General features: G+C 43.1%; 1 protein-coding gene and 1 pseudogene across 1 annotated transcript; one reads left to right on the top strand and one right to left on the bottom strand.

Moving 5' to 3' along the window:
- Window positions 1–44287: 44287 nt before the first annotated feature.
- On the top strand, window positions 44288–45976 carry LOC129493434 (keratin, type II cytoskeletal 8-like; annotated as a pseudogene).
- A 16352-nt stretch (window positions 45977–62328) lies between these two features.
- CLEC3A (C-type lectin domain family 3 member A) lies at window positions 62329–71803 on the bottom strand. The gene is made up of 3 exons (XM_055299640.1): window positions 71608–71803; window positions 66244–66327; window positions 62329–63972 (listed from the first exon to the last, which is right to left on the bottom strand). Exons 1-3 carry the CDS (start codon window positions 71720–71722, stop codon window positions 63578–63580), a joined length of 594 nt encoding a protein of 197 aa, XP_055155615.1. The 5' UTR covers window positions 71723–71803; the 3' UTR covers window positions 62329–63577.
- Between the last annotated feature and the right edge of the window lie 286 nt (window positions 71804–72089).

The following is a 72089-nucleotide window of genomic DNA, read 5'->3' as shown; positions in this document are numbered from 1 at the left end:
TCAAGCAATCCTGCCACGTCAGCCTCCCAAAGTGCTGGAACTGCGGGCATGAGTGACCATGATCATCCACATGGCCTTTATTTTTATGAAAAAGTGAAGACATGGAGGAATTAAGTAACTTGCCCAGGGTGACCCAGTAAATGTCAGAGCTGGTATTTGAACATCTGCTGTCAACCACTGTGCAATGTAGCCTCTTCGTGCTCCTGCATTTTCACCTTTATGAGTTCATTTCCCCATCCCTCTGTCTCTGTGCATCCATCCATGTGTCCATCACCACCCTATTCACCCCTCCATTCTTCAGTCCACTCATTTGTCTCTCCACATATCCAGACTGTCATTAACGTCTTGAATGGTGACTTTAGCTTTATTTTAACATTGCTTCATACAAGGAAGGAAACACATATGAGAAATTTACAATGTAAATTGCAGAAGCCAGAATATTTTAAACCATTAAGCTAAAATTAATTTAAGCACTGAAAGTTTAATATTTGGTTCAATAGGGGAAAAATAATGGATTCTAAAACATTCCCCTATTTCATTATTATGTCTGCCTGTTAATGCCTTATCTAGGTTTACACATGTCCATTTCTTATTTTTCAGCTGACATTACAGGGGATCTGGAGAACTTGGGACTTCTTCGGTCGAGCAGTTGACAGAGTAAAACAGCCTTGGCCTTGGAGGTCAGTTCATCTACCAGCATTAATTAAATGTCAGTTATATGCAGGTGCTGAGGAAAGACTGTTCTACTCCAGTTTATTCCATGAACCAGCCACACACCCTGGCCAGCAGGCAGCCACGCTCTCTCTTGCTGAGACACTACTATTTCTCCTGTTATTCTATCAACATGAAAACCTCTTCTTCTGTAGTTTCTGCACTCTGTGTAGTAAGTTCCAACCACGTACCAGCCTTGTCATAACCTCTGTTCATAATCAACCTTTCGTCAAATGTGGGTTTTATTCCCTGAAATAGTAACAGTAAAGAGAAATACTATAGCTGTGGGCCAAGTCCAGTTGGTGACTTGAATCCTCACACTGGTTTTCTTCTTGTTGCTTAGCCCAGTCCATTAACTTCACTCTGCCAACAGTTCCTGAACTGTGGTAGGCAGAATAAAGGCCTCCAACGATGTACAAATCCTAGCTCTTGGAACCTGTGAATGCATCATGTTACATGGCAAAGGGTAATTAAGTTTGCAGTTGAAATTAAAGTTGCTAATTAGGGAGGAAGATTGAGGCCGGGCACAGTGGCTCTCGCTTGTCATCCCAAACGCTGGGAGGCCAAGGCTGGAGGATCACTGAGGCTGCCAAGAGTTTGAGACCAGCCTGGGCATCATAGTGAGAACCCCTTCTCTACAAACAATACAAAAACCAGCCAGGCATGGTGGCCCACGCCTACAATCCTAGCTGTTTCTAAGGCCAGAGGATTGTTTAAGTCCAGAAATTCAAGGCTGCAGTGAGCTGTGATCACTGCACTCTAGCCTTGGTGACAGAGCGAGACTTGGTCTTGAAAAATAAATTAATTAATTGAATAAAATAAAAAGGCAGATTGGAAAGGGTGGGTGGATCTGAGGGGACGACTGTGGCAGAGTCTCCCGGAGCATTCATCTCTGGCCTGATGGACAGCACCAGTGGCAGGCAGAAGTCAAGCACACCCCAGAAGTGAGGGTCCCTGACCTGGCTCTCACAGGACAATCACTATCCACTGACCTCATAGCAACAGCAATGCTGGAGAACCCTGTAGCTAGGACCGGTGCCATGAGCAGGGCTCCTTATGAGCCGAGTCCAGGCGTCTCTTCCCCTATCCCTTCAGTTTTCCATTTTTTGGGTTTCGTTTGTTTGTTTTTGAGACATGGTCTTGCTCTGTCGCCCAGGCTGGAGTGCAGCGGTATGGTCTCACCTCACTGCAACCTCCGCCTCCCAGGCTCAAGTGATTCTCATGCCTCAGTCTCTGTAGTAGGCTGAGTAGCTGGAATTAGAGGTCCGCACCACCATACCTGGATAATTTTTTGTATGGTTCGTAGAGACAGGATTTCACCATGTTGGCCAGGCTGGTCTCGAACTCCTGGTCTCAAGTGATCCACCCACCTCAGCCTCCCAAAGGGTTGAGATTACAGGTGTGAGCCACCACGCTGGCCATTTTGGGGAATTTTTATTATTATTAAGCTGATGGGACTTACAGTATTTTTACACTGACTCTGTGCATAGGCCCTTTCATAAAGCTAGACTATGCCTTTGGTTTAGCCTTTTTTTTTTTTTAAAAAAAACGGGAAGATTATTCTCGATTATCCAATGGAGTACAGTGTAATCACAGGGGTCTTTAAAAATGGAAGAGGAAGGCAGAGGGGGAGGTCAGAATGCTGCAATGTGAGAGGGGCCTGACCCATTACTGCTGGCCTTGAAGACAGAGGGAGGGGGCCTTGAGCCAAGGAGTCTGAAAGGGAAGCTTCTGGAAGGTGAAAAAGGCAGAGAACCAGATTCTGCCCTGGAGTCCCCAGAAAGGCACCTCCAGTCTGACTCCTTGATTTTAATCCAGCTTCAGGTTTCTGAGCCACAAACTGTGAGATAACGTGTGTTGTTTAAGCCACCCAGTTTGCAGTCATTTGTCACAGCAGCAATAGAAAATGAACACACGTAGCTATAAAGAAATGGGGTTTTATTATTTAACAAATCCTCATGTAGCACGCACTACACGCCAGGCATGATAGTACGCCCTTTACCAATATTAAATCCCTTAATCCTTACAACCACCTATGAGAAGGCACCATTTATTAGCAAACCAAGTTTCATAGATGAGGAAACTGAGGCACAAGAAACTTAAGTAACTTGCCCAAGGCCACTTGGAAAGCAAAAGCTAACAGTGGCTGGGTTTAGAATACAAATAAGGGTACTAGCCCTGAACTCATCCTGTTAACTTGGTGCCCTGAGCGCTGCCTCTCCCAGACAGTGGAGCCCCAGCTCTGGTCCTCTGCTGGGTGCCAAGAGATTTTCACTACTCCATGGGAAAGTGAGAAAAATTAGAAAAAAGAAATGGCTCATGTCTGTAATCCCAGCAGTTTGGGAGGCCTAGGCAGGTGGATCACTTGAGGTCAGGAGTTCGAGACCAAGCTGGTCAACAGGGCAAAAACCCCATCTCTACTAAAAAATACAAAAATTAGCCGGATGCAGTGGCGCACACCTGTAGTCCCAGCTACTCGGGAGGCTGACGCAGGAGAATCACTGGAACCTGGGAGGCAGAGGTTGCAGTGAGCCAAGATTGTGCCCCTGCACTGCAGTTTGGGTGGAAGAACGAGACTCCATCCCAAAAAGAAAAAGAAAAAAGAAATGAAATTTTCTTAAGCTAAATGTATTCCACTTAAAGTACTGTCCTTTTATTTTCTGAAATCATATCTGTCCTACTTTTATTGCTTTCTGATGATTTTTTCTCTCATCCCAGCATGTGTTATTAAGAAAATGTTTAGAGCTGGGCACGGTGGCTCACGCCCGCAATCCCAGTGCTTTGGGAGGCCGAGGTGGGCGGATCACCTGAGGTCAGGAGTTCGAGACCAGCCTGGCCAACATGGCAAAACCCTACCTCTACTACAAATACAAAAATTAGCTGGGCTTGGTGGCAGGTGCCTATAATCCCAGCTACTCGTAGGCTGAGGAAGGAGAATTGCTTGAACTTGGGGGTGGAGGTTGCAGTGAGTTGAGATCGCACCACTTCACTCTAGCCTGTGTGGAAGAGTGACACTCCGTCTCAAAAAAAAAAAAAGAAAGAAAGAAAATGTTTAGACAACCAGAAAAGTTGAGAGAAGAGTACAATGAAGGTGCAAATACTCCTGCCCCCATATTTGGTTTATTATGTATAGAGTTGGGGGTCTTGTTATGTTGCTCAGGCTTGTCTCACACTCCTGGCCTCAAGCAATCCTCCTACCTCGGCCTCCCAAAGTGCTGGATTAAGAGGTGTAAGTCAGCTTACTCAGCCCATATTTGCTGTAAAGAGCCCATTCTGTTGTGTGGGCTCAGCTAGATGACAGTGCATCGCCAGCATCATGACAACTGACCTATGAATACGTCAGCAGGCCTCTCCTAAGAATGCGGTTATTATTCTCCATATCCCCAATACCATTTTCATACCTAACAAAACGACTGATATCTCCATTACATGAATTAATTGTACCTAAACTATTATTTCGGGTTTTTTAAATTGAGATACAATTAACATACCATAAAATTCACCACCCCCTCGAAGTGTACAATTCAGTGTTATTTAGTATATCTATAGAGTTCTGTAATCATCACCACTATCTAATTTTAGAATATTTTCATCACCCCAAAAAGAAACCTATTAGCACTCTGTCTTCATTCTCCATAGGCCCTAGTTCCTGGCAACCATTAATTGACTTTCTATCTGTATGAATTTACCTGCTCTGCGCATTTCCTATAAATTCAATCAAATAACAAGTAGTCTTTTGTGTCTAGCTTCTTTCACTTAGCACAATGTTTTTGAGGTTCATTCATACTGTAGCAGGGATCAATACTTTGTCCTTTTTATGACAGAATAATATTCCATTATATGGATGTGCCACATTTTATTTATTCATTCATCAATTGATGAACTTTCAGGTTGTTTTCACTTTCTTGGTTATTATGAGTAATGCAGCTATGCACATTTTTGTGTAGGCATGTGTTTTCTTTTTTACTCTTCTTTTGCACAGACAAGGTCTCACTATGTTGCCCAGGCTGGTCTCAAACTCATGAGTTCAAGAAATCCTCCTGCCTCAGCCTCTCAAATTGCTAAGATGACAGGCAGGAGCCACCACTCTCGGCTGACATATGTTTTCATTTCTCATAGCTAGGAGTGAAGTTGCTGGGTCATATGGTAACTCTACATCTCACTTTTTGTAAAATGTCTTTTATAGCTTTTTTCCCCTCTGAGCACCAAGTCATTCAAGGTCCATGCATTTCACTTGGTTGCTTCTCTCTTTGGTCTCATTTATTCTAGAGCAGTGCCCCCCCAAATCTTCTTCCCTGTGACAATGACATTTAAAGGTTCCAGGTCATGCTGTCTTACAGAATGTGCCCCAAAGATTCTTCTGATTATTTCTTCATGGTGCTATTTAAATTGTTCCTCTGTCTCTATGTCTTCTGTAACCTGGAAGTAAGACTAGGAGCTTTATTAGATTCTTGGCAAAAGTTGTTCTTAAGTCATGTATAGTATTTTCTACTGTTTTGGTGTTAAAATGTTTTATCTTTTATGGAAGGTGATAGTGATGGCAGGGTATTGATTTGTTTTCTCATTTTTATTTTATTACCATTATTATTATTTTGGATAATAATACCCAGGCTGGAGGGCAGTGGTATGACTGTGGCTTACTGCAGCCTCAACCTCCAGGGCTCAAGTGATCCTCCTACCTCAGCCATCTGAGTAGCCGGAACTACAGGAGTACACCACCACATCTGGCTAATTTTTAAATTTTTCATAGAGACACGGTCTTGCTATGTTGTCCAGGCTGGTCTCGAACTCCTGAGCTCAAGTGATCCTCCTGCCTGGGTGTCCCAAAGTGCTGGGATTACAGGTATGAGCCACCATGCCAGCCATTGTTTTTTGTTTCTTTTTTTTCAAATGGTCTTTCTTGACACATTGATAAAGTTGATAATCTCACTATAAAACTCCTCATTAAAAACAATGCACAAATAACAATAAAAACAACAAACCAAAGCTTTTCTGTCTTGTATGAAATCTGAAAGATTGGGATTCACTAAACTAGGCAGCTTGTAAACCTAGCACCTATGATAGGCTGTGAAATGGGTTCCCTGAAGCATAACAAGGAGAGCCTGATTTTGTTTTATCATGAATGTCCGCAGGACTAAGCAATAAAGTACATTTTCCCCTGGGCCACACTTAGGCCCTCTCCCTTGGTGAGTGCATTCATTGCTGTGACTTCTGGAAATTAGGCCTCTAAGTTTGGTAACTTCATTGGAAACTTCATTGCAGCCCCAAGCTTCAACGTAGCCATAGCATATAATGGCTAACTTGCTGGCATTGGTAAAATGGCATTTCAGTCCAACTTCATTCTTGTCTGCAGGGAAAAAAATCACCCTCCGGTGGGGGGAGTCGTGTTGCACCCAAGCACTCAAAAATTGCAGCAACAAGTCCATTCTGTTTAAAGTCTTTTTTTTTTTTTTTAATTGAGACTAAGTCTTGCTCTGTCACCCAGGCTGGAGTGCAGTGGTGCAAACTTGGCTTACTGCAACCTCCACCTCCCAGGTTCAAGCGATTCTCCTGCCTCAGCCTCCCCTTCCTAGGTAGATGGGATTACAGACACCTGCCACCATGCCTGGATAATTTTTTTTTTTTTTTTTTTTTGGATTTTTAGTAGAGACAGGCCTTCACCATGTTGGCCAGGCTGGTCTCGAACTCCTGACGTCAAGTGATCCACCCGCCTCAGCCTCCCAAAGTGCTGGGATTACAGGCGTGAAAGACTGTAAAGTCTTTCATTGTCTGTTTAGAGTGTCTTGTTTTGGTTGCCAAAGTTTTGAAGATGGCCCTCTGATCCATTGCTGTTATAATCTTGCAAGTAAGTTCTTCCAAAGAGTCCAGGGCCTGGAGCCCAAGATTCACCCCAAATTCTGACAGACATGCACATGCAAAGGTACCAGAAAGGGGGTGAGGGGAAAAAAAGAAAGGAAGTGATGACTACAAAGCACTCAGCACAGCACCAGGCTCCGAGTAAGCACTCAGTACATGTTAGCTATCATCATTGTTGTTGGTGATTAGAGCTGGACTAGAAGAACCTTAAGATTCAAATATGAGTCACCACTCTGATGTTAGACCTGACTTTAAAGTATATGCATAACTGTATGGAACATTTTCCAAGCATTATCACATATATCATCATCAGGAGTACATAGAAGTGGGTATTAAAATCCTTACTCTATAGAAGCAATAACTGAGGCTTAGTTTAGCAAATAGCAAAGACTTAGGAAATGGTAAAGCAGGGACTCAATCCAAATTCTCTCAATTCTAAAGTCTGCAAGTCTGCAGTGCTTTTTTGTTTGTTTGTTTTTGGGTTTTTTTTTTTGTTTTTCGAGACAGGATCTCACGCTGTTGCCTAGGCTGGAGTACAGTGGCACAAACATGGCTCACTGCAGCCTCAAACTCCTGGGCTCAAGCTATCCTCCTGCCTCAGTCTCCTGAGTATCTGGGACTACAGGACTATACCACCACACCTGGCTAATTTTTAAATTTTTTGTAGCGACAAAGAGTCTTATCTTGTTGGCCAGGCTGGTCTTGAACTCCTGGCCTCAAGTAATCCTCCTGCCTCAGCCTCCCAAAATGTTAGGATTACAGGGATAAGCCACCTCGCCGGCCTGTGTAGTATTTTTAATCACCTTGCTGTAATGCTTCCCATGTTTGGCAGAAGAAATCTGAACTTATCAACCAAATGAATTGGGTTTTCTTTGCATGTGTAGAATCTTCAAACAGCTTTGTGGTTCACTCCTTTAGAAAGTAAAGAATAACATTGTCTCCCTTATACTCCTAGCCTTGCTTCTCACCCTCACCAGCAGCTTCTCCATAAAGCCTCGTCTCAGTTGGCAACTTGATCGGAGTAAGCTACTTAAAATGCAAATCTGAACAGCCATTCCCTTACACAAAAATGTTTTCCTGAGAATGTAAAACAAAGCTGTGGTGGCTTCTGGATTGCAAAACATTCCAGAGTAGCCGCAGCAAGTAACGAAAGGAAGCCTTCTACCATATTCACTTTAAAGTTTGTATTTGTACATGAACTATGTATTCTAAAAGAAATAATTATTAAATAAATACATAAATCAAATTTTTTTGGATCTCCTATCGCAGCCTTTACTACCACATGGTACTGAGGTCAGGATCTTTAGCCTAATGTATTATGAACTGGTCCCTATTGTGTTTACAGCTTCATTTACCCTTTTTGGACTTGAAACTCTTAGTAATACACAAGTATACATACACAGTTGCCTACTTCTTGCCTCTGCCTGTAATGCCGTTTCTTTTTTTCCTTTAATGGATAATTCCTCCTCATCCTTCTGCACTCACTACTTTTGTATGTATGCGTGTTACAGACCTATTTGGCAGTCTAGTAACATTTATGGTTTCTTTCTCAAAAGAATGTTCTTAATTGCATAATGTAAAATACACAGTTACAAAGACAAGTATGTTGAAATATAGTTATTAAACTATTAAAAACAAAATTATATAAAAATATACGTAATTCATTAATTATGCATTCAATATCAAGGTCTGGTGTGAGGTCTAACATCACTCTAATTTTTTTTATTTTAATTTCTGGGATATACATGCAGAATGTGCAGGTTTATTACATAGGTATACATGTACCACGGTGGTTTGCTGCACCTATCAACCTGTCACCTAGGTTTTAAGCCCGGCATGGTATTTGTCCTAAAGCTCTCTCTCCCCTTGCCTCCCATCCCCCGACAGGCCACGGTGTGTGATGTTCCCCTCCCTGTGTCCATGTGTTCTCATTGTTCAACTCCCACTTGTAAGTGAGAACAATGAGTCTGACAATCACTATAATTTTTTTTTTTTTTTACAGATAGGGTCTTTCTCTGTCACCTAGGCTGGAGTACAGTGGTACAATCATAGCTCACTGCAGCCTCAAACTCTTAGGTTCAAGCGATCCTCCTGCTTCAGCCTCACGAGTAGCTGGGACTACAGGCATGTGCCACCATGTCTGGCTAATTTTTTATTTTCTGTAGAAATGAGAGTCTCATTATGTTGCCCAGGCTGGTATCAAACTCTTGGCCTCAAATGATCCTCCTCCCTTGGCCTCCCAAAGTGCTGAGAATACAGGCATGAGCCACTGGACCCAGCCTCATAATTTTGATTAATATAAGCAAGATTTCAACATGTCTACAATAACAGTAATTAAAAAGAATTTTTTTGTAAAGACGGGGTCTTACCATTTTGACCACACATGCATGCAAAACACTGGTAATTTCTGCTGATGACCAAGTCACAGGTATTACTAACAACACTGGCATGGGTTCTTATGTTGATAATTGAAAGAATGTTAAATTTCATTATAGGTATGTGAAAATGAAGACGTAATCCTACCTCCCCTGCCTCAAGTTCACAGACTCCTTGAGTTCTGTCCACGGAGCCCAGGTTATAAATCATTCTTCCTGACTTAGCTGTTTCAGGCATCACACCTTCTAGAAAGTCTTCCTTGAACCACCACATAGAGCCAGTTGACCTCTGTGGTAGCCAGCCTCCAAGGTGGCCCCAGTGATTGCTGCCACCTGATATTTTCCCTCTTATATAGTCCCTCCCACCAAAAATAGGGCCAACCTGTGTAATGACACAATGTGACTTGCAAGCCCACCTTACAAAAGACATGTGGCTTCTGCCTTGTTCTCTTTTGGGTCACGTGCTGTGAGGAAAACCAGCTGCCATGTCAGGAGGACACTCAGGCAGCAGGTCCACAGGATGAGGATCTGAGGCCTCCTGCCAGTGGCCACATCAGCTTGCTAGCTAGGAGTGAGCTGTCTTAGATCCTCCAGCTCTGATCAAACCTTCAGGTGCTTGCAGTCATGGCTGATAACTTCATTAGAGACCGTGAGCCAGATCATCCTACTAAGCCATCCTGAATTCCTGCCCTTCAGAAACTGTGTGAGATAATCAATATTCATTGCTATTTTAGGTTTGGGGGTCATTTGTTACACAGCAATCACTAATTGCAATAACTAACACATCTTTTTCTTTGTTTATGTTTGCATAGGTAGATCACATGCTTTCCTCTAGCATAGCATTTAGTACATAGTAGTGCAATTGTCAAGGCATGCCTCTTTGTCTTCCCCTTATTGCAAGAACAATCAGATTAAGGACCGTGTCCAACTATGCTCATCCTGCAATCTTTAGAATCAAGCATGAAAGTCAGCATGGACCTTTGTTCACTGTGGACATTAATAAAAGTTTACTAAACATCAAAGAATTGGCAGCCACTCTTCCCCTCCCATACCTCAATAATGGCTGCTTTCTGGGCACATAATAATGCTTGAATCAATGAATATTGCCATTATTAAATATTAGTATAGTCATTGTGGGCTGTCTGTATCTTCATTTTGTCATCTAATGGGCTAATAGTCCCTAATTAATGATAAAAGCTAACATTTATCGAACATTTACTATGTTGTAAGCACTTGCTAGAAATTATGTCATTCTACCAGTCACCCTATGAGGTAACCAAAATTATTATCCCTACTTTACAGTTGAGGCTAAGAGGTAAAACTTGCTTCCGAATCAGAGAAGTGGCAGTACTGCCCCAAAACCTGCTTTCTTCCGACTCTTCATGACAGTACTATGTACTTCACAGCCTCCAAAAGAGATTTTGTGAACTTGCAAATTGCAAAATGCTGTTTCCAAACAAAGAATCCTTACTGCCCTTTGCTAGTGTTCTGTAGTTACTTTTAGAAGCCCCCAAAAGGGTGAAGAGACGAAAAGAGATTAGCATCTGGGAGAGAACTTACGCTGCCTGGGCTATATACATCACCTCATTGCATATCCCAGCCACCATTTAGAGAGGCTCTCCCACCTCCATTACGCTGACAAGCACATCAAGAATGAAGGAGATGAAATTACACGGTTGTGGTTCTTCCCACAGCTAATCTTGGAGCTGGCATCCTAGTAAGAGCTGGCCACAGTGCTAGGTGTTTCAGACTGAAAAGCTAAGAACATTTCTAGCATTTGTTTAATAAAGGTAAATTAATTAGGATCTGGTTAGTCATAAAAATAGATATTAAAATAGCTTAGTAAACCTAGATAATATCTATCCCTAATACAGATTAATATCTTGAATAAAAGACATCTGATTATAAAAACCTAGAACAGAAGAGTCTACTTTTTTTTGAGACAGGGTCTCCCTCTGTTAGCCAGGCTGGAGGGCAGTGCTGCAATCATAGCTCACTGTAGCCTCCAACTCCCGGCTTCAAGTGATCCTTCTGCCTCATTTTCCCAAGTAGCTGGGACTGATGGAGGACAGGTGAGCCCCAAATTGGGGCTTAGCCTGCAAGGGTTCTTGGCTTCACCCAAGAAAGGATTTAAGGGTAAGCTGGTGGTAGAAGAGAAGAAAACAGTTTTACTGAAGCAGCAGTGTTACAGCTCCGGCAGTGTCACAGCTCTGTGACTGCCCCTGCAGAGCAGGGCTATGCCATAGGCAGCAAGTAGCAGCTCAGGGCAGTTCTGCATTCATATTTATACCTACTTTTAATTGCATGCAGATTAAGAAGCAGTTTATGCAGAAATTTCTAGGGAAAGGGTAGTAACTTCTGCGTCATTGGGTTGTTGCCATGGAAAGGGAAACTCATAGGTGTTGCCATGGCAATGGTAAACTGACATGGCACACTGGTGGGCATGTCTTATGGAAAGCTGCTTCCACCCCCTCCCTGATTTAGCTAGTCCTCAATTTGGTCCAGTGTCTGAGCCCCACCTCTAGAGTTGAGTGCCACCTCCTGCCTTAGGACTACAGGCACGGACCACCATGCCCTGCTAAGAGAAGTGGCTTTAAAGAGAGGTACATACCTGTCTCACCCCACCTTTCCTCTTTACTGCCAACTGGAAAACGGACATGATGTACGGAACTCAAGCTGCTTTACTGCATCTGCAGATGAGAGTCATACACCAGCAATGCTAAGAAAGCTGCAAAGAGCTTAGGCGATTGAGAACTTTATGGAACTCTCGTGCCTACTCTTTTCTCACCAATTTCATACTTACGTGAGAGAAATAAACCGCATGTGTTTAAATCACTGTTAAGTTGTGCTTTTTGCTACTTGAGCTAAACCTAGTTCAAAAAGTTATATCACACAGACTTCTTTTGATTTTCAGATTCCAAAATGTTCTGGCTATAACTGTCTCTCCTGCTCTCTTTATCCATTCACATTGATTTACCAAAACAAAATAAAAAGTACTGCCTTTGCCATTTTAATGGGCTTTTAGGAGAAGGTGGCTATAAATGTATCTGTTCAGAGGACTATCTTTAATCGGAAGTCTGCTCTCATAAGATTGTTGAGAAAATTAAACAGTATAAGAAATAGAAACTTTGTAGTATAATGCCTAGCTCAGGGCAGGCACTTAATAACAGACAGTAATTATGATGGTGCTTTTATTATCATTATTACCATTGCTATTATTTCAAATGTGTCATCTGGCACTCATTTCTACAAGTCACGCTAACATGCAATTTGAAAGGAAAAAAACCTCATGGCATATATATTGTTTGTAGCTGCACTAATCTAAATCAACATACATTTATTGATATTTTTTCATAAATCAAGAGAATATTTTTCACTGACTAGGGATCTAAACAGCCTGATTTAGCTCCTGTAGGCCAGAAATTATGTTTTGTAGACCAGGCAGAAATTGAATTATATGCAAAAGGTCATTCTGCTGCCCTCTCATTTCCTCATGCACTGGGTACTTGGAAGCTTGATTGAATTCTCACAATAAAGGTCAGAGAGGTATTAGGTCCACTGCTTGCTAAGAGAAGCGTCTTTAAAGTGAGGTGCTTCCCTATTTACAGCAGGTGCTCTGGTAAGAATCTTAATGCTCCAACATCTTTTTTTTCAGCTTCAAACAAGAGGATAAATGTATGTCCTTACTTTGTTCTCCTAATTTTTTTATTTTTGCCCTTTTCTTAGTCCCTGAGGCTTTTATTTTTGTTTATTTATTTATTTTTGAGCGGAGTCTCGCTCTGTCGCCAGGCTGGAGTGCAGTGGTGTGATCTATGCTCACCGCAAACTCTGCCTCCAGGGTTCAAGCGATTCTCCTGCCTCAGCCTCCCGAGTAGGTGGGATTACAGGTGCCCACCACCATACCCAGCTAATTTTTTTATTTTTAGTAGAGACAGGGTTTCATCATCTTGGCCAGGATGGTCTTGATGTCTTGACCTCCTGATTCACCCGCCTCGGCCTCCCAAAGTGTTAGGATTACAGGCATGAGCCACCACGCCTGGCCGTCCCTTATGCTTTCTACGTCTCTAATGATTGCTAAAAATAGCTCTACAATCCAGCTGGAGACAGTATAAGTGGATGCTTAACACCTGTGTGCAAGTCCAGGTCTACCATTAGCTGAGTAACCTCTTTATACCTCCATTTTCCCATCAGGAAAATGGGGGTAATGTTAATGTCTGCCTCTTGGGAATGTGGTAAAGATTATATGAGCTAATGCTTGCAAAGTGCTTAAAACAGACTGCTACATAGTAAACATAAAACAACCCCGAGAACCATTAATAGTATATTGCAGGCACTGTGCTCAACCATGCGGATTATTTAATTATTTGATTACCACAGAAACTCTGTGAGGTCAATGCTATTATTTTCCCTATTTTACCAATGAGGAAACGAAGGTAGGGAAAGGTTAGGTAACTTTGCTAATTTGTCACAGATTATTGGTAATGAAACCTGGCTTTGAACTTGGCTTTGGATGTCTGTCTCAACGGTCATTATTGTTTCATCCATTCCATAGCACCTGTCTGAATCAGCTTTGCTGTTAATAATAGTTAATGACAAACACTCTGTAGTCTTCTGCATCAATTGAAAATGATGCAAAAATTTGTGTTAGATACAAGGAGTTCCAAGAGATCTATTGTACAGAATGGTGACTACAGTTAATAACAATGTATAGTATTCTTGAAAACCGCAGAAAATGGATTTAAAGTGTTCTTGCTACAAAATAATAAGTATATGAAGTAATGCATATGTTGATTAACTTGATTTCACCCTTCCACAATGTATACATATATCAAAACAACATGTTATATACGATACATATATACAATTTTTATTCATCAGTTAAAAAAATTAAACAGGCTGAATGCAGCGGCCCACACTTTTAACTGCAGCAGCTTAAAGGCCAAAGCAGGAGAATCACTTGAGCCCAGGAGTTCAAGACCAGCCTGGGCAACATAGTGAGACCCCAGTCTCTGCAAAAAATAAAGGATAAATAAAAAAGTAAAAGTAAATATGAGCCTGTCTGGAAGTAGAAAAATAAATAACTAAATAAAATTATTCAGAAATTATTTTGCTCATATTCTGGGCCAAGTACAGGAAAACCTCTACAGAGTTAAAGAGATGGAAAATAATAGCCAGTATCATTCAGCTCCTACTGCGTGCCCATTCAGTAATAAGCACTTGAGTTGTATTAACTCATTGAATCTCACAATCACCCTATAAGGAATATACTATTAATATCCCCATCATTAGCCAGGTTCAGTGGCTCATGCCTATAATCCCAGCACTTTGGGAGGCCAAGGCAGGCGGATCACAAGATCAGGAGATGGAGACCATCCTGGCTAACACGGTGAAACCCTGTCTTTACTAAAAATACAGAAAATTAGCTGGGCTTGGTGCCCAGCATAAAAATAGATATTAAAATAACTTAATTTTAATTTAATTGATTTTATTCATAGTTCCGTATATTCAGTTTCCTGAAGCCTCCCCAGAAGCTGAACAGATGCCAGCATCATGCTTCCTGTAAAGCCTGTGGAACAATGAGTCTGTAGTCCCAGCTACTTGGGAGGCTGAGGCGGGAGAATCGCTTCAAATTGTGAGGCGGAGGTTGCAGTGAGCCAAGATCACGCCACTGCACTCCAGCCTGGGCGACAGAGCGAGACTCCGTCTCAAAAATAAGTAAACAAACAAATAAACAAATAAATAATTAAAAAAAACAAAAAGTTCCCTATCACACAGTTGAGGAAACAGAGGCAGAGAGAGGTTTAGTATTAAGGAGTAGCAAGTGGCAGAGATCATTATGTCTTACTGCCTCTGAAGACTTTGCCCTTTAAGAATTTTTAATCTACCCGGGAAGACAGACAGAGTCTTCAATCTGCTTGTCTAACATATGTCTCTGCTCCTGTCATCTCCCCCGCCCACTCCCATGCTAAGGTTTACATTCTAGTCAACTATTCAGGAGCTATTCTAGACAACTAGGTGCACATTCTAGACAGCTATTTGGAAGCTGACCTGCACAGTGGCTCACCTGCATTGAAGCTGAGCACATGGGCGACTTCCCTCTCTGCAATTACCACCTTGCCTTTGCCCTGGATATAGGTGGCAGTGGCCAGTCTGTAGGAAAGCAAGATCTCAAAGAGCCTCCTGCTGACCTGCACTGCACACAGGCACTGCTGTGTCCCTTGCTTGGGGTCTATGTCCATCTTGTATGTGTGGAATGCTTGGTGGAAGATGGTCTTCATTACCTATGAGGAGAGAGCAAGAGAGTTGGGAACCTGGCTCTCTGCTTCAGGAAATCCATCATTCAGACTGACAAAAATACTTTCTCAGCATGATTTTAACGAGAACTCAGGAAGCTAAATTTCTTACAACTGGTGGTGGAGGGTGGAAGTAATGATGAAGCAGTTATTTAAAATTTTGTTTGTAAAGGACCAATAATTTAAAAATGCATATGGTACAATCATGGGGTGGATCCTTCATGAATGGTTTAGCATCATCTCCTAGTGCTGGTCTCATGGTAGTGAGTTCTCACGAGATCTGCTTGTTTAAAAGTGTGTAGCACTCACTCCGCCCCATCCTTGCTCTTCCTCTGGCTGTATGAAGTGCCCACTCTCCCTTTGCCTTCTGCCATGATTGTAAGTTTCCTGAAGCCTCCCCAGAAGCTGAACAGATGCCAGCATCATGCTTCCTGTAAAGCCTGTGGAACTATGAGCCAATGAAACCTCTTTGCTTTATAAATTACCCAGTCTCAGTTATTTCTTTATAGCAGTACGAGAATGGACTAATGTGTGCCCTGACATAGGAATTAATTCACCATTAGTCCAACTCATTCAAGGCAAACCATTCCTCCTGGCCCTAGTCAAGACCTGAGCCTCGTCCCACAAGGCTCAGCACAAATACAGGTTCCCCTGGAAGCCTTCACAGGCCCTCCAGAACCTTTGCTATGGTTGTTAGTATCCTATATGTCTCCTTATAGCATTTATCTTTATTTTAGTTGAAAAAATTATTTTAAGTGCGTTAGTCATTTAATGTCTGTTTCACTCAACAGAAAGTTAGTGACATTAGACAGGGACCATGTCTTAGTTATCAATGTAATCCCCAGTACCTAGTAAAGTGCTTGGCAAATAATAGGTGCTCAGTGAATACTTGCTGAGTGAATGACTGCTTTCTGAAGAGAAGTTTAAAATGATGCAGATACTCTATCACCTGGCATGTTCTGCTCTGAGATGCAGGTTAGCAAGTTGCGACTAGAAGTGGCTTATACAGTTAGGAGAAAAGAATTTCTTATAATCAGAACTCCTGACTTAGCGTGGATTCAAGGCTGGTTAATTCCAGAACCCAGGCTCTTTTTTTTTTTTTTTTTTTTTTTTTTTAACACAGGGCCTTGCTCTGTCATTCAGACTGGATACCATGGCATGATCATTGTTCACTGTAACCTCAAACTCCTGGGCTCAACTGATCCTCCTGCCTCAGCCTCCCAAGTAGATGGGACTACAGACATGCAGCACCATGCCTGGCTAATTCAGGCTCTTTTAATCTTTTCATTCTGCTATTCTCTTCAGGCCATCAGCTGGCTCCACTCATGGTTCCAATATACTGGCCATAATTCCAAAGTGAGAAGATTATATCCAGGAGCAGAAAAACGTTCCTTCCTTGTGCCCTTGTTCAAGAATGAAGGAAATCTCCCAGTACACCCCTCATTGGCCAGAATTTTGCAACACACCCCTCCTTGGTCATTGGCAAGGGTGATGGCATTCTGACAATCACTTTAAACCAAGCCAGACTCAGTCTTGAGTCCAGGAAGGGTCCCAGTTTTACCGTTCTCCTGGCCCATGAATGCAGTCATGACTGTGTTGGCACAAAAGATGCCTGGTGTGTGTGCATGTGTGTGCCTGTGTGTGTGCTGATACTGGAGTGAGAAGGGGAGTTTTATAAGCACCCAAGAATGCCTGCCGTCCACCCTCACTGTACATCAATAGGCTAGTAACATGCAGAAACTCATTAGAAGAAATATTGGCGTCCAAATACTGTGTGTAGCCATGGAAGAAAAGTGCAATTTGCCTTAAAAAGATTCCTATTTTTCAGGGTCATTCAGATGGCAATGGAGTGCTGATTAAATCCACTGACGTCAATAATTCACTGCAGACAAAAAATTAAAAAAAGGGCCTCATAGTTACTTTCACTGTAATTCAAATATTAATGGTCTCATTTTCAGAAGTTTAAAAGAAGTCAGATTACACAGATTTAGTGACTAATATAAAAACCAAAAGAAGGTGAACATTACAAGATACCAAGTCAAAATATTTACCATATAACAACAATAATAGCAGCAAGTAACATTATGTATATAGTGTTTATTTTGTGTTTTAGTGCCAGGCACTGTTGGTCGTATACTGGCACTATTTTACTTGATCACAAATATAAGGAATTCACAGGCTGCCTTGATGGTTTTAAACATCTTTTTATAAAGCAATTGGAATATTTATATTCAATAGGCAAGGAGAGAGAAATATGTAATATACAGTACTATAATATAACAGTAATACAATAAGTATAATATATCGAGCCAATTGAAAGAACTAGGTGCAGTGGCTCACACCTGTAATCCCAACACTTTGGGAGACCAAGGCAGGCAGATCACCTGAGGTCAGGAGTTTGAAAGCAGCCTGGCCAACATAGTAAAACCCCATCTCTACTAAAAATACAAAAATTAGCTGGGCATGGTGGCGGGCGCCTGTAATCCCAGCTACTTGGGAGGCTGAGGCACCAGAATCGCTTGAACCTGAGAAGTGGAGGCTGCAGTGAGCTGAGATCATGCCATTGCACTCCAGCCTGCGTGACAGAATGAGACTCCATCTCAAAAAAAAAAAAAAAAAAAAAAAAAAAAAAAAAAAAAAAAAAAAAAGAACTAGAATGAGCATGGAGGTTCATGCCTATCATGCCTGTAATCCAGCACCTTGGGAGGCCAAGGTGGGTGGATCGCTTGAGTTTGAGAGTTTGAGATCAGCCTGGGCAACAGGACAAATACCCATCTCTACAAAAAATATAAAAATTATTCAGGCATAGTGGTTCCCACCTGTAGTCTAAGCTACCTGAGAGGCTGAGACGGGAGGATCACTTGAGCCTAGGAGGCAGAGGTTGCAGTGAACCCTGATTGTACCACTGCACTCTAGCCTAGCTAACAGAGGGAGTCTCGTCTTAAAAAGAAAAAAGAACTAATTTTTTTTTTTATTGATTTAGGTTAGGGCATTAATAAATGTGAAAACCTTAGATGGCACTAAAAAGTGCCAATTTTTGTTTGTTTGTTTTTGAGACAGAGTTTTGCTCTTGTCACCCAGGCTGGTGTGCAATGGCACAATCTAGGCTCACTGCAACTTCCGCCTCCTGGATTCAAGCGATTCTCCTGCCTCAGCCTCCGAAGTAGCTGGGACTACAGAGGCCCACCACCATGCCTGGCTAATTTTTGTATTTTTGGTAGAGGCGGGGTTTCCCCATGTTGGCCAGGCTGGTCCCGAACTCCTAACCTCAGGTGATCCACCCGCCTCAGCCTCCCAAAGTGCTGGGATTACAGGCGTGAGCCACCATGCCCAGCTTAAAAGTGCCAATTGTTATTTAGAGTGAGGCAATGGTCAGCAGCTCAAGGTAACCATTGGACCAGTTAGTGCCCTCTTCAATGTCACATCCCTGCCTGCCCTTCCTCTGGGGTAAGGCTGCCCCTCCAGCACTATGCAGTGCGGCAGCCCATGGGACGCCAGTCTTCTCCAAACTTCCCTCTTGGGAAATGGCACCACCATACTCCCAGCTACCAAAGCTACAGACCCTGCAGCCAAGCTTGACCCTGTTGATTCTGTCCTAAAATGAAAAAATCCCATAAATGAACACTGGGTGTTGTCTGGGAGCGTTGGCCCACATTTACTGCCTCTGGAACCCAGCATGGTGGAACAGCTGCTCTTTCAAGTGGCTGGTTGCTAACTGCCATGGCATAAAGAAAGAGAGCTCTGGACGGTTTCACAATGGTGATTAAACGGCCTGTCACTTCTATTCACAAAGCTTTGGTGAGAGCAAGTTTCATAGCCCTACCCAACCACAAGGGGCCGAGGAAGCACAGTCCTATGAAGGGCCCAGAAGGCAGGCAGTTGGAAGTATTCAGGAAACAGCATCATTCACCAGCTCCCCAGCCCTCTTGTCATTTCAAATACCTTTGTCACCCTATTTATTTCTTTCATAGGAAACCACTACGAGAAATATCACTAACATCTTATTCATCATTTGCAGTTTTATTGTCTGTCTCCACCTCTAGAATTGAATCTCCAAGATGACACTGCTTTTGTCTGTCTTATTTGTCATTATGTCTTCAGTACCCAGTGCAGTGCCTGCCACACGCTGGGAGCTCATTCATTTACACACTCATTCATACTACCAAATTATTGAACATATTAGTGTCCTTGAGTTAGCCTCACAAATTGTCACAAATTTGGCAGCTTACAACTAACTTATTTTCTCATTGTTCTGAAAGTCAAAAGTCAGTCTGAAATTAAGGTATCAACAAGGCCACACTCTGCTCCCTCTGAAGGCTCTAGGGGGTGATCTTTCCTTGCCTCTTACAGCCTCTGGTGGCTCAAGGGCTCATGGTCGCATCACCCCAATCTCTGCTTCCATCTTCAATGGCTTTTTCCTTTCTGTTGCTTAAAAAGATACTTGTCATTAGATTAAAGGCCTACTTAGGTAATCCAGGGTAATATCATCTCAAGATTCATAATATATCTTCAAAGACCTTTTTTTTTCCCCCAAGTAAGATCACATTCACAGGTTCTAGGGCTTAGGATGTGGACGTGTATTTTGGTGGGGGGCCACCATTCAACTCACTATAAGCACCTACTATGTGCCACACACCATTCTAAGTGCTGAGATGACCACAGTGAACAACATGAATACAAGTCTCTGGCCTTATAGAGCTGAAATGTTAGTGGGTGATTCAGAAAGTAGGCACAATAAACAAGGGAAGTCTACAGTGTGTTGGGAAATGAGTGCTACAGAAACAACAAGGAAAGAAGGGGAGGTAGGGAATTTAAGAGACAGACTTCTAAATGTAAATACAGGGGGCAAGGGAAGGCTTTGATGGGAAAGTCATATTCGAGTAGACCCTGGAGAAAGGTGAGCTTGAAGATGATTTGTCACATAAACAAACAAAAGATTGACTCTTGAACTGCGAGCAGCACATATTTTCTCCTTCTGTTTTCACAGTCATTATCTTGTTCTGATTAATAAAAATCGTGAATCTTGAAAAAGCCACTTCTCCTGTTTCAGGCAAGGTGTTAGGTTATTAAATGAGATAACGCTGTACTGGTCCCTTTAGACTTCACAGCAACCCCGTAAGGACGATGAACTCCCAAGAACCAAGAACCAAGCTGAGATCTTCTGACTACATCAATGGTTTTCAAAGCACAGTCTCCTGACCCCACAACATCAGCATCACCCTGGCGTTTGTTAGAAATGCAATTTTGGACCAGGCACGGTGGCTCACACCTGTAATCCCAGCACTTTGGGAGGCCAAGATGGGAAGATCATTTGAGGCCGGGAGTTCAAGACCAGCCTGGGCAACAAAGTGAGACGTTGTCTCTACTTTAAAAATAAGACAATTAGCTGGGTGTCGTAGCATGTGCCTGTAGTTCTAGCTACTTGGGAGACTGAGGCAGGAGGATGGCTTGAGCCCAGGAGTTTGAGGCTGCAGTTAGCTGTGATTGTACCACTGCACTCCGGCCTGGACAAGAGAGCAAATACTCTCTCTTAAAAAAAAAAGGTCCAATTTTGGGGACCTCACTCAAGACCTGCTGGAGCCAATTCCAGAAACTCTGCCTTTTTAAATGCCAATTCATCCCTGTGAGTCTGACCCAAAATTCGCAGTAAGTCTTGGACACTCAATCCAAATCCTACCTCCTTTCCTACCACCTGTAGCCAAGGATCTGAGACATATTTATCTCAGACAGGTCCCCAAGTAGTAGGCCAAAGCTAGCTTTCCCTAGCCCTGAAGTCCTGAATGGTAGACTGCTCACCAGGTGGAAATAAAGCTTTTTAAATTAAGCATCTTCTTAGTAAGACTCTTCCTTGAAATAATAGGCTGCTAGATCCTAGCAACATCCGAAGACCTCATTAGAGAATCACAACATGCAGGAAAAAGGTTTTCACCTCCCTGTCTTCAGAGGCCATCCACTGCCTTTCTCATTTACTCAGCAGTTAGTATTAGCTGAGTACCATGCTTATTAAGTTCCAGACACTGTTCAGTCCTAAAAATGGACACTGAACCAAACAGACACGATCCCTATGATTTTGGAGTTTGCAGCTCAGAGAAGTAGACAGATAATTCATCAGATAGACAAACACATCACCAGATTGTGAAATGTGCTATGAAGAAATGAACATGTTCAGAGGTGGAGAACCACATGAGGGCTTTTTTTTTTTTTAATTATCCAAAACAGTGGTTTTATTTATGATCTCTTTTTCTACTTTTAATTTTCATGGGTACATAGTAGGTGCATATTTATGAGATGTTTTGGTACGGGCATGCAGTGTGAAACAAGCACATCATAGGGAATGGGGTATCCATTCCCTCAAGCATTTATCCTTTGAGTTACACACAAGCCAGGTATACTCTTTAAGTTATTTTAAAATGTACAATTACTATTGACTATCATTGCCTTGTTGTGCTATCAAATGGTCAGTCTTATTTATTCTATTTTTTTCATACCCATTAACCATCACCACCTCCATCCTAGCCCCCCACTGCTCTTCTTCGCCTCTGGTAATCATCCTTTGAGAGCCTTTTTTAGAGCAGGTGGTTCAGGAAGGCCCTACTCACTGGTGTCCTGTTGTTTGCTGACAGAACACATGAACGAATGAGTGAATGGTTCTTCACTTTATTCTCAAACACATTTCAAGTGGCCTTCTTTTCCAGTTTTTATTTTTCCTTTGTCTGGTTTCTGGGAATCACTTATTTGAGAAGCACAGGGCAATGGATGTCCCCACTTCAGCTATAACGGTGTTAACTCAGGCATCCCTCCTTTAACTGGCAGATCAATGACCAGAATTGCATGTGTAGAGGGGAACTCAACTGCTTTGATGATCCCTGTTAAACATACACACACACGCACACACACACACACAGAGAGAGAGAGAAAGAGAGAGACAGAGATTGAGAGAGAGACCGAGGGAGTTATTCTGGCATAGAAAAATGTGGATTTTGATTGAAAAAAATTACTTTGCAATAATTTGTTTTTATTTTCCTATAACTCCTGCTCTTTCAATGTGACTTTTAAAATATATATATACACACATATATATGTGTATATATGTATATATACACATACATGTATATGTGTATACACACATACATGTATGTGTGTATATATACATATACATGTATGTGTGTATATACATACATGTATATGCATGTGTGTATATACATACATGTATATGCATGTGTGTATATACATACATGTATATGCATGTGTGTATATACATACATGTATATGCATGTGTGTATATACATACATATATATATTTAGTGGAAAGGGCAACTTTCTCAGCTTATTATCTTAACAGGTGCCCTTGACTCACAGGTAGCAGGAGACAATTCAGCCTTTTTCAGGAAGCATTGCTTTCAAGGTTGGCCTACCTGGGTTATATCCCTGAGTCAACATTTAATGAGCAGCATGGCCGTAGGCAATTTAACCTTTCACTGCCTTAGTTCCTTCATGTGTAGAATACTACAACCTGCTAAGTAGGGTAATTGAAATTGCATATGTAAAGTACACTGCGGTTTCCTGGGGGTGACATTCATTCTACTTCTCCTGATTCATTCAGGTGGGCTTTGCGCTACCTGGGGCACCAAAGGCCAGAAAAGCAATCAAGGCAGCAAACGGCCACAACTGCCAGCAAAACAAGTCCATTCATCAAAACCCATAGGCCAAGAAAATGACTGCCATCTCCCAGTTCCCAGTTCTAGGTTTCCTTCTATGCAGCTCTGACTCTAGGTAGAACCGGTGAGAAAAACTATTTTATTTTATTTTATTTTGAGACAGAGTTTTGCTCTGGTTGCCCAGGCTGGAGTGCAATGGCACGATCCCGGCTCACTGCACCCTCCGCCTCCCAGGTTCAAGCAATTATCCTGCCTCAGCCTCCCAAGTAGCTGGGGTTAGATGTGCCCGCCACCATGCCCGGCTAATGTTTTGTATTTTGGTAAATACGGGGTTTCACCATGTTGGTCAGGCTGATCTCGACCTCCTGACCTCAGGTGATCCACCCACCTCGACCTCCCAAAGTGCTGGGATTACAGGCGTGAGCCACCTTGTCCAGCCGAGAAAAACTATTCTTGAAAATGCCTTGCTTATTTACCTTGCCTACATCTGCAAAGACAATGAGTCTAAATTAGCTTCCTGGGAAGCTTGATGCAATGAGCTTTTGTTTTTTTGTTTTGTTTTGTATTTTTAAGAGACCAGGTCTGGCTCTGTCATCCAGTTTGGAGTGCTGGAGTGCAGTGGCATGATCACAGCTACAGCTCTCTGCAGCCTCAACTTCTGGAACTTAAGTGATCCTTCCACTTCTGGAGTAACTGGGATTACAGCAACAAACCACCATGCCCATCTAATTAATTTTTTTTTTAGAGACAGAGTCTGGAGTTCCAGGCTGGTCTGGAACTCTGGGCCTCAAGCAATCCTCCCAAGTAACTGGGATTACATGTGTGAACTACCATGCCTGGCTGCAACCAGTTTTAATTACAGCAACGAGTTCCTCATTTTTTCTTGAATAAATGTCCCCCTGCCCAAATCCCTCTTGGCTCCTCAGGCAAAGCTAACAAGACCATATATTGCTCCATCTCTAGTTCTGCTGCCTCATTTTCAGCTGGACAATTTTCTTCTCTTTTTTCTTTTTTTAAACAAAGTCTCACTCCGTTGCCCAGGCTGGAGTGCAGTGGTGTGATCTGGGCTCACTGCAACCTCCGCCTGCCAGGTTCGAGTGGTATCTTCTGCCTCAGGCTACCGAGTAGCTGAGATTACAGGCATGCACCACCATGCCCGGCTAATTTTTGTATTTTTAGTAGAGACAGGGCTTCATCATGTTGGCCAGGCTGGTCTCGAACTACTGACTTCAAGTGATCTGCCCACCTCGGCCTCCCAAAGTGCTAGGATTACAGGAGTGACTCACTGCCCCTGGCCTAGATGGACTTTTCATTCCTATAGTAGGAACATGAGGACAGGCCCCCTCTGCAAGGCAGTTTATCTCACTTGAACCCTCTGCTGCTGTTGGATGATTTTGAACTATATTCTTCGTTCATCTTAATCTTCTTTTCTCGAGATTTAAACAATTTGAATTGTCAAAAACCAAAATTACAACAAATTTAAAGATCTCAACTGACTTGACGATTCTAGGATAGGGCAACACTTCGTTCCATAAAATAGAATTAGTGTTCCAGTGAGCCGAGAAGAGGAGGCTGGCCTTGTAAGACAGAGTAAGGCTGCAGAAAACAGAAACAAAGAACAGAGTGTATACAGAGTGTATTCATTACTTTTCAAAGTTACTTTTTCTTGAAAAGCATGTACAAGAAGACAGAACAATAGAAAAACTGAAGATTTAAACTGGCCTGTTTGGGAAATTGGCTATTTTTCCTTCTCCTGATTTCTACGAAGGTCAGACAAAAAGTTTAGGTTTGGTGACACGAAACTTTAACATGAGTGACTCCATTTTGATTTTTAATCAGTTCCGTTGGGGCCTTGTGCAGGAGCTTAGTCCAAAACAATGGCCTCTTATAATTTTTATCTAATGGAAGTCTCCTCCATATTATTGTAACAGAATACAGGTCCAGGTGCTCACCATTTGCAGAGTTCAATTAATAAGAGCAAGCTCTGGTAGAAAGAAAATGACTTTATTAACCAAAACTATTGAAGGGGAAGCAGCTGGATTTCTATCCAAAGTAACTACTTCAGTTGTGGTTGAGGGGGAAGGCAGGGGTTTTAAAAAGGGAAAACTTGATAAGGAAGGCATGCAAGAATTGGGCTGAGTACAATGTCCCTGTGTCTTGGTCTGGTGGCCACCTTGGGTCCCAGTCCACCTGGACATCACGCTGATGTCATCTCAACAATGGCCGGGTTGTTAATTCGCAACCTTGAAGCCATCTCTGGAACTTTGCAACTGAGTCTCCAGGCTTGGTCTGTTTCAAGATTAGCTCCTAGAACTTCTAAGAACACACATAATTCGATGCTAGCATATAGTTAGAAGAGAATAAGAATGGGAGGGCCGTGGAGTCTATTTTAAGGATAAGGAAAGGCTGGGCGCGGTGGCTCAGGCCTGTAATCCCAGCCCTTTGGGAGGCCGAGGCAGGCGGATCACGAGGTCAGGAGATTGAAATCATCCTGGCTAACACGGTGAATCCCCGTCTCTGATAAAAATACAAAAAATTAGCCGGGCATGGTGGCAGGCGCCTGCAGTCCCAGCTACTTGGGAGGCTGAGGAAGGAGAATGGCATGACCCCCAGGAGGCGGAGCTTGCAGTGAGCCAAAATCGTCCCACTGCACTCCAGCCTGGGCAACGAGTGAGACTCCGTCTCAAAAAAAAAAAAAAAAAAAAAAGGATAAGGAAAGGCTTCTGCAGTTTGCCTCAAGGTTATATCTTGAAACCCAAGAGAAAGGAAAAATAAAAATATTTAACGCATTTTGAAGCTAAGCTGTCCAACTACATTATGTCTATTTTCCCAAATACCTTTTCCTGCACTGTGCACTGATTCATCATATTCATTTTAATACCTAAGCCCTTACACTACAATAGTTAACTTTTTCACCAATATTATCCAATGCTTGGCACAGAATAGAACACTAAATAGAAAGTAACCATTGTCATTATTACTATTGGGACTATCATACAAGTAAAAAGACTCTTCCTGTGTTCAAACTGTAGACAAGATTGAATGACAAGAGGTTGTCTTTACACCAATATTTAATATTTGAGTGTCCAGAGTCACCATATTACAATCAGGAGAATTAAAACATGATATGAAATTGCTCAGTGATGAATTTATGTCCTATAAAATACCCATAAAACATAACTTCATTATTGACAGTAACTTCTGATTTATCCCTGCCCATTATCAATATCTTTTTGATGACCTAACTGATAGTCAACATCTAGCAATACAATGCAAGCGCGGTCAATGTAAATAGATTGCAAAGCCGAATTGCAAATCTTTCCAAAAGCGTCGGCTTTCATAAAATCATTTTGGGTGACTTCAGAGAACTGCTTCAATTATAGGCAAAGGAACTGACAGAAGAAAACTGGTTAACAATTGAGTTGGATAAAGGACGATGATGGACACTTAAATATATTTGGATTAAAGGGTTAGAAAAAAGCCTCTGTTAAAAATTCATGAAGTTCTTGACTATTCTTTTGTAAACAGGACCCTCTTTATGATGTTAATGTTCAAGTCCCTGGTGAAGGGTAAGGTCTGTAATGCTGTCACACAATTTTGTAGAAAAAGTTAACCATCTCCTCCAAAAAATTAACATTTTATTTATTTTTCATTCTAAGATTCAGTGAAGTTGCTATTATGAACTACATTTGGATAAACAGAAAATAAACTTACTCTCATAATTTATAGCTACAGCTTTTCATCTATTCATAATAAAATTTTGATTACATTTTAGTAGGGTGTAAGGCCTTAATTTAAGAGAACAAGTAATTTTGTGATAATGAAGATCTCTAGTATGTTAAAGTGATGGTGCTGCTGGGCACGGTGGCTCAAGCCTGTAATCCTAGCACTTTGGGAGGCCGAGGGCGGGCGAATCACTTGAGATCAGGAGCTCGAGACGAGCCTGGCCAACCTAGTGAAACCCCATCTCTACTAAAAAAATACAAAAATTAGCCAGGCATGCTGGTAGTGCATTCCTGTAATTCCAGCTACTTATGAGGCTGAGGCAGGAGAATCATTTGAACCCAGGAGGCGGAGGTTGCAATGAGCTGAGATTGCACCACTGTACGCCAGCCTGGGTGACAGAGTGAGACTCCATCCCAATAAAAATAAAATAAAATGATTATGAGGATTGTGTGGAAATGTGGTTGATGCTTTGTAATATGATGCCAAGTGTTAAAAAATGGGCACCAAAGACTATAAAAAATTATAATCATGTAAAAATATTTATATATTTGAATAAGAACTAAAGAAAAAATAAAAATGTATGTTAGTGTGGGGGGAATTAAAGATAATTTCCTCCCTTCCTCCTTTTCTTCCCCCCAATATATTTTATTCGTAATAATTTCTGGCTAACTAAACAATAAGCCCAGAAGAATAATCCAATATGCATTTGAGACATTTAGTCTGCAATCTTAGCAATGCTGCATGTTCATTAAGGACATCACTGACTTCATGCTCAAAGGGTATAAATGACAGCCTCCCATGGGGCCTCCAGTGACCCTACCCCCTGGTATTCATGACCTTGCATGTGGGCTGGACTGACTAACATTCTTCTTATGTGAAGAACATGGAGAAGAAATGGGACAGCACATCCAAGATTAGGTCATAAAAAGTCTGTGGCAGCTACTCGGGAGGCTGAGGCAGGAGAATTGCTTGCACCCAGGAGGTGGAGGTTGCAGTGAGCTGAGATCACGCCATTGCACTCAAGCCTGGGCTATAAGAGCAAAACTCTGTCTCAAAAAAAAAGTCTGCGGCTTCAAGCTTGGGTGCTCTGCCTCTCTGGCTTTTTGCTCACTTACTCTGAAAAAAGCCAGGTGGCACACTGTGAGCTATCCTATAGAGAGGCCCATGTAGCAAGGAACTTATGTCTTCTGCCAAGAGTCACATGAGTGAGCTTGGGAACTGAGTCACACCCTGCACATTCAGGTACACAAGGGCTCCAGTTAAGCCTTGAGATGACTACAGCCCTTGCCAACACCTTGATTGCCACCTAGTGAGAGGCCCAGAGCCGCAGGTTTTTTTTTCTCATATACGAAGTACATACAACTTTAATCAACACCCCCCAGAAAAAGTGCCAAATGTACAAGTGAAAAAAATCTAGTTGACACAAGCTTAACTAATATCAGCTGCTTTTATACACAGCTGTATCCACTCAAAAAAGCTATCCTATGTGCATATACAAAAGTTGTTTACATAGGTCTGTACAGAAGGGTAATGAAAAGGCAAAGAAAACTGTGACATCATAAATGCTATTTTAAGCTACTAATTTGTGGAGGCCATTTGTTACACAACAATCAATAATGCATATAAAAATTTATATTCAAATCTCTGGAAGTTTGTCCATTACGAGGACATGACAATTTACTTAATTTAGTAATACTGTGCCTAGAAACATTTTTAATATCTCTGGGTTGAGAGTTACAGAACTGCTTTTTAGAAGTAAATAAAAACAAGAAGTTGGAGTGTATCAAGGAAGGGATTATTAGCTAAACGATTCGGGTGGCCTCTAGGAGCTGAAAAAGGCAAGGAAGGCCAGGCACGGTGGCTCAGGCTTGTAATTCCAGCACTTTGGAGGCTGAGGTGGGGGGATCACCTGAGATCAGGAGTTTGAGACCAGCCTGGCCAACATGGTGAAACCCTGTCTCTACCAAAAATATTTGTAGATCAGCTGGCTGTGGTGGCACGCACCTGTAATCCCAGCTACTTGGGAGGCTGAGGCATGAGAATCTCTTGAACCCAGGAGGTGGAGGTTACACTGAGCCAAGATGGTGCCACTGCACCCCAGGCTGGGTGACAGAGTGACACTCTGTCTCAAATACAAAAACAAAATAAAAAGGCAAGGAAACAAATTTTCCCCTCAGAATTTCAGAAGGCACCAACTCCACTGACACCTTCATTTTAGCCCAAGGAGACCAACTTTGGACGTCTGACCTCCCAAACCATAAGATAATAACTTTGTGTTGTGTGACGTCAGTGAGTTTGTGTCAATTTGTGACAGCAGTGATGGGAAACAAATAATAAAGCTGATTAAGATTTAACAGGGCAACAGTTTCCTCATCCATAAAATGAGGATATTAACAGTGTCTGCCTCCCAGGGCTCATGTGAGGCAATATGCGTGTAGTTCATAGATGGCTCCTGCACAAGCTCTGAGGGCGTGAACTCCATTCCAGGCCTTTTTCTAGTCGTTAGGCTGTGGCCTTTCTCCATCAGTGTCCCACAGGAAAAATTAGCCCTCAGAAAATCATTGCAGTGGCTATTTTCTCATTCCTCCCAAGGAAGGCACAGTGATGGTACCTTAGATACATAGGGAAGAAGTTAATTCATTTCATACTTTGGGATGTTAAGAGTTAAAGTAAGAGGAAGGAAACATGAAAAGTGGCTTAACAGTCAAAGACAGGTTTGCTCTCCAAAACCAAAGAACTCTCCATGCCCCCCTCAGCAGGAACTAGCCAGAAAGAACACACCACCCCTCGTCCTTTTATAACTATAGGGACTGGATTGACAGAGCAGGAGCGTCGCCATTTTAGACAAACACCACCATTTTAAGTTTCTTCTGATGAAAAAAAAAAAAAAAAGAAAAAGCCTAAATGTAGCCCCAAAACATCAGCCTGATGGCTAATGTCAGCATAACCAGAAACATTCCAGCCTTAAGATAAACCCCCCTCCAACCAGAAATATGCCAACCCCGAGAGACCCTCCCCTCTGACCGTGACATTCTAACGCTGTAATAAACTTTCCCTCACATAGAAACATTCTAAACCTACAATAAGCTCCCCACTTCCTAAACCCTTAAATATCCTTGGTCTGTAAAAGGGAATGCTCCTGACCGAAATGGGCTAGCAGCCCCGTTTTTCTTGGAGAATAAACCTGTTTTTGACTGTTAAGACGCTTTTCGTGTTTCTTTCCTCTTTCTCTAACTCTTACACGGGGTATAGGGGTTTATTCCCTAGCTGAAACCATTTGAGAAGGGTTGGATAGAAGATGCGGAAATGAATAAGGTGCCCCGTTCTAATTCTCTCACAGTTAAAGAGGTACAGGTGGAGTATTTCTAACAGGAAATGCTTGGGGCCAGAAGGGTTTCAGATTTTTTTTTTATTTTGGAATATTTGCATATGTATAATGAGATATCGTGGGGATGGGACCAAGTCTAAACATGAAATATATTTATATCTCATATATACTTTATACACATAGCCTGAAGCTAATTTTATAAAATATTTTAAATAATTTTGTGCATGAAACATTGGAAACATAGGAGGTCACCTGTGGAATTTTTCACTTATGGCATCGTGTTGGCACTCAAAAAGTTTTAGAGTTTGGAGCATTTTGGATATAGGGATGCTCAACCTGCAACATAACTAACTGAACAGTTTGATTTTAAAAAAAAAACATGGGGCCGGGCGCGGTGGCTCACGCTTGTAATCCCAGCACTTTGGGAGGCCGAGGCGGGCGGATCACGAGGTCAGGAGATCGAGACCACGGTGAAACCCCGTCTCTACTAAAAATACAAAAAAAATTAGCCAGGCGTGGTGGCGGGCGCCTGTAGTCCCAGCTACTCGGAGAGGCTGAGGCCGGAGAATGGCGTGAACCCGGGAGGCGGAGCTTGCAGTGAGCCGACATTGCGCCACTGCACTCCAGCCTGGGCGACAGAGTGAGACTCCGTCTCAAAAAAGTAAAAAATAAAAATAAATAAAAAAATAAAAAAAATCCATGAAGGCCAGGTGAGGTGGCTTATGCCTGTAATCTCAGCACTTGGGGAGGTCAAAGTAGGAGAGTCGCTAGCGCCCAGGAGTTTGAGCCTGACCTGGGCAACATAATGAGACCTTTATTTCTATTAAAAGGAAAAAAAAAATGATTTCTAAATTGCTGGGGCCCCAAGGCTCATGCAGGTGGGGCGATGGAGCGGATTCTAGATTCTAGGCTCCACCCCACTCTGAATGAATCAGTCTCCAAGGGAGGGGTCTGCTACATTGAAAAATGACTTTCACCTTGAGATGCTTAACTGAAATCAGCTGGGGCTAAAGCACAACCTCCCACCCACCCCCGCCGCCCCGCCCTCAAGGCCTAGGGTATATAAAGGGTAATTCAAACGGGCTTGTTTCATACAACTTTGAATTAAAAAAGAGAGAGTTGAGGGTACTTTAAGGGGAATGTGCTACAAATGGGAGATGTGTTTTCCTTTAAAATTGTTTCTGTGAATCCTGACTTGAGTGTTTAGAAAAGAATACTTAGAAGGAAAGTGATAGTGTAAAACTACAAACTAGGTAACTACACATAACTACAAGAAGTTCTGTTGGAGATAACAAATGCAGATTTGCAGTAGGCTCAATAAGTGCAAAGGGAATTGAGAGTGGAAAATACTTGCTGTTTTCTTTGCTTCTTTGAGTTTTTTGGTCTGGTGTAAATGGGAAAACTTGAATCTGTCTTCTCCACTCACTTTGTCTGCGTGTGCACCTTTAGCTTAGAAGGAATAAAGAACTTGCCGAAATTTCCTAACTTGTAGAATAGAAATAGTCACCTTCAAAGATCATTAGAACAATTAAGAACAAACATTTCACGAACCTAGTAATAGGTAGACAATGCAGGGTTCATCTTACCTCTCTTCTCTATTTTTCTTTCCTGCAAGTTAAAAACTGCCCAAACTTAAACTGTGCCAGCTACACTGAAATACTAAGCAATACGAAATTCCCTAGTAGCAATGTTAGGAGACAAGGGGATATTCCAGGAGAACTCCAGAAAAGTCAGCAAGCTGGTTCCCAATGTTTGGCCATGGAAGATCAGAGCAGAAGGAGACTTGAAGTGAGTGGTTCCTGTGATACTGTTTTTGTTCAGCAAGTGTACTTAGATTCTATTCAGTGTGGTCAGGAACCAGCAGGATTTGCATCACCTGGACAGCTAGTTAGAAACACAAATTTTAAATAAGCTGGGCCTGGTGGTGCATGCTGTTAGTCTCAGCTACCTGGGAAGCTGAGGTGGGATGATTGCTTGAACCTGGGAGGTTGAGGCTGTAGTGAGCCAAGATTCTCTACGGTGGAGTTACCTTTTTTTTTCCTTTGTCCTTTGACAAAGGTTCTTTCTTTGACCAAACTTTAATCGGGCTTCTCTAAACCCTTTCCACCTAGGCCCTGACTTTTGGGCTTCCATTTTCATCTCTGCATTGTCCAATTTGGGCAGGAATCCTGCTAAGTCAGTTTGCCAGAATCCCCCATCCTGGAAATCTGATCTGGACTTTGCTCCTCCGCTATCCCCAGGTGATACCTATTCTGATCTGCGTGCAGGAAGAATTCTGTTAGGTTCATGCAGAATACTCTTACCCTGAATGTTTTTTTCTTCCTTTTCTTTTCTTTTTTTTTTTGAGATGGAGTCTCGCTCTGTCGCCCATGCTGCAGTGCAGTGGTGTGATCTCGGCTCACTGCAACCTCCACTACCTGGGTTCATGCAATTCTCGTGCCTCAGCTTCTCAGGTAACTGGGATTACAGGTGTGTGACACCACACTTGGCTAACTTTTCTATTTTTAATAGAGGCGGGGTTTCTCCATGTTGGACAGGCTGGTCTCAAACTCCCGACCTCAGGTGATCGGCCTGCCTTGGCCTCCCAAAGTGCTGGGATTGCAGGCATGAGCCACCGCACCCGTCCTACTGCTTGAGTAGTTTTTGATCAAAAAGAACGTATGTGCTTTGGGAGGCTGAGACCAGAGCGTGGTGGTGCATGCCTGTAATCCCAGCTACTCAGGAGGCTGAGGCAGGAGAATTGCTTGAACCTGGGAGGCAGAGGTTGCAGTGAGCAGAGATCGCACCATTGCACTCCAGCCTGGGCAACAAGAGCGAAACTCTCTCAAAATTATCAAAAAACAATTATGTTGTCATATTAGAACTGCTTTACTAATAAACCCAAATGGTCAGTGACTAAGAAAAGTTTTCTTGTCTATGAATAAACCGTGCAATAGAGCAAGCATATATATAGGAGCAGAGGGAGAAAAATAGAATCCCCAAAATACATAGAATTTTAAGTGAGCAGTACTTTGACTGACATGCAGCATGGATCGTTAAATGCAAGTGAGGAAAGGCCCCAGATCTCCCTCAATAATAAACAGAATGAAACAAAGGAAGTCATCTGGGCTGCCATGTAGACCCAAGGTTGGCGATCCATGGTCTGTAGGTCAAATCTGCCTGCTCCCTGTTTTAGTAAAGCTTTTGGAACAGAGCCACAGTTATTTGCTTGCATGTTATTTATGTCTGTTTTAGCCCTGCAACTCCCTCTTGGAAGGAGATAGCGTCTACTACTTAAGAAATGGCATATAATCATACCCTTTCTGATTTGAGGATTTTAAAAGGAAAAGCTGGCCAGACACGGTGGCTCATGCCTGTAATCCCAGCACTTTGGGAGGCTGAGGCAGGTGGATCACAAGGTCAGGAGTTCAAGGCCAGCCTGGCCAAGATGGTTGAAACGCTGTCTCTACTAAAAATACACAAATTAGCCGGGCATGGTGGCAGGTGCTTGTAATCCCAGCTACTCAGGATGCTGAAGTGGGAGAATCGCTTGAACCTGGGAGGCAGAGGTTGTGTGGAATGAGACCACCACTTCTCCTGTTATCCTTCCCAGGTTCTCCATAACCTCCCCCTTTCCCTAGTTTATAAGACAGGAGAAAAGGGGGAAAGCAGAAAGTTGGAAAGAAACAGAAGTAAGATGAATAGCTAGGCGACCTTGGCGCCACCACCTGGCCCTGGTGGTTAAAATAATATTAACCCCTGACCAAAACTACTGGTGTGAACTGTAAATTCCAGACATTGTATGAGAAAGCACTGTAAAACTTTTTGTTTTGTTAGCTAATGTATGTAGCCCCCAGTCACGTTTCCCATGCTTGCTTGATGTATCACGACCCTTTCACATAGACCCCTTAAAGTTGTAAGCTTTAAAAAGGCCCATGATTTCTTTTTTGAGGAGCTCGGCTCTGAAGACGCCAGTCTGCCGACGCTCCCGGAGGAATAAAAACCTCTTCCTTCTTTCATGCGGTGACTGAGGAGTTTTGTCTGCGACAGGTCCTGCTACATTTCTTGGTTCCTTGACCGGGAAGCGAGGTGATTAACAGACAGTCGAGGCAGCCCCTTAGGCGGGCTAGGCATGCTCTGTGGAACATCCCTGTGGGGCACTCCGGCCAGCTTGAGCGACGCAGATCCTGAAAGTGCTCCCGGGTAGGCAATTGCACCGGTGGAACGCCTTGTCAGAGCAGTGCGTCGCAGGCCCCAGTGGAGGATCAACGCAGTGGCTGAACACCGGGAAGGAACGGGCACTTGGAGTCCGGACATCTGAAACTTGGTAAGACTGGTCTTTGGAACTTGCCCACTCGATTTGAGTGGAAGCGTGGCCTGATCACTCACCGCGTCCCTGTACCTGCACTTTGATTTTTGTTTTTGACTTGACTTGAATTGCTTGATGCTTGGGTTTTGGTTTTGACCTGGCTTGGATTTCTGGATACTCTGATTGTGGTTTTCATTCTGGTTTGGTGTAAACTGAAGAAGTGTGTGTGTGCCCTTTTTACCCGTTCTTTGTTCTGTGGTGTGCGTGTGGTGTGAGCTTGGTGTTTTGTCTCTAGGACACATGGGTCAGACACAATGTAAGCCTACTCCACCAGGAACTATGTTGAAAAATTTTAAGAAGGGATTTAATGGTGACTATGGGGTAACTATGATACCAAGGAAACTTAGAACTTTGTATGAAATAGATTGGCCAACATTAGAAGTGGGTTGGCCATCAGAAGGAAGCCTGGACAGGTCCCTTGTTTCTAAGGTATGGCACAAGGTAACTGGTAAGTCAGGACACTGAGACCAGTTCCCATACATAGACACTTGCTTACAGCTGGTGCTAGACCCCCCCCACAGTGGCTAAGAGAGCAGGCAGCAGCAGTGCTATTAGCAAAGGGACAGATAGCCAAGGAAGGATCCCCCTCCACCCGCCGAGGGAAATCAACTCCTGAAGTTCTGTTTGCCCCAACATCAGAAGATCCATTGCAGGAGATGGCACCAGTGATCCCAGTGGTGCCCTCCCCTTACCAGGGAGAGAGGCTCCCCAGTCTTGAGCCCACAGTGCTTGCGCCTCCGCAAGACAAACATATCCCTAGGCCACCCAGAGTAGACAAGAGGAGGTGAAGCCTCGGGAGAAACCCCTCCCTTGGCAGCTCATTTAAGACCCAAAACTGGGATACAAATGCCCCTGAGAGAGCAGCGGTATACTGGGATAGATGAGGATGGGCACATGGTGGAGAGGTGTGTCTTTGTGTACCAGCCCTTCACCTCTTTCGACCTTCTCAACTGGAAAAACAATACCCTGTCCTATACTGAAAAGCCACAAGCTCTAATTGATTTGCTCCAAACTATTATCCACACCCATAACCCCACTTAGGCTGATTGCCACCAGTTGCTCATGTTCCTCTTTCACACAGATGAAAGGCGGAGAGTGCTCCAAGCAGCAACTAAGTAGCTAGAGGAACATGCACCGGCTGATTACCAAAACCCCAAGAGTATGTAAGGACCCAGTTACCAGGAACTGACCCCCAGTGGGACCCAAATGAAAGAGAGGATATGCAAAGGCTAAACCGATACAGGGAAGCTCTCCTGGAAGGATTAAACTCAAAATCCGATATTCGGTTGATTTTATGTTGATGGTCTATAGGCTTTAGCTGCCTTAGGGGGCTGTCTGTAGACCAGAGAAAATCTAGAGTCTATAGTGCTCATGTTTAAGGTGGTGGAGACTCCCAAAGACAATTGTCTAAGGACTTCTGTCAAGACAAATGTGGAAGCCAGACTGACAACTCTTGTTTTCTTTGGACTGTGTAAACATCTGTGGTTTCTAGACAGCTTGTGAGGCTGAAAACGTGACACTTCAAAAAGACATTTCAGATAAAGTGGGTGAGCTAAGTAACTGTTTTGCAATGAAAGGTTTGGGTCTCTTTTGTTGAGCTTGTGAGTGGCTAATGTATATGCCGTCTCTGGACAACTCTGGTTATCGGCTAATGTGTGTGAGATGACGTGTCGGTTTCTAGAAGAGAGGATAATGGATTCTTTGTTCGATTTCATTTGAAATGATCAATGTTTTGTCCAAAGATGGAGCACTTCTGGGTAAGTGCCAAGGCATGTTCATTGCATTACACAAATTGATTAGAGAAGTCATAGTCCCTCACACTTGCTATGCTAATGATTCAGCCTGTCAAGGTGCCATTGTGCAGTCGGGTGGGAAGGTCGCCTTGGCCATATATCCGGAAGCCACCTAGCTGAGAACTCTCTGTAAACAGGTTTCCAGAGGCAAAACTGACTGATCATTAATGAGGAACTACTAAACCTTCCATCTTAGAATGGAGTGGATGAATAAAATCGAATAGGAAATACCGTCTGGTAGGCATAGTGGCTCATACCTATAATCCCAGCACTTGGGAAGGCTAAGGCAGGAGGGACCACCTGAGGCTAGGAATTAGAGGCCAGCCTGGGCAATATAGCAAGACCTCACCTCTATAAATAAAAAAATTTAGGCAGGTGTGGTATACACCTGTGGTCCCAGCTACTCTGGAGGCCAAGGTGGGAGGATCCTTGAGCCTGGATGGTCAAGGCTGCAGTGTATGACAAAGTGAGACTCTGTCTTAAAATAATAAGACAGCATGGCAAGCATATAAATCTTGGTACTTTGGGAGTTTGGATCTCCTTAGAAGGACACAGCTGAGTCTCCAAAATCAATGCAATTGAACAATTTGCACCTGTTTTACCAGAAGTCCATAATGGGCTGAGGAACGCCTGTTATGGCTACAAGATTTAGACTGAGAGCTTAAATGGATAAAAATAGGGGATTATAAACTGGAGTTTACAAAGCCCCTAAAACTGTGTGAAGTAGTTTGTGTATGTGCCTATGTGTGTGCCTTATGGAGGAGAGCGCAAGCTTCCCTGATGGGCTTTGTATTATAATTCCACAAAATAGAGAATTAGTATAAAAACCTCCCTTTCACTCATATCTCCACTTCTTGATTTCTTCCTGATTTTAAATGGTCCTGGGTTGATACCTAACATCAATCAGGGGACTGTGGTGCTAAGGGTGGATGGAAAAATGAAAAATCCTGATCCAGTTCGTCGTCGCAGCACCAGTGGGAGCAAGGCCTGGGGCTAAGGGTGGAGGGTGCAGGCGTTGTGAGTTGGATGGGGTCCACAGAACTGACAAGGGCATTTCAGCTCCTCTCCCCCATGCCTGGGAACCTTGGAGCCAAGCCTTCTCAGCCAGTGACAACATGACCAAGGCTGTTAGCAAGGGTGGGAACCTCTAACAAGCAGGAGACAATGAACTGGACCTGAGCCTGGACAACCTGAATGAAGGCCCTGAAGGAGCTGGCTGCCCTTCCAAAGGCCGCCATGCTAGATCTGTTCTGCAAGAAATCTGGGGCTCTACTGTTGAATTTCTATGGCCTTACATGCCTGGTGAGGCTAGATTAAGAGCAAGCTGCAGGAGGTGGGAGGATCACTTGAGGCCAGGAGTTAGAGACAGCCTGGGCAATGCAGTGAAACTCTGTCTCTACCAAAAAAAACAAAACAAAAAACAAAAAACAAAATTGGTTGGGCGTGGTGTGTACCTGTGGTCCCAGTTACTTGGGAGGCTAAGCGGGAGGGTGGTTTGAGCCTAGAAGGTCAAGGCTGCAGTGAGCCATGATTGTGCCACTGTAGTCAAGCCTGGATGACAGACCCTGTCTTGGGGGCAGGGCACAGAGAGGGGAAGAAAAAATGGGCTGTAATGGTTGCCCACAGACTTGAGCCATCTGGTCAACCTCTAGCACCTGGTTCTCCTCAGCAGGCTGGCCACGCTGCCTGTCTGCTTTGCTTAGCTCAAGAACCTGAAGTGTCTAGACCTGTAGGATAACTCCCTGGATCCTCTCCTGGCCAAGGTGGCAGGTGATTGCTTGGATAAGAGGCATTGTAAGCAACACGCATACAAGGCATCAAAAGATATGAAGGCCACGCAGGTGGGTTAGAAGCAGGGGAGGCATCAGAAGTAGGAGAGGCAGAGAAATCTGAGGCCAAGCAGCGAACCAAGGAACCTCAGGACGGGTAAAGAAGGGACATCAGAGAAAAAAGGATACCTTCAAAGCAGTTAAGTGGATCAGGGAGAAGTAACTCAAGAAGGAAACAAACCAGGGCCCGAAATCCAAGTCCTACTCCTGCTTCCTCAAGCCACCATCCGGGACTCAATCAAGGTCCTGGCTGTGCTGAAGCTGCTGCTACTGTCTTGTGTGGCCAGTAGGCTGGTTGCTTGTGGGTGACAGAGCTGCAGCCTCTCTGCGCCAGTGTGAATGCCATCTATGACAATGCAGTTCCAAGGTCTACGTCACCAGGAGATCTTCCGGTGGGTTCTTCCAGACTGACTCTCAGCAGTGAGCTTGTCCCCAGCACTGCTGCCCGCCAGCCTGGGAGTTTGGATTCCTATGGGATTCAGTTCTGCTGGACACAACCTTTCTGTAGTATTAGACCTACCCACCATCACCAAATGACTGCTGATTGGCACTTGAGACCTGCTCCTTGTATCAATTATTTCTTAGGGTTACCTGTTTTGGAATGAGGAGAAATGGGAATCGGAGTGTCGGGATGATGGTTACCTGCGTGCCTAAAGGAATAGGCTTGGGCATGGGGAGAGAAAAAATAGCCTTTTCTAGTTATACAAAGTTGTGTGAAGGCATGGGCCATTTCTCTTAAATGGTCAGCTGTCACTACGCGTGTACTCTTTTTTTTTTTTTTTTTGAGAAAGGGTCTCTGTCACCGAGGCTGGAGTGCAGTGGCACAATCAAAACTTACTGCAGCCTTGACCTTCTGGGCTCAAGTGATCCTCCTACCTCAGCCTCCCCGGTAGCTGGGACCACCACAGGCATGTGCCACCACACCCAGCTAATTTAAAAATTTTTTGTAGAGACAGGGTCTCCTTATGTTGCCCACACTGGTCTCAAACTCCTGACCTCAGGTGATCTGCCTGCTTCGGCCTCCCACAATACTGGGATCACAGGCATGAGCCACGATGCCCAGCCTAGGAGGAAGTGTTACCAGGGGAACTGGGGAAAGCTTGGCAAAACTAGCCTAAATGGTGGTGGGGATGGGGAGGGATGTACCTATTTTCTTTCAGAACCTCAGAGATTTAAGCATTTTAGTGGCCGTACAAAGTGTCTGGCTATGAAAGGGACTTCATGACCATTCAGTCCAATGTAATTGCAGTCAGAGAAACTGAGGCCTTCTGTGACTTACATGTGGTCTCCCAGCTAGTTTGAGGCAAAACTGGATTTCCACTCTGTTATTTGTTCTTTCCTTTACATTGTTGCCTCCTTTATAATGTCCTGAGAGAATGAAACACTCACCAGAACTATGTGTCAGCCAAAGTATAGAATCATTCACGGTAGACAGATTAATGACTCAGATAGAAATCTCATGCCATCAGGTCCTGGACAGCTCCCATAGAGTCCTGCTGCAACTTTTGTGTCTTCCATGAGGTGGCAACACTCTAGGCTCCTTGTCTTGATTTTAGAGCCTAAACTCCCTAATTGCTAGTGAGCAAAGAGGCAGATCTCTGCAAAGCTACATTGTCTATAACGTCTCTATTTGTACATGGTGTGACTAAGTACCTCAAAAGTAACCTCCTTTTGCAGGTTATTAAGGATGAGCTTCATAAGACGCTGGGGTTTAGAACTGATTCCAGATCACAGCCGAGCGGAATGAATGGAAACAGAGGAAATGAAGGGAAACAAGTAGCATCGTGGAGCTGAAAAGCGGTGCATCCACCAGAACTAGTACTGATAAGGGCAGCGCTGTCCATTCTCTTGTCTGCTAGATTAAGCATTTTTCTTGCCTCCTTTGCTTCATCTTTTCACAACTGGATGGAGGGATCAGAAACAACTGTGTCATAGTGCTCATTCCTGAAAACTCCCCCTTGCAAGCTCCTTGCCTCTGCCTGGAGGGAGAAAGAACCTGTTATAGCTCAGAGATGAAGAGGGCACGGTCTAGCCTTTTAGCCCTAGTGGCCCATTTGGATAGGACTGTCACTCATGACTGTCCTGATATTGGAAAAAGGACCACTCATGACTGTCCTGATACTGGAAGAAAGGACTTTGTTAATTCTCTCCCTCAAGGATAGCTCTGCTGCATAGGCCCACACCCTGCTCAGAATCACTACACTTTGCTTTAGTCTTCCTCCAAGCTCCAGAGCCGTCGGTACTAATGCTTTATTGAAACTAAATATGTGAGATTAAGACATATGGAAGTTAGCATAGTTATCACATCCTGTTCCTTGGTTAGCTGAGGCAGTACAGTGGCTGAGCCTAGTAAAGCTAACCCACAGGTTCATTCACGACTTCAAGATTAGATGCCAATTCTTTTGGATTTCTACAATTATTAAATACACATCTGAGTAGGGGGAAAAACACTGGATCCATCATAAGACCATGCATCTAGGTATTGGAAGACACCTTGGTAATTCATCTTCTCTGTTCATCTGAGAAGGGGCATTATGCTGAGGTCTTTTTCCTTGTCTTAAAAGAGTTGTCTTGACCCATCTGCAAATATTTATATAATGTATTATACTAGGCTATGGGTGAGATCTCTGGGGCATACAAAAAATAAAAGTAATCTGTAACCTCAATGGGCCTACAGTCCTTCTGAGGCATAAATAGAAAGCAGGCCAAGTGCGGTGGTTCACGGCTCTAATCCCAGCCCTTCGGGAGGCCAAGACGGGCAGATCACCTGAGGTCAAGAGTTACAGACCAGCCTGGTCAACAGGGTGAACGCCCCATCTCTACTAAAAATAAAAAAAATTAGCTGGATGTGATGGTGGGCACCTGTAATCTCAGCTACTCGGGAGGCTGAGGTAGGAGAATCAATTAAACCAGGGAGGCAGAAGTTGCAGTGAGCCGAGATCATGCCACTGCACTCCAACCTGGGTGACAGTGAGACTCCATTTCAAATAAGAGAAAGCAGACGCTTTGCGTGTTTTCTTTGTGCCAGACTCTTATAACCATACATTCTCCTATCTGCCAATCAGCAATCTGAGGCTACGATTGTCCATCTCCACTGACAATTTTGAAATCACAACACTAAAGCTTATCTTTGATCTCATAGAAATTAAGTGGTGAAGACAGGGAGGGGGGAACAACACACACTGGGGCATGTTGGGGGTTGGGGCAAGGAGAGCATCAGGTTAAATAGCTGCATGTGGGGCGTAATACCTAGGTGATTGGTTGACAGGTGCAGCAAACCACCATGGCCCACATTTACCTATAACAAAACTGCATGTTCTACACATGTATCCCAGAACTTATATAATAAAGTGGTAAAGCGTACCTAATAAATGTCATGGATGTGCTTGTTCTTGTTCATACATTGAGGTTCCTCATTCCTCTTAAGGAATTCTCGGTAAACCCTGAAAGTCCTTTTAACTTTAAACGTGAGAGAGAAGGACTGTTTCCATCCCAGGGGCAGAAATATCAGGAGGATGAGAGAGGGAGCTGAGCAAGGACCTTCTGCTTTTCCCCTCCTGCTGGCCATTCCACTTGTTTTAGAAGAAAAGGTTAATTCTGAGTAGCATGGTGGAATTGTTTTCGAGAAGAATACTAATACTCTAGATATTTCCTTTTTTTTTTTTTGGAAGGAAACTGGAGCTGAGAGAAAGCGACTATGGATGCCATCCATATAATTTGTGACTAATGTGTCCCTTGCCAGTCTGCTCTCATGTTGACATGTGCCCAAAGCATTTCTGTCATGCTGCCTCTTTTTCTAGAATGTCAAGCCTTGATCACGCTGATTATTTGTGTGTTAATAACACATGCTGTGTTTGTGGGAATACAATTTCTACCTTCTGCTTATGTGTCCACCTGTTGGGTTATACTGACAACACTCCAAAAGAAAGGGCCTGGATGGGGAGAGCTCAGAAAAGGTCACCCCAAAACTCAGTGCCAGGAAGGAGACCAGTGCCAAGTGAGCATCTACTTGGGTAAAACACTGCATTTGACACATCTACGTCTCTCATTCCATTTAATTTTCAACAGTAATCCTCTGAGCTTAGTACAAGCATACACGATTTTCAGGGAGGATACTAAGTTTCCGAGAAGACACTCACCTAATCTCACCTGGCCCCTAGTTATTGATGGAGACCATATGTGAACTCAGCCATTTCTTACTCTTTTCCTCTATTGCAGGCTGCCTGCCAGTGTTTGTCATGGCAGGTCAGCACACGGGATACTGGATCTGAGAATTTGATCTCCAGGGATCTTCCCCTTATTCTGTTCCCCTTGGAGGATTCAGCAGATGCCTGGACTGGAGTCATTGTCTTCACATATGGGAATATGTGCTCATATGAAATGATGCAAAGAAGGACAAAAATAGTTGGCCAGGTGAGGTGGCTCATGCCTGTAATCCTGGTACTTTGGGAGGCTGAGGCGGGTGGATCACCTGAGGTCAGGAGTTGGAGACCAGCCTGACCAACAAGGTGAAACCCCGTCTCTACTAAAAATTAAAAAATAGCTGGGCGTGGCAGCAGGCACCTGTAGTCCCAGCTACTTGGGAGGCTGAGGCAGGCGAATTGCTTGAACCCAGGATGCGGACAGAGGTTGCAATGAGCCAAGATCATTTCACTGCACTCCAGCCTGGGAGATGGAGTGAGACTGTCTCCAAAAAAAAAAAAAAAAAAAAATTGTTAGCATTCACTTCATTTCATACATGTGTACATTGACTAAGGTATATTCTTATTCAATCCTCCCAGTAATACAGAAAGGTAAGTACCATAACAATTCTCACCTGTAGATAAGAAGCTGAACACTGGAGAAGTTAACTAGTCCCGGTCTTCTAGTTAACTACTAAGTAGAGGATCCTTGATTCATACCCAGGTCTGAGTTCTGAGACTTAATTACTTTGTTGCATTGCATCTGGTGTTCAGTGATTATTCTGTCCCCATCAACAACTGGTAGGTCACAGAAACCTTTTATTTATGGGCAATTGAGGCAAGTAAATTTCATCACCTAATGACACAGCTTTTTTATTTAGAGAGCTGTCAGCGTGAGATAACCTCCCTCTCTGATTTGGTGGTGGTTACTCATTTATTCAGAGCTGCTATTAATTTTAATTATTTGTTTGACCTTTGACCACCATAAAGTTCATCTGATTAAAAAAATTCTTTCTTAACACAGAAAATTGCTAATAAATACCAAAAGCTCTAGGTCAACAAAGCCAGGCATGCTTGATTAAATATCCATGGAGCTTATAAAATACCTGCTTAGGCCCTTGGCATTTGTAAAGAGACATTTATGATTCCAACACAATCTTTGCTGTCACTGGGCTATTGCTAACATATCAATCTTGACCATCAGCTTTGACTTTTCTTCTGGAAAAATAACTTAAGCTTTCTACATTTTCTACATTTCTGGCACCATACAGAATTCATGCATTTTAAGATACACACACTTTCTCAGCAAATGAGGCTTTTAAGAAGCTGAAATAATATAAATTCTGCATACTTTAAAATCCATAAAGCAACAGAAACCCTCCACAGGGGACAGGGAAAGGGAGGCTTCAAAGCAGGAGGAATGTACATTAAACAAAAGGGAGTTTCCTCTCTCTGAGGTTGAAGGACAATGTTTGCCAAGAATGTCCTTCTTTGAAGATGACTGTGAATAGAGCCGGTTTCTTCTCTGCAGTAGTTTTTGGATTCAGGGAAAGAGTCTTTTGAATTTTTAAATTTTCATTCCATATATTCTTTTCTTAAATCTCTTGACTGAGCTCTTAGTCTTTTGTGATGGTGTACGAATTGTTAGGCAAAAGTAACTCGGTGGAAAATATCTGAAAAAAACTGAAAGGAGAAAGAAAGTGTGAAGTTGTTCTGCTTTTGGTGAGAATTCCCCAACATGTGAAGATTACTTTTTGTTCTACTGTCCTGAGGTTGAGTATCCAGTCATAATCTACTCCCTGCATTGTAATTTGGGATGCAAGCTGGTCTCTGGGTAACAGAGCCATTTTACTGGCAAATGCAAAAGTTAAGATGAGTCCTCCACTTAATGCAACTTTTTTCTCTGTTCCCAACCCCCTTTCTTTGGATTTATGGAAGGATGCATTCTAGCTCTTATATCTTTTTAATAAGATGAGTTGAAACTTAATGGAAATACTGCATTACTGAAATACTAAGCTCTCAAATCAGTAGGATGTGTCTAACAAGCATCGAAGTATTAAAATAAGTTGGCCCATTGACATCCAGTTACATATATAAAACGTGGTTATTGATTTAAAAATTGCAGACCAAGAAGCAGCTTCTCCACTCCTTCTGGAATCTCCACTTGGTTCAGCCTGCCTACCTCCACAATGTCCATCAGGGTGACCCAGAAGTCCTACAAGGTGTCCACCTCTGGCCCCTGGGCCTTCAGCAGCCTCTCCTACACAAGTGGGTCTGGTGCCCCCATCAGCTTCTCTAGCTTCTCCCGAGTGGGCAGCAGCAGCTTCTGGGGTAGCCAGGGTGGAGGCTATGGTGGGGCCAGTGGAATGGGAGGCATCACCGCCATCACGGTCAACCAGAGCCTGCTGAGCTCCCTTAACCTGTACATGGACCCCAACATCCAGGCCGTGAGCACCCAGGAGAGAGAGCAGATCAAGACTCTCAAGTTTGCCTGCTTCACAGACAAGGTACGGTTCCTGGAGCAGCAGAACAAGATGCTTGGAGACCAAGTGAGCCTCCTGCAGCAGCAGCAGATGGCTCGGAGCAACATGGACAAACGTGTTCAAGAGCTACATCAATAACCTTAGGCGGCAGCTGCAGACTCTGGGCCAGGAGAAGCTGAAGCTGGAGGCAGAGCTTGGCAACATGCAGGGGGCTGGTGGAGAACTTCAAGAACAAGTATGAGGATGAGATCAATAAGCGTACAGAGGTGGAGAATGAATTTGCCCTCATCAAGAAGGATGCGGATGGCCAGGCGCGGTGGCTCACGCTTGTAATCCCAGCACTTTGGGAGGCCGAGGCGGGCGGATCACGAGGTCAGGAGATCGAGACCACGGTGAAACCCCGTCTCTACTAAAAATACAAAAAAGTAGCCAGGCATGGTGGCGGGCGCCTGTAGTCCCAGCTACTCGAGAGGCTGAGGCAGGAGAATGGCGTGAACCCGGGAGGCGGAGCTTGCAGTGAGCCGAGATTGCGCCACTGCACTCCAGCCTGGGCGACAGAGCGAGACTCCGTCTCAAAAAAAAAAAAAAGGATGTGGATGAAGCTTACATGAACAAGGTAGAGCTGGAGTCTCGCCTGGAAGGACTGACTGACGAGATCAACTTCTTCAGTCAGCTGTGTGAAGAGGAGATGCGGGAGCTGCAGTCCCAGATCTCGGACACGTTTGTGGTGTTGTCCATGGACAACAGCCGCGCCCTGGACGTGGACAGCATCATCACTGCGATCAAGGCGCAGTACGAGGAGATCGCCAACCGCAGCCAGGCTGAGGCTGTGAGACCATGTACCAGATCAAGTATGAATAGTTGCAGGCGCTGGCTGGGAAGCACGGGGATGACCTGCGGCGTTCAAAGACAGATCTCCGAGATAAACGGGAACATCAGCCGGCTCCAAGCTGAGATTGAGGGCCTCAAAGGCCAGAGGGCTTCCCTGGAGGCCACCTCGCAGATGCCGAGGAGCGTGGTGAGCTGGCATTAAGGATGCCAACGCCATGCTGTCCAAGCTGAGAGGCTGTCACACAGCCGGCCAAGTGGGACATGGCACGGCAGCTGTGTATCAGGGGCTGATAAACTTCAAGCTGGCCCTGGGCGTCAAGATAGCAACCTATAGGAAGCTGCTGGGGGGCGAGGAGAGCTGGCTGGAGTCTGGGATGCAGAACATGAGTATCCATTCGAAGACCACCAGTGGCTATGCAGGTGGTCTGAGCTCGGCCTAGGGGGGCCTCACAAGCTACTGCCTGAGCTCTAGCTTTGGTTCTGGCGCCAGCTCCACCTCCACCAGGGCCGTCGTTGTGAAGCAGCTTGAGTACCCGTGATGGGAAGCTGGTGTCCGAGTCCTGACATCAGCCCAAGTGAACAGCTGCTATAGCCCCTCCCAGCCTGCCCCTCCTGTGGCTGCCCCAGAGCCCGGAAAGGAGGCTGCTGTGCAGGGGAGCATGGCAAACGGGAGACTCACCTGAGGCTCAGTCCTAGCCCTAAGTCCACCTGCAGGGGAGTTTACCATCTGGGGATCCCTTTGCCCATGCCTCCAGCTACAAAACAATTGCGTTTTTTTTTTTTTTTTTTTTGGCTAAAATAAAACTTGAGCTAGCTCTGCCAAAAAAAAAAAAAATAATAATAATAATAATTTTGCTCCTTGTAGAAAGTGTAGAAAAATAAGAAAAAAAATTCACCCACATTATGTCACCTGGAGGGTAACACTTATTAACCATTTAATGCAGTTTTTTTGTTTGATTTTTTTTTTTTTTTGGACAGAGTCTGGCTCTATCGCCCAGGCTAGAGTGCAATGGTGCGATCTTGGTTCACTGCAACCTCCGCCTCATCCTCCCAAGTAGCTGGGATTACAGGCACCCACCACCACACCTGGCTAAGTTTTGTATTTTTAGTAGAGACAGGTTTCTGCATGTCGGCCAGGCTGGTCTTCGACTCCTGACCTCAGGTGATCCAATGCAGTTCCTTTCAATCCCCTGTGTTTGTTAATGGCTGCATGTTTAAAAATCTGGAATAGGCCTAATATGCTGGAAACTTAATATTTGTAGTAAGAGGACAAAATAATTTATGCAGTTCATTTGACCACAGTTTGTTTCTGATTACTGTGAAAGTTCTGAAAGTTACAGCTATAAGCAACCTTAACCTGTTTTGCAAGTTACTCTTGCTTTGTACTTGATTTCTGGGGGGATGTTTTGTCTTTGACTTTGAGAATCTGCTCTCTAGACTTACATAAATATGACAGCTTGTGTTACTAATGCTAATAGATTAATTAGGTAATATAGTTAGTTTTAATAGGTAAAACACAACCCAAAGAGCACTATCCCTGGACTTAGGCTCCAGTCCTGGCTCTGCAGCTTCAAACTTGTGCAGCCTTAAGCAAATCACCAAGCTCAAATATCTTTGATTCTTAATTTCCTCATTACTAAAATGACAGTAAAAACCTACATCATATGGTTATTGTGAGATAAAAATAGGTGCATATTCAAAGAAAATCACCAGATAAACTTGAACTGTGTCACAGTGTGACTTTGAATTCTTCTAAAAAATCAACACGTATCATCATATGTAAGTTTTTGTAAGTGAAAAAGCTATACTGTTAAAAGGTTAAATGGTACCTGGCCTTCTATTTTTCCTTCGAATGATACCATGCTAAAAGACAAATAATTAAGAGTGTTCTCTTTTTGAAGGGAAACTTTAGGGCTGATTTAGGTTGCTCATTCTGGCTAAATCTACACCTTGGAAAATTACTGTCATTTTAATTTTCTTCCCATTGTTCTTGGAGTACTCAGGAAATTTATCATCTCTTCTCAGAGCCACCTGATACTTCATTTTTGTGCAAGTGCTTCTAAAAAGATGAAGGCATTTTTTATCTCCAGTTCTTAGAAACCAGTTTCCAGCTGGTGGTAATTTTAATTTTCTAAGCACCTCTTATGAGCAAAAAACTTTGTAATGCCTTTCTACCTACATTATCTCACGAAATGGTCCCAAAAGCTTTAATGAAACAGGAATATTCCACTTTCTACATGTTTTGGTTTTTTATTTTTGAGACTGGGTCTTGCTCTGTCACCCATGCTGGAGTGTAGTGGTAAGATCTCGGCTCACTGCAGCCTCCGCCTCCTGACTTCAAGTGGTCCTTCCGCCTTGGTCTCCCTAAGTGCTGCGATTACAGGCAGGAGCCACTGTGCCCGGCCTCTAGATGTTCTTAAATATTTCCAGCAATTTACAGATGAGGAAACCAAGTCAACACATGAGTTGTCTTGATTCCTGGCAAAAAGCTGGCTCGGTATCTCTGGCTTTTTTTCCCGATTACAGAGAGGGAGGCAAGACGGTCATTCCATCAATTGTCACTGAGTTGTGTCATTGGCTGCACTGGGGAGAGCGAGGCTAAAAGGGGGCAGTCTATTCCCTCAGGTTCCTCCTCACCTGGATGCCCAGGAGAAGGTGGAAGCCAGGCCGCTTCCCTTTCCTCTCCAGGAGGCCGAGCGTGTGCTGCTGGAGGACACCTTACCTGGGCGAAAAAGTGGTCCCGCTCCAGCAGCCCTTTGTGTTGTCCAAGTCCACCCGCAGCGGCCCCGGGAAGCCAGCTCCGCTCGCGGCCAACACTTCAGCACCTGGCCCTAGCGGACAGCGCCACCCGTGGCTGCAGGCCTGCAGGCCCGGCGCCCACCCCAGGCACCGCCCTGCCAGGGCCACCGAGGGTACTTGGCCGCCTGGAACGCCCCAAGCAGCACCACGGCCCTAAGCAGCCGGGTGCCGCGACCGGAGCCAGCGTCTCGCCGCCGTCCAGCCCCTTCGTCTCCGCGCCCATTGACCGGCGCGTCCTTCCCTGGCCTGCCTTGAGCTGTCCCCCCGGGATCCTGCGCTGCAGCCGCTACCCAGGGCGGCACTCCACCCCTCGGGCCCGGACACGCTGCCTACCTGGGCCATTGAAATGTCCAAGCACATAAACAAGTTTGAGAAGGCGATGCTGTAAAGGTACCCTTCCTCCAGGCTAAGGGGTCTAGCCGCCCTTGGAGTCTATCCTTGATGGCTCATCTTGAGACCTTTTAAAAACTCCTTTGTTGTGCTCCCTACTTTATTTAAAGGTACGTTTCAGGAGGTTGAGGCACGAGAATCGCTTGAACCCAGGAGGCGGAGGTTGCAGTGAGCCAAGATCAGGCCAATGCACTCCAGCGACAGAGCAACACTGTCTCAAAAAAAAGTTACCAGTCATAAACCACTACAATTTTTTTTTTTTTTTTTTTTTTTTGAGACGGAGTCTTGCTCTATTGCCAGGCTGGAGTGCAGTGGCACGATCTCGGCTCACTGAAACCTCCACCTGCGGGGTTCAAGCCATTATCCTGCCTAAGCCTCCCAAGTAGCTGGGATTACAGGCGTGCCCCACCATGCCCCACTAATTTTTGTATTTTTAGTGGAGATGGGGTCTCCCCATGTTGGCTAGGATGGTCTCGATCTCTTGACCTCGTGATCCCCTCACCTCAGCCTCCGAAAATGGTGAGATTACAGGCGTGAGCCGCCACATCCAGCCTATCGTAACATTTAATGCTGATCTCCATCGTCATGTATGTCTATGTTTAGCGTATTCCCAGTTGAATTTGCACAAGCCTTTTGGAAAGCAGTTTTGCACCATGAAACAAAGAGTCTATGGTAAATATTCTTTGATACTATAATTTCACTTCTGGAAGTCCAACAGGGGAGAAAAATCTAAAGTTGAAAAGTCAACCACACACAAAAATCACACAGGTGTTCCTTTAAAAACTAATTATATTTATTACAGCATGATATGCAAAACTAGAAAAATGAAAAACATTTTTACTTATTTAAATACTGATTTTTTGTTTTTTGGACAGGGTCTTGTTCTGTAGACCATGCTTGAGTGTAGAGGTGGAATCATGGCTCATTGCAGCCTCAATTCGCTTGGCTCAAGTGATCCTCCTGCCTCAATCTCTTGCATAGCTAGGACTACAGGCATGGGCCACCACGTCTGGCTTACTTGTTTATTTTTTGTAGACACAGGGTCTTGTTAATGTTGCCCAGGCTGGTCTTGAACTCTTGGCTTTAAGTGATTAAGTGATCCTCTCACCTTGGCCTCCAAAGTGTGGGATTGTAGGTATGAGCCACCACACCTGGTGTCTTTTGTTTTTTTTTTCTCTTGACCTCTGCTATTGAAAGACAACTAAACATTTGTATTTAGAACGTTTAAATAAAACTTCAACCATAAATGGATTCAAAACATGGCAATCATGCGTGTGCTAAATGGATTTGTATATTGGAATATTATGGAACCATGGAAAGTACATTATAAAAATGATAAAAATGCTTATTTTGTAAGTAAAATAAAGTAGGACATAAATTTTTAGTACAGTTGGATGTAATCTCTGTAACTTTTATGGGTGATGGCAGAATTATTTAGACACTACTGGATACCTGTGGTCAATAAATAGTAACTGGATAAATGAAAAGACAGGTAAAGGGTAGTTCCTAACATGTTTTTTGTGCTCATAATTTTCTGTAGCAAGATACGTTGGTTTTATAGGAAACAACACTTTTTTTAAAGATGCCATCTCTAGAAACTTTGTTCATAAATTGTATTTTCAAATCTTGACTTTATTTTATTCGAGACAGGGTCTCACTGTGTCACTCAAGCCAGTGCAGTGGCATGATCACAGCTCACTACAGCCTTGCCTTCCTGGGCTCCAGCCCATGTGCCACCATGCCTGGCTAACTTTTGTGTTTTTTTGTAGAGACAGGGTCTGGTTATGTTGCCCAGGTTGGTCTCAAACTTCTTAGATCAAGCCATCCACCCGCCCCCACCTCCCTTAAGTGCTGGGATTGCGGGTGAGCCACTGCCCCTGGCTTCAAATCTTACCTCACAATTCTGTGAGTGATGGTTTATTTCCTACTGATAGATGAGGAAGTGGGGGCCCAACACCTTAGTCTTATGTGAAATCAGGTTGTAAGTGCCGAGTCTAGATCTTCTGACTCCAAGTCCCTTGACATTTCCTGACATTGAACTTGGCTGGTATGTTCCAGGCTCTGGTTTTTGAGACAAGAAACAAAATTGCAGTCCCTGCCCTGTCCCTGGCTTGCTGGGTGATTTGAGGATAAGTCACTTCTCTTTGTGTCTCTTCCTTTCTTGGGCTCTTGACCTGGTGGTTTATAAAATCAATCTTTCGCACTGTTTCTTTCAGTGGAGAGAGGACTCTGTTAGGATGTTGGCAAACCTGTCTAACGTTGCTCCCCTAGTCACTTTATCTCTCATCTCCCTGTTTTTTATTTTGTCATTTTCATCCTGTCAATTTTTTGTGTTCCTTTACCGTGTCAACCTTTTGTTGACATTTTGTCATATTTTTAGAAATGATATTTATTTCTTTGCTTAGTATATATTTTACCTATCTAGAGATAAGCTTTGTGAGGACAGAAGTCCTTTCCAACTTTTGCTCATCTGTACCTCCAAAATCTAGCACAGGGTTGGACTTACTCATCGTTAGCTCGGTAAGATACTTGTTGAAGGAATTGCAGGAATGGAAGTGTATGTATGATAAAGATAAGATGAGCTTGCTTCTCCCACAACATCCCCTACTGCTACTACTGGGCTTACGCCATTAGTCTTGTCAGGAAATAAAGTGCTAGAGCAGTAGTTCTTGGCTGGGTGATTTTTGCTATCCTAGATGATATTTGGCAATATCTGGAGCTATTTTTAGTTGTCACAATTGGGACATGGTACCGGCATCCAGTGGTCAGAGGCCAGGGAGGTTGCTAAACTTCGTACAATGCACAGGACGGCCCCAACCCACTCCAGCTCCTGATAAAGAATCCACAGATCCTAAATGTCAATAGTGCCAAGATTGAGAAACCCTGTGCTAGAGAGGTTGAATGAGGTTAGTTTGCTTATCTGTTTTAAAGTTTTCATTTGGGTGATTGTTTTGAAATAATTTCAAGCACACGGAAAAGTTGGAAGAATAATACAAAAAATGACCTTCACCCAGATTCTCCAATTGATATCTTACCCTATTACATTATCATTTTCTCCATATATGTGATTATTTTTTCTTTCTGAACTATTTAAGGGCAAGTTGCAGACATGATGTTCTGTTACTTCTATATAACTCAGTGTGCATTTCCTAAAAGGTTTTACATAAACACAGCACAATTATCAATCATGATGACCCAATTATCTAATTTAAAACCTTATTCATATTTCACATATTATCCCAACTGTGTGTGAAGCAAGTGTTTTATTCCTCTTGCATTTGGGATGAGGGTGGAGCTTGAGTCCCTGGCTCTAACCCATCCCAGTGTTATTTAACAAGAATTAAAGCTTTACGCCGGGCACGGTGGCTCACACCTGTAATCTGAGCACTTTGGAGGTCTGAGGTGGGCAGATCCCAAGGTCAGGAGTTCAAGACCAGTTTGGCCAACGTGGTGAAACCCCATCTTTACTAAAAATACAAAAATACAAAAAAGAAGCTGTGTGTGGTGGTGTACGTCTGTAATTCCACCTACTCGAGAGGCTGAGGCAGGAGAATTGCTTTAACCTGGGAGGTGGAGGTTGCAGTGAGCCAAGATCATGCCATTGCACTCCAGTCTGGATGACAGAGGTGAGATTCCATCTCAAAAAAAAAAAAAAAAAAAATACTAGAGCCAAACACTGATGTTGAACTCCTGCAACTCACCAACTTTGTTGGGTTGAGTTTGGCCTTTGGATATCACTCCGAGTGGTACCTTTAGACATTGAGTCTGGACCTGTCTATTAGTGGAATTTTGTGCAGTGAGGATGGTACCAAGCCTCCTGGCTTCCAGCTGAAGTGTCAAATCCTACTTCAGCACGAGACACATCCTTGATAAATGGGAAGCTTCATGATAATGACTTATAACAGGAACTAATATCTCCCAAACTGAGGATTCTTCAGCCAGCATTAACCTGAACAATAACAGAAATCCTTCAAAAGGCTTTTTAGGTTTTCTCTCTGCCTTGCTTCCATAATCTTTCTTGACATTTAAAATGAATTCTCCCTGAAATCCATGAACTAACTTTGAATAGAAAGGCTTATAAGTGAATATTATTTGTCAGATACTAGATATTTGTTATTATTTAGTCTACTAGAGCTTAAAATTTCACAAGACTTATTGGATGTTCTTTTGTTCCTTCCCTTTTCAACTTTCCTTTGATTCTCTGCTGCAGCACATAATTTTTTTCCTCTATCCTAAGAGGACCAGTGTCAGGCACATTTCAGGTGCTACATAAATGGCGGCTATTATAAGTGATGTTGCTAGAACTGAGGCCAATGTATTAGTTTCATGGGGCTGTTGTAACAAATCACCATACACAGGGTGGCTTACAAATAACAGACAATACATCCTGGTTAACATGGTGAAACCCCATCTCTACTAAAAATATAAAAAATTAGCCTGGCGTGGTCGCGGGCACCTGTAGTCCCAGCTACTCGGGAGGCTGAGGCAGGAGAATGGTGTGAATCCAGGAGGCAGAGCTTGCAGTGAGCCAAGATCGTGCCACTGCACTCCAGCCTGGGTGACAGAGTGAGACTCCGTCCCCCACAAAAAAAAAACAAAAAACAGACAATGGCCGGGTGTGGTGGCTCACATGGAGAAGAAAGGCAAGTGATGTTGGAGCAGAGGCTAGGATGATATAGCACCAAGCCAAGGCACCTCAAGGATCGCCAGCGACCACCAGAAGCCAGGAGAGAGCCATATTTGAGTCTCTTCTCCTTTTCTTATAAGAACATCAATCATTGGACTTAGAGTCCATCCTAATCCAGTATGACCCGATTTTAACACATATTTGTGTCATAGCCCCTCAAATTCCTATGTTGAAGTCCTGATCCCTCTACCTCAAAATGTGTATAGTCATGGGCTGCATAAAGACATTTCAATCAATGATGGACCGCATATACGACTGTGGTTGCGCAGGATTATAATACCATATTTTTACTGTACCTTTCCTACATTTAGTTATGTTTAGATACACAAATACTTAGCATTGTGTTACCATTGCCGGCAGGATTTAGTACAGCAACACACTGTACAGGTTTGTAGCTTAGGAGCATTAGGCTACACCACATGGCCTAGGTGTGTAGTAGGCTATACCACTTAGGTTTGTGTAAGGACACTCTATGATGTTTGCACAAGAAAAACATTGCCTAATGCCACATTTCTCAGAATATAACCCTGTAGTTAAGTGATCCATGACTGTATTTGGAGATAGGGCCTTGAAAGAGGTATTTAGGGTAAAATGAGATCATAGGGATAGACCCTAACCCAGTATAACTTATGCCCTTATAAGAAGAGATTAGGGCACAGACACACATAGAAAAGACTGTGAAGACACCAGAAGATGGCCGTCTATAAGCTGAGAAGACAGCCCCTTAGAAGGAACCAACTGTGCTGATGCTTTGATCTTGGACTTACAGCCTCCAGAACTGTGATAAAGTATATTTCTGTTTAAACCACCCAGTCTATGTTACATTATTATGAAAGTCCTAGCAAACTAATGCAGTCTGCAAAGACCCTATTTCCGGCTGGGTGTGGTGGTTCGTGCCTGTAATCCCTGCACTTTGTGGGGGTTGAGATGGGAGGATCCCTTGAGTTTCAGGAGTTTGAGGCATCATAGTGAGTTCTTGCCTATATAAAAATTTTAAAGATTAGCTGAGCCCCGGAAGTTGAGGCTGCATTGAACTGTGATTGTGCCACTGCCCTCCAGCCTGGGTGACAGAGTAAGACCTTGCCTCTAAAAAAAGACCCTATTTCCAAATAAGATTATGTTTGGAAGTTCTGGATAGAAATGAATTTTGGGGGTCTCTATTAAACCCACTATACACAGTATAAGTGAAAGACTGCAGTGAGAAACAAGGCTAGAGGGATAGTCTAAGACCAGATTGTGGACAGCCTTGAATGCCAGGGTTAGGGTGTCTGGCCTTTTTTCTAGGTGTACCAAACTGTCAAACTGAGGATGAACATGTGAGAAGCGTGGAGATGAATGACAATGAACAGATGGGGAAGGTTTGCTGTAATTCCTAAATCATCTCATCCTCTGAATGAGCGTCCATGGTGTGTCAGAGTTAGGGAACTGGTGACCTTGAATTGGTGGGAAAGATTTTCAGGGTGTGTATAACCCCAAGGGGTTATGAATGTGTTCTCCTATGCCAATCCTGATGACCAAGTGCTGGCTGCTGGAATTCCATCCCTGACAAGGACTGTATGATGAATTCAGGATGTCTGGTGTGGACAACGGAGGGGGAAATTGGGGTTGCTACAGTTGGTTAGTTCCCTCTAAAACACTTGTTGAAATTTGGTTTCCATTGTAACTGTACGGAAGGTGGGAACTGTAAGAGGTGATTAGGCCATGAGAGTTCTGCCCTCATGAATGCAATTAGTGCCATTACAAAAGGGTGAGTTAAGCTCCCTGCTCTCTCTCTGTCTGTCTCTCACATGCACTTTCTTGTACTTCTGCCTTCCCCCCGGGGGATGATGATACAATAAGACCCTTTCCAGATACCAGCTCCTTGGTCTTGAACTCCCCAGCCTCCAGAAATGTGAGCTGATACATTTCTGCCCTTTATAATTTACACAGTGTCTGCTATTCTGTTACTGCAGCACAAACACACAAAGACAGGGGCCCAGGTGCCATGTATTTGAGATCCCTAGTTTGGTTCTTTAACCCATTGAATTGGTTGCTGAATGTGTGCCATAGCTTGTTCAGAGTCCAATTATTGTGATTAGAGCAACTGCTTTTGTTTATAACAGTTTTGGAAATCAAAGCTTTAAAAATATTCTGTTGAGTGTTCTATTGAAGTCTCATCCAAGTACTTCATTGATTTTTTTTTTCTTTTTTTAATCTGAACAGAGTAGCCAAATGATACCAAGTTAGAGGCAGTAATGTGTAAAATCTCTTTCGTGAAGATGTTTTGGTTTATTTCCTTCAGTCCAGGGACTAGAGCCCAGAAAGCTCTCACTTTACAGAGGCTTTGATCTTCCCATGTCAGTTTAGCTATTGGCTATTGAGTCCTGCATTTGTTAGCCATTCATCACCAGTAACGTATCCCATGATAATACACTAGCTTTTGGCTCCTCTGGGTACAGTTTTGATGCAGTTTTTGGTTCTTGTTATTGTTTTTAATAAACCAAACTTCAGAAGAATGGAAAGTATTTAGGTATGGAGGTAAATAATTTGTTTTGACTGAAAACAGAAGTTTCTTTTAAAGCTTTGTGTTCTCTGATAAAATAACTTGATCAAATTATTTAGTTCATTGATTTAATGAGACTTAACATAATGCTTAGAATCTGGGGCATAGAGAATAGTGCTTGCACTTAACCCTTGAAAAGAAGAAATATGTTAGTGCATTAACTCATTTATTCCATCAGCATTTACATATTGAGCCTCTACCAAACATCATATTTCTCTGGAAATATAATCAAAAAACAATTTTTCTAGTTCTGAGCTGTTGGAGCTTATAGTCTAATAAGAGAAATAAACATAAATGTAACATCACATCTGAAAAATTGAAACAGGCAGGAGGTATTGGTGCTATGAGAATTTACAAGGGGATTTGATGCTGGCAGAGCCTGTTACTTAAACACTTTCTATTCTTATTAACCCTAATCTTGTTTGGGGTGACAAAATGTACAACAATGTCTCCTTTTCCAGCCTTTCATGGTTCAGGGCATTCATATAGCAGAGTTCCGACCAACAAAACAAACTGCAGTCTGCTGGAGGATGTTGGTCAAAAGAGGGGCAAACCAGGCTGGTGATGCTATTCTACGTGTCTTTATACCTTGAATGTGGATGTGATGTCTGGAGTTGCAGCAGACAACTTACGATTATGAGAAAAGGCCAACAAAATAGCAGAAACATCAATCCTGGCCTTATTGATTTTCTGAAACAAAGAATGTTGCAGTTGCTCACTTGCAGACTTCTTGTTATGTAATAATAAAAATTCCTATTTGCTTAATCCGCTGTTAGTCATATCTTATTTACTTGCAGCCAAGCACATTCTTAAGTGCTGTTAAGGGAGTCCATAGAAAGTTTCCCTGAAGTCTTGATTAGCTAAAGTTTGAAGAATGATCAAGGTTTAACTAGATGAAGGAAGAGTTTGTATGCAAATATTTGTGACAGGAGGAGATTGGTACCCACAAACAGTGGCAGTACAAAAGTAGAGGGAAGAGAGAATGGAGAGGGATGAAGGGCAAGACCTTGTAGCATTTCCAGGCCACGTTAAAGTTTTGTTTTTAAGAAACTTGGAAAGCCATTGAAAGGTTTGAAGTAGGGGAGGATAATATGATAATACTTGTCCATTGTTAGACAAATGCAATAAGGGCTGTGAGTTATATAAGGTATTATGAATGCACAGAGGAAGAAATATGTCTTGCAAGAGGGCAGAAAAGGTCACCATTGTGATGAATATAAAATAAAGAGAAAAAAGTCACCAGAGGCCGGGCGCGGCGGCTCACGCTTGTAATCCCAGCACTTTGGGAGGCCGAGGCGGGCAGATCACGAGGTCAGGAGATTGAGACCACGGTGAAACCCCGTCTCTACTAAAAATACAAAAAATTAGCCTGGCGTGGTGGTGGGCGCCTGTAGTCCCAGCTACTCGGAGAGGCTGAGGCAGGGGAATGGCGTGAGCCCGGGAGGCGGAGCTTGCAGTGAGCTGAGATCGTGCCACTGCACTCCAGCCTGGGTGACAGAGTGAGACTCCGCCTCAAAAAAAAAAAAAAAAAAATCACCAGAAACAAAATGAGAAAGAGTTCTAGACAGAGGAAAGAGAAATATGATCAGAGTGCTGCTGGTGTAAATTAATGGTGCATTTAGTTTCCCACGAGTAGCATAGTTTGTCTCAAGTGTAGGGCTCCTCCATGAAAGGAGTGGAAGGTGATTTTAAAATATAGGTATAGGCAAGATCATCAAACCTCTGAAACAAAGCCTGAGTTATAGTTAGGATGACAGTATAATTTATTACCCAAACTGGGAAACTTTCAGAGTGAAAAAGGGTGCTATAAATTTTCAAACAATTGTCATTCATCGGCACTCTCCAGGGCAAATTGGAATGTAATCTATGGTCACTCTACTTGGGTAGATTAAATATATTGGACAACTGGAATAATTGGCTTTTAATAAGAAAAAATTTGCTCATACCATCTCCCAACTTAAAAATGCATGTCCCACTTCTAGAAAGCTATCACAGATGCGAAGAACCTGCCTTTGGAGTTGCATGTAATAATTCCAATTTATACAGTTAAACAGTTAAAATGACTTCCAGCTTTTGAAGCTTTGAACTCAGCTTCCATTTACCAACTATGAGATACTTTTCTACTGCTATCTACTTATGTCCATGAACCCATTTTCTCTTTCAATTGGAATACAGGTCTTTGTAGTCTCATTTCTCTTCATAGCTTATGTTAATCAGAATTATTTTGATTGCAAGTGACAGAAACCCAACTGTGGGAGACATGCTGATCACCGCCAAGTATTCGAGCTCTCTATCTCCTGCGCACATGGCAGAATTGCACTTGCAGGTCTCCCTCAGAGTGGAAATGTTTACTATTTCTGTATCAGATCATTTAATGGCTGTTGTGAGTCTCTCCAAAACTCTTTTCCTCTGGTGAAGAGAATGACAGCATTCTATATAGTTGCTTCTCCATCTGCTGGTTTCTAGAGTGGGCACAATGCACAGAAGAGCCCCTTTTTAATGCACGATGAATATGAAAATGAGGGAGAGCAGTAAACCTTTGCTGTTTGAAGCCACTCAGGTTTTGAGATTGTTACTGCATCATAACCTAGCCTATCCTGGCTGATGTCCCAACTCAAACTAGCGCAAATGAAAAGGAGAAATTGTGTTCTGTAGTTTGGAGGAATTGTGGGGCAGCTCATAGAATGTACAGAAATAGAACCAGGGCCTTAGGGGATTGAAATGATGAACTAAGAACTATCTGAACACGCACATTTTCTCCCTATTTTCTTTCCCTTCCCTCTCCTTCCATCCTTGCCCCCCTATTTCTCATCACTGCTTATCTTTGTTTGTCTTCATTCTGCACATTGCACTCATCTAGAAAGAAAGAATTCTGCCAGAAGTCCTAAATTTACTTTGTCCTAATTGAACATGTTCCGGGGAAACGGTTTCATTGCTCCCAGTTTCCGGGTGACAACCACTGGAAAATAATCTGATTGGTTCTGTGTGGGCTGCAGATACCTCGCTGAACCACCCACACTGAGAGGAGAAGTGTCAGCTTTGCTTGCTGGCATGTGTGCACATGTTTTTGACTATTGTATATTCAATTGATAGTTCCTTAGCAGAATTTTATTTAAACTATTTTCCATTTTGTGGGTGTCAGTTTAGAAAAAATCAGATAGTAATTAACCTGCTTGATGCCATGTGTAATTAGAGGTACTAACATTGTCTTTGCAGACATCCGTAGGGAGTCTTGCTCTATTGCGTGCTATGACTGACTTTCTCCCTATATATATTACCTATTACCGTTAGTAGATACCCTTTGAATTTCTTGTATCAGATTAAATAAGATAGTGAGCTTGCTAAAATTTGATGTTTTTATTGCATGCCCCAAACACTAAATTTTTTGGATTTTGTTTGTTTGATGTGTCTTTTTTGGTGATGTTATGGAAGTTCTTGCTAATCTGAGAGAATTTCTTTATTTTTTTACTGTCTTTCGAGATGGGGCTTCACTGTGTTGCCCGGGCTAGAGTGCAGTGGCTATTTATGGGTGTAACCATAGTGCACTGCAGCCTCAAATTCTTGGCCTCTGGTAATAGAACTTTATTTTTAGATAAGAAGCGCTGCCCAGAATAAGCGTTATATAAGATCTAGCACAGTACCTGAAATGTGAGGAGAATGCACTTACTTACCAGTGTCTACCCATTTCATTATGGTCATTATCTTTAGGAAGACTATGGTTATGTTGGAGTAGGGAGTTGGCCAAGGTCAACCAGACAAGTGGGAAAGAGAAAGAAGCCATTGAGCCTTTCAATAAGCCAGTTCTCCTTCAAAACATTAATTGAGCCTGAGTGTGTTGTAGGTGTTTCCTTTAACTTACTGATTATTCTTGTTATCTCACTTAATGATGTGGATGGAAGCATCTTTGGTAAGTAGAAAATTGTTCTGTGTATTGTTCTTTACTCAGAAGAACTGTAAATCTACCCTTGACTTTTCTGCTAGCAAGCAGCAGAACTGCTACAATTAATCAGAGATGGTGTCTGGACAAGCAGCTAAAACTTTAGAACCTTGCTACTCACGCTGTGTTATGTGGTCTAGACTTGGTGTCCACTGGGAGCTTGTTGGAATCAGCCCAGCCCCATGGGATCTGTGGTTTGACAAGGGCCTCACGTGATCTGCAAGTATTTAAAAGTTGGAGAAGCACTGTTCTAAAGATTAGAATCAGCATCCTGGTAACGTTTATGGGGAGCCTAGACTGTTTGGGCTTCGAATGTAACTGACATCTTCAGGAAGATGGGAAATGCCTATCTTCCCGAAGATGTCACTTACAGTCAAAGTTTTATCACCTGACACTTACATGATACAACGTTCACATCCTCTGAGCATGACCTTGTTGGGGAGACATTGCTAATTGCTTATGTCATTCTTTCCACCAGGCTTCGGGATGCTTCTCTACCCTGTAGTCCAGACAGCTTTTTATGGAGACATAAGAGTTGGCCGGAGGCTGGGAGCATGGGCTTATGCCTGTAATCCCAGAGGTTTGGAAGGCTGAGGCGGGAAGATCGCCTGAGCCCAGGAGTTCTAGACCAGCCTGGGCAACATGGCAAGACCCCTGTCTCTACAAAAGTAAAAATTAGGTGGGCATGATAGCACATGCCTGTGGTCCCTGCTGCTTTGAGCCCAGGAGGTTGAGGCTGCAATGAGCCATGTTTGTGCCATTGCACTGCAGCCTGGGTGACAAAGCAAGACCCTGCCTCAAAAAAAAAAAAAAAAAAAAAAAGTTGGCTTGAGAGTTAAAAATGATTTCTTATTCCTGCCTGAAGACCAGTTGTTTGCTGGATATTACCCAACAGGCAAAGCAGACCAAAGAGAAGTCTAGGTTAGGAATCTTGTGGGTGTGACTTTCAGCTGGTCTGTTGGTTAAGTAACAGTCAAGGTCATGAGTTAGACCCAAGAACAAACCAGGTAATCTCTTAATCCATTCCTTCCAGTTTTGCTGTTTCCCATCATCTGCACTTTGTCTTGCTAACTGATCTTGATATTCGCTAACCCTCATCTTGATGTCACTAACCTTCATCTATTCCTTTGCATTAACTTACTCGCTTGGTCTTGTTGAGGCACTTTGGGAAGGATTCCCTTACTTAATGAATCATCTTCAAATGTTGTTTCTTTTTCTTTTTCTTTCTTTCTTTTTTTTTTTTTCTAATAGATAGGGTCTCACTCTGCCTGTTGCCCAGGCTGGAGTCAAGTCATACAATCATGGCTCCTTGTAGCCTCGAACTCCTGGTCTCAAGCAATCCCGCTGCCTCACCCTCGCAACTAGCTGGGACTCCAGTTATGTGCCATCACACCTGGCTAGTTTTTAAATTTTTTTTTAGAGACCATGTCTTGCTGTGTTGTCCAGGCTGGTCTTGAACTCCTGGCCTCAAGTGATCCTCCTGCCTCAGTCTCTGATGTCGTTGGGATTAGGGGCTTGAACCACCATGCTCAGTAACAGTGGTTGTCTTTGTCTTTGTTTGGGCCCTTGCAAAGGGGGAAGGAAAAACACCTTCTGTGAAGTGGCCTCAGACTGAGTGCTTCTCAAGGTCAGCTGTTAGTCCAAATTGTTACTTCACCTGAGGAAATTGAGATGCTGGATTAGAACCACTCCCATTGCTTTTCTGAATGAGCTTTACCTTTTATTGCTCCCCATGGTTACTAAGGATACAGGATCTGAGTCAGCTTGTTAAGTTCCAGTGACAGTTCCACTATGTCTTGGCATGTGATTTAGGGCAACTTATCTCTCTTATTTTCCTTCTTCTGTAATATGAAATAATTCTAGAGACTAATTCTCAGGGTTGAATTCTCAGGGTTGTTCTCAAGATAAATGAGAATTATATAAGATCTAGCATAGTACCTGAAATGTGAAGAGAATGTACTTACTCACCAGTGTCCACCCATTTCATTATGGTCATTATCTTTAGGAAGACTGTGGTTATGTTGGAAGTAGGGAGTTGGCCAAGGTCAACCAGAAATAATTCCAGCTACATTTTTTGTTGTTTTGAGACAAGGTCATGCTCTGTCATCCAGGCTGGAGTGTAGTGGCACAATCTGAGCTCATTGTAGCCTCAGTTTCCTGAGTGCAATAAATCCTCCCACCTCACTCTCCTGAGTAGCTGGGATCACAGGCATGCCTTACCACACCTGGTTTATTTTGGTACTTTGTGTAGAGACAGGGTTTTGCCAGGTTGCCCAGGTTGGTCTTGAACACTTGAGCTCAAGTGATACACCCACCTCAGCTTCCTAAAGAGCTGGGATTACAGGCGTGAGCCACTGCGCCCAGCCTCTGCAGGTAAAATTTTTTAAAAGTTTCCCTCCTCTAGCCAGACCATACCTCTTCCTTGCCAGGTAAAATTGTTCTCTGAGTATATCCGAATCACCAGTTTGATTAAATTCAGGGTAATTCCCCTCAAACTTTGCCAAGTTTAATATAAACCAACATAGTTTGAATAACTGTAATTAACACTCGAACACATTTTCTATTGATTAGAATTCAGGGTTTATTATTGAGCAATGAAAAGAGCTAAAACTTAATTCCAAGCATGTATAGTTGAAGTTTGCAAAGTGGGATATTGTTCACAAAACACATTCAATGTTTAAAAACTATTTTTTTGAAGAACAGAATATATTTAAAATTGTTTGCTTCTAAATAGCCCATTTCCCTCCAAGTCTAAACGTTGTAATTTAATATTAAGCAACGAAGTTATTTTGTACAATCTAGTTAAACAAGCAGAATAGCACTTGGCAGAATAAAAAATTGCATAGACGTATGCAGTTTTCCAAGATAGCATTCTTTAAATTCAGTTTTCAGCTTTCAAAGATCGGTTGCCCATAATAGACTTAAATATTATAATGATGGCTAAAAAAAAAATACGTTTCCTTTTTTACATTTTTGTATACTTAAGTCCACTCTCAATCTCATAAAAGATGAGAGTAAGAATGCTAAAGCAAAATAAATGTAGATTCTTTTTTTCTATTTCCCTTTATCATGCAATCTGCTTCTTTGATCTGCCTTAGGATTACCCATTTAAGTTAGAGGTTGTAATGCAGTGGTGGGAGTGAAAATTGATCACATATGCACCTTGTCATTTCCTTTCAAATTGCGGTTGGAAACTTCCAGAAAATGGGTAGGCATGCAGGAAAAAAAAAATCAGAACCTCTTCAGGGATTTGTGTTCTGATATGGCAGACAAGATACAAGTCCCACCAGGAGATGGAGCAATTCAAAAAAAGGGTAATGGGCTAACAAGGTATTATTGCCAGCATGGGACAGAATGAGCAACAGGCTATAAAGTTTTTGGATTATATAGCCCCTAGAGTCTCTGATTTAGGGAATTCTTGTTAATAAAATATACGCTAAACTTCCAAGGGAAAATCTTTCAGGTAGCCTAAGCTTGCTTTTCCGGAGTGATGAGATGCATTGCTACTGTGATTTTTTGAAAACAGACTCGGTTTATACAAGTCAGAAAGACTAGAGAGAAAGATTTTAGTCTGTTTAGCAGGAGCCATTTTATCTCCGTGCACATGGATCAATATTTCTGATCCCCTATACCCCAGGAAGGGCAAAATCCCAAAGAAATATGTTAGCAAAATTGGCTGACGCTGTCATATTGCTATGGACGTTGATCTTGTGTTGCAATTTTTTGATAAGTAAAAATTACAATCTTCTTAGAGATCATCAACCTATAAGTTATGATGAATCTTGCTTGGAGGACACATTGCAGAAAGGCCTATTGAGGGATGCTGAACTCGCATATGTACCTCTTGCTGCTGCGACAGGCCTCGTCACTCCACTTGCCCTGAGCTGATTGGGAGAACAGGACACAGTTTTCCCGCTTGCCACCGTTAGGCTGTGCACGGTCCCAGTTGAGGAAGGAGATAGCCACTCCATTGACATCAACAAACTTGCCTTCCGTGACCATGTCATTGATGCCCAGCCAAAAGTCATTGACACCTGGCAGACTCCTTTTCCCATAGTCTCGGAGGGCGTTGATTTCGTCGGAGTTCCTGGGGATAACCAGGATTCCTCCTTTGGAAATGCAGTCTTCGTTGGCCTCATGGAAATGCTTCAAACCTTCTGAAGCAAGGTAGCATTTCTTGTGAACTTTAGTGCCTCGGAGACAGACTGTGAAGATGTGAAATTTAACATATGAAGATGCATTTTGAGTATATTATGACTAGGGCTGGACTTGGCAAATAGCAATAAGTATTTGTGGAATGAAGTATGATAATGATGAGACAACGATTACAATTTTCTATGTGCCCGACAACATACCTTTACATAAATTAAGTCACATAATCTTGACAACCCCATGAAGTTGCATTTTATTACCCCTATTTTACATATCAGGATATTTAGGCTTAGAGAAGTTGTTACTTGTAACACCTTAGCATTTTTCTTTTCTTTTTTTTTTTTTTTTGAGATGGAGTCTCGCTCTGTCGCCCAGGCTGGAGTGCAGTGGCGCGATCTCGGCTCACTGCAAGCTCCGCCTCCCGGATTCACGCCATTCTCCTGCCTCAGCCTCCCGAGTAGCTGGGACTACAGGCACCCGCCACCACGGCCAGCTAATTTTTTGTATTTTTCGTAGAGACGGGGTTTCACCGTGTTAGCCAGGATGGTCTCCATCTCCTGACCTCATGATCTGCCCGCCTCGGCCTCCCAAAGTGCTGGGATTACAGGCGTGAGCCATGGCGCCCAGCCACATTTTTTTAAATGAAGTAATTTTTGCAGCATGTGAGATCACAGCTACCCAAACGCTGGTCTGCCCTATCCCAAGACATGGCCTTAAACCTCATGCTGTTCTGATATATACATGCTGGGTACTCTGTGTAGCTCCATTTATGTGCTGGATTTCTTTGGGAGTTTTGGAACTAGATGGTATTTAATATTTATTTTTAAAAAAATGCTGGATGTGGTGGCTCACACCTACAATCCCAGCACTTAGGGAGGCAGAGGCGGGCAGATCACAAGGTCAAGAGTTCAAGACTAGTCTGGCCAACATAGTGAAACCCCGTTTGTACTAAAAATACAAAAAATTAGCTGCATGGGGTGGTGTGTGCCTATAATCCCAGCTGCTCGGGAGGCTGAAGCAGGAGAATCATGCGAACCTGGGAGGCAGAGGTTGCAGTGAGCTGAGATTGCACCATTGTACTCCAGCCCGGGCGACAGTGCAAGACTCCTTCTCTCAAAAATAAATAAATTAATTAATGAATTAAATTCTAGTTTTGCGTGTGGAGAGACAGAGGTTTTCTTAAGCAGATAACTGAGCCTTGGTAATATAGTTTAGATTATTCAGGATAAACCAAGCATAAAGATAGTTTTAGGCCATAGCATTGGAGAGTCAGGCCTCAGAGCCCGTAGTGCCTGGGTTTAGGTCTCATCTCCAACGTTTAACTAGCTGTGTATGTCTTGAACAAATTACTTACCTTCTTTGTGCCTCACTTTCCTGATCTGTAAAATCAGGATCATGATAGCTTAAGTTGCTGGAGGATTAATGGATTTGTGTTTATAAAGAATTTCTAGTACCTGACCGTGGGTAAAGGATGAACAAAACTCACCTGCATAAGCATTTGACTGTCTTTTAACTTTCTAATTCTGTTCCCCCGGAAACCTGATAAAGGGAGTGTGTCACCCTTGTTACTAGACAACATTGTTTGTGGTAAAAATGACCCCAGGTTGGTAACAGGCATCCGGCCTGGGAGTTATGAATACTTGATGGAAAGCCATAACTTCAGTCTTCCCTGAAGGCAGTAACTTGTAATGAGGTAGGTCTCTTGTGAGGACCAACACCCTGCTTTTGAAATTGCTACAAAGGATATTAGCTCCTTGGGGGATGAGCCTTGTAAACCAGGGCTGTTTCCGAACCTGCCCACATGGCTCGCTTCCTCACCCCATGGAGAATAGCTCCTGGGTAGTAGCGCATGTGGCTGCATAATTGTGGAAAGGAACACTGGCGCTGCCCTGTTGGCAAGCTGCGGTTCTAACCCATGTCCTTCCAGCATCTTAGGCTGGGTGTGGCCCGAGTGAGTCCTGGCGGCCTGATAGGCACTTAGCTATCATCCAATAAATGCTAATCATTTTAGTCATTTCATACTTGCTTCATTCTGTTTCACTACTCTTTAGACAATAAGTATGGACTGACTTTTCAAATGTATTCCTGAACTACTTATTTTTATTTCTTTACCACCCATATATAGGAGAATGGGGTTGTAAACGAAGCTGATTTCCTAAAACAATCATCTCCCAGCATTGGGGATAATCCCAATTACCCCCAATGGCCTATTGGCCACATTGTTGATTTGTAAATGTTTCTTTTAAAAAGCTGTTCCCCAGAAATTGACCCAGAAATTTTCCTGTCTCCTTTGGGACAAGGCACTGAGAAGGTCTGCACCTTACCTGTCTGCAGGGCTTGCATCTCCTTCAAGGCATTGACTTCTGTCCAGAGCTTTTCAATTTGTGTCTTCAGATCTCCATCCTTGTCTGGGGAAAATTTTAGGGTGGGATGGGGTAGGTGGATGAAAAGCATATGATTAAAATAAAATCAAGGTTTGGAATGTAGGACCCGAGGCAATAGTGGTTTTGGTGAACCTGAGCCTAGTGTATACAAAAAATAATGCGTGAAAATAACTTGGGGTTGGCGAAGTGGCTCACGCCTGTAATCCCAGCACTTTGGGAGGCCAAGGCGGGTGGATCACTTGAGGCCAGGAGTTCAAGATCAGCCTGGCCAACATAGCAAAACCCTGTCTCTACTGAAAGTATAAAAATTAGCTGGCTGTGGTGTTGAGTGCCTGTAATTCCAGCTATTTGGGAAGGTGAGGCATGGGAATTGCTTCAACTTGAGAGGCAGAGGTTGCAGTGAGCAGAGATCGTGGCTCTGCACTCCAGCCTTGGTGAGGGAGTGAAACTCTGTCTGAAAAAAAAACCAAACAAACAAACAAAAGACGATGAAAGAAGGAAAGGAGGAAGGAAAAAAAGAAAAAGAAAATAACTTGGACAGTAAGATTCCTAAGAGCTTCATGGCGATCATAATTCTAGAAGGTCCTTCTGTGAGATGAGGCTCCTTCTGTCTCTCCAGTCCCATCCTTTGACTTTAGACTTGTTGACTTTGAGGGTCATCTGAGAATGAGCTCGATGTCATCTTTCCTGTGTGTTCCTTCTGCTAGGATCACTCTTGCTCCAGCGCTTGCCTGTATTCTTAGCAAGCTTAAATATCTCCTCTTCTGAGAAGGCTTTCCTGGTTATCCTATTATTTAGTATCCCTTCTGCTAATCTTTCGTTGAAACTTATTTTTCTTCATTCTCTGGTCTCAGTTCACATTTTATTTTATTCCATATTTTATAGAGTATTCTCTATATTTTCTATTCTTTATTTTGCCTTATTTCATCTGCCTTATTATTCTTGGTGCTTCTGATGCTTAACATGATGCTTGGCACATAATAGGTGTTCATAATATAGTCTAGTGAATACACACTTTATGGTATACAAAATTGTTTTCACTTGCTCTTCAAACATAGCTACGAAGGGAGAAAAATTGGATTCCCATTGAAGAATGAGGACAAGTCCAATGAGAGTGTGTCGAAAGATACATGGCAGAATTCATACTCTGACTGATTTGGGTCCCCATGTCCCCTGTCCCCAGTGTTCCTACTCAACCCATGCCTCAGGTATGGTGGCTACCAGCAGGGTTAAGTGCTAAAGGCTCATATAGAAATACGTCTATATTAGGTATTAGCAACTTAAGTCTTGTATGTTCCCGGATGAGGCTAAAGGATCTTTATAGCTGTCCTTGACCAATCTTGGCTATACGTAAGTGGCAGAAAACAAGCAACCTTGTCTAAATTGAAATTTCAGGCGTAATAAGGATTCTCTTAGAGACTGGCAGCTTGTGAGGTCTTCGAAAGCAGGAATTATAAATCATAATAAAAATTATTAAAAGCCTCCATACTGTTTGTCAGAGATCAATTCTTCCAGTAGTGTTTTGAGAGAGACACTATCACTGTCTCCATTCTGCTGAAGAAATAGAGTCCCAGAAAGCTGAATTCACCTGCTGAAAGTCACCCAGCTAGTAAAGTGCAGAATTGGGATTTGAATTTGCCCGGCTCCCGGCCTGTTCTCTTTTCATCCCTCTTACCTGCTTCTGCACAGCGATTGCCTCTACCTTCTTGGTCCTGAGCACATGGCCCCAGACAGAGAAGATACTTAAAGCTTGGTATGAACTGTCCCCAGCTGCTGCTTTGTGAGGATGACATGGAGGGAGTCTATGTTCTGTATTGGATTTTTCAGGACAGTCTAAAATTCACATGTGCTAATTCACTGTCCCCTTAAACATGTGCTTCATAATCCAGATGTTTCCTCTTTTGGGTTAGGAAGCTGTCTTCTGGAATATCCAGGGGTGGCCCCTGCCTCTGTTTTACTTAATGCTACATATCAGTTCTCAAAGCATCCCACAGCTCAGCTCAGAACTACTATAACCCAAAGATTTTTGTCTACGTGACGATTTAATCCAGAAAAAACATAAGGGTGCGTTCAGAATGCAAATTCATCAGCTGGTGGGGGCCGAGCTTGCAAAGACTACTGAAGACTTGCTTCCAAGGTATAAGCTGTCACCTCTAAAAATGTCATCCCCCATCCCTCTGAGCTTCCTGCTCCATTCTCCTTAAATAAGTGGTCTGCACTGGGAGTTTGTAAACATTGTAATTAACATGAAGACACATGAATTGATATTAGGCTCCTGGGAGATGGTTATGAAATTCATTATCCAGGGACTGGGCTATAGCTTCCATCCTTTGTACCTGATGTAGATGTCTTTCGTGTACAACAAACAAAGGGAATATGTAGAACAACTACTGAGCTGTGAAAGTCATATTTTATTCATGAATGCAACACATAATTTGAGACCTATGAAGCAAGTACCAGAGAGATCTTGTGTTTGAAGCTAAATTATTCAATTGCTGTTTTGTGTCCCCCGGAAGGCTCCCTTTCATTTTATTGTTGCTCTCCAGAGGTAGACATAGTGTAGAAACACAAAAATCATTCCCAGAAGACATGGCCAGTAAAACCATTACATGATGTTGGGTTGTCAAAGTATATGGGAATGGGCACTCCCATACACAGAAGATGGATTGGTGTTATCATTTGGAGGGACAATTAGAAAGTATAATTAACCTGCAATTTTACTTCTGGAAATGTCTCATAACATCCTAACATGGGGAGCAATATGTGTGCAAAGCAGTTACTTGGGGTTATTGAATCAAAAAGAGATGTATTGGGAGAGATCAGATTAAGTGATGACCCATCCAAAGAATGGAATATTATGCAGCTGTTAAAATGAATAAAGTATTGCTTATACTGGTAACTCTCCAAGGTTTAATAGATGAAATAAATTTATTTGCCTAGCCAAACATTCTGCATGGCCGGGTATGATGGCTCACGCCTGCAATCCCATCACCTGAGGTCAGGAGTTTGAGACTAGCCTGGCCAACGTGGTGAAACCCCATCTATACTAAAAAATATGTGTGTACAAATATCACCTGGGTATGGTGGCGAGCACCTGTAGTCCCAGCTACTTGAGAGGCTGAGGCACTAGAATTGTTTGAACCTGGTGGGTAGAGGTTGCAGTGAGCCGAGATCACACCACTGCACTCCAGCCTGGGTGACAGAGTGAGACTCTGTCTCAAAACAAACAACCCTACAAAAAACAAAGCACAAAACTTCTGGGAATAGTATTACCTGATAGTTAATAATGGATAATTTTGTGGTGAGGATTGGGAGAGAAAAGATGGCTTTCACTTTTGATCTCGTAAACACTGGTATTATTATATTTCAAGGTACTTAAACTGTTTTAAAAGTATATGGATGGGTGGGGATATAATCGCTTGACCAGTTTAGGTTTATTGCTTCACCTACTGTAGAATCTACTTTCTTGGACCTAATGGCAAAAAGTAGCAAAAACTATATTGGGGGAATGACGTTTAAGAGGTGTGTACCCAGGCAGTTTTTTTTTTTTTTTAAAACATTTGCATGCACACGAGGTTATGAGGGAGAGAGTGGGGAAGAAGGGGGTAAAGAAGTGGGAAAGAAGGTGGGGAGAGAGAAGAGAGTGGAAGGAGGAAGAGGAGGGAGGCCCCTGGATAACCTGGATGTGACCTAAGCTGCAATTACTTCAGAAACACCCACACAGCACCCACATGCACATGCAGTCACATTCAGACCCTCTTCACACATTCCTACTGGGTGATCACCACTCTCACGAGGAGTGCCACTCCATCCAGGGGTGAAGAAACGCTGGCTACAGAAATGTGCCACATCACCCAGTATCTTCTCTCTCCCCCCTCCTTTTGATATCATCTTTAGCAATATGTTCCATCTACTCATGAGAAATATTTTAATCTTTCACTGAAAGAAGTACAGTATTTTGTAAGGAAAAAAGATTCCACTTAAGAAACCTCGCACTAGCCGGGTGCGGTGGCTCACGCCTGTAGTCCCAGCACTTTGGGAGGTCGAGGCTGACGAATCACGAGGTCAGGAGATTGAGATCATCCTGGCTAACACAGTGAAACCTCGTCTCTCCTAAAAATACAAAAAAATTAGCCGAGCATGGTGGCGGGCACCTGTAGTCCCAGCTACTTGGGAGGCTGAGGCAGGAGAATGGCGTGAACCCAGGAGGTGGAGGTTGCAGTGAGACAAGATTGTGCCACTGCCCTCCAGCCTGGGCGACAGAGCGAGACTGTCTCAAAAAAAAAAAAAAAAACAACCTTGCACCAGACCTTAATTTTGTAAATAAATGTCCCTGAAAAATGGTAGTGTATAATCATTAAAGCACAAGACCCCTTTTTACCCCCCAGCCATCTGTCATGTCAAATAGACTTTAACCTTGTTGAAATTTGTGTGTGTGTTGTTACTAATGAAGTGAAAATAAGGAAATAAAGTCAGAATCTGAAATATCCTGAAATGAAAATGATGCAGAGGATGTGATAAAACATGACCCTGTGTCTTGTTTTTTTCTTTTGCTTAGATTTCAACATATTGCAAACACCTCACTATCGTCATTGCTCTTTTCGGTTTCTTTAACCTGTTAACCCAATTCAAGTCACTCATTTGAGGTTGCCGGGAGATTCAATTTTGTATCACAATGCCTTCAAATACTAGATGACTTTGCATATTGATTTTTTTAAGTTGGAGAGATTCAATGTCTCTGACATGAAAAAGTTTAAATATATGGTATAGGTTGTCCTTATGCTGCCAAGGATATGGAAATACAGCTAATGATAACTAATGACAAAACAGGAAGTCACAATTACCAAAAGCTCTATCCTCTGCTATGCATTCAATAAGATTATAGTTATCTTAAAATATAACTGAATTGAGTTAGTCAATATCTACTAGTGAAACAGTTTGCTCTGTTAATACACTCCTCTTGCCCCATATTAATAACACCAGGTGTTCAGATAGCCAGGTGAGCTTTCTCTGAAGCACATTCTATTTAAGCCCACCTAACAAAAAATATACAACACAGAATTCTTATCAAATTTTTTCCCTGTTTTTTTTTTTTTTTTTTTAAACCCAGCAGCCTTGTTACTTTAAAATAAAGTATCCCAGAGAATTAAAAGTTCACTTAATCCCCTGAAATGCCATATAGGGATGATGGTATGGTGCCATCACCAAAGACAGTCTCCTGGGGGAGTTTGGAAATTAACATTGTCTAGCACCTCCCCACACTGTGTAAGCCTAGAATTTTGCTTGACTGAGAAGCCCCGTTACCTCTCACTCGACGTTTGCTGTGCTTCCTGGCCTTTAATCTGGACGTGTGGCTGGTGGTCTGGTCCAGGAGTAAGGTGATCACCAGGATGCAAATTACAAGTCCATTCTTTGCCATGGCTCTGTGGCAAGCCTGCTGAGCCACGTTGCCAGCCCCTCTAAAGCAGCTATGGAGAAGTAGACTACACAGCTACATCTTGCTCTGGGATGCCTGGGGCTGGCTTATAAAAGTGAGCTTCGGAGGTTGGCTGGAATCCTGCTGACGAAATGTTTGAATGCCTCTGCTGGCCACACCATAAGTCTCCTCTTGTTTTTGTGCCTCATGTTAGGCTATTTATTTAATTTCTGCTGCATTTCCTAGTGATTTGCCTTTTTGGAGTGTGTCAAAGTTAACTACAGGTTTTGCCTGCTTTCTTTTTTTAAATTTAAACTCTGAGAAGCTTGGGGTCTTTGTTGAAAAATTCTTTGATTTGGAACTCTGAAAT

The sequence above is a fragment of the Symphalangus syndactylus genome, chromosome 11 (genome assembly GCF_028878055.3).
Source record: "Symphalangus syndactylus isolate Jambi chromosome 11, NHGRI_mSymSyn1-v2.1_pri, whole genome shotgun sequence".
NCBI classification, from domain to species: Eukaryota; Metazoa; Chordata; class Mammalia; order Primates; family Hylobatidae; genus Symphalangus; species Symphalangus syndactylus.
This window is presented reverse-complemented; position numbering and strand designations above follow the sequence as displayed.

Bases quoted from the DNA above. Each gene is read 5' to 3' on its own strand.
- CLEC3A (XM_055299640.1), bottom strand. From the start codon at position 71,722: ATGGCAAAGAATGGACTTGTAATTTGCATCCTGGTGATCACCTTACTC. The intron at 66,328-71,607 runs GTAACGGGGCTT...AATTTTCCCCAG, and splicing joins CAGCAAACGTCGAGTGAGAG to ACAAGGATGGAGATCTGAAG. The intron at 63,973-66,243 runs GTAAGGTGCAGA...ACATCTTCACAG, and splicing joins GATGCAAGCCCTGCAGACAG to TCTGTCTCCGAGGCACTAAA.